Source organism: Strix uralensis, chromosome 4 (assembly GCF_047716275.1).
Source record: "Strix uralensis isolate ZFMK-TIS-50842 chromosome 4, bStrUra1, whole genome shotgun sequence".
Classification (NCBI taxonomy): domain Eukaryota; kingdom Metazoa; phylum Chordata; class Aves; order Strigiformes; family Strigidae; genus Strix; species Strix uralensis.
The window spans coordinates 35,717,287-35,789,375 of NC_133975.1; the positions used below are offsets into that span (position 1 = coordinate 35,717,287).

At 38.8% G+C, this 72,089-nt stretch overlaps 1 protein-coding gene and 1 long non-coding RNA gene across 2 annotated transcripts; both read left to right on the plus strand.

Moving 5' to 3' along the window:
* The first annotated feature begins 5,518 nt into the window (after positions 1–5,518).
* MTNR1A (melatonin receptor 1A) lies at positions 5,519–59,695 on the plus strand. The gene is made up of 2 exons (XM_074865072.1): positions 5,519–5,864; positions 58,746–59,695. The coding sequence occupies exons 1-2, from the start codon at positions 5,672–5,674 to the stop codon at positions 59,612–59,614; spliced, it is 1,062 nt and encodes a 353-aa protein (XP_074721173.1). The 5' UTR covers positions 5,519–5,671; the 3' UTR covers positions 59,615–59,695.
* Positions 8,114–10,826, plus strand: LOC141942124 (uncharacterized). The gene is made up of 2 exons (XR_012628532.1): positions 8,114–8,645; positions 10,546–10,826. It is a non-coding gene; the product is annotated as an uncharacterized LOC141942124 (long non-coding RNA).
* Positions 59,696–72,089: the final 12,394 nt, after the last annotated feature.

Consider the following 72,089-nt stretch of genomic DNA (forward strand, 5'->3'; position numbering starts at 1 on the left):
GGAGACAGTTCTCCACGAACTTCCTCCAACGTGAGTCTTTACCACAGGCTGCAGTTCTTCATGAAGTTCAAGACTCTTCCACGGGCTGCAGTCCTTTAGGAGAAGACTGCTCCAGCATGGGTCCCCCATGGGTTCACAAATCCCACCAGCAAACCTGCTCCAGTGCAGACTCCTCTCTCCACAGGGCCACAAGTTCTGCCAGGAGCCTGCTCCAGCAAGGGCTTCCCACAGGGTCACAACCTCCTTCAGGCATCCACCTGCTCTGGTGTGGGGGACTCCATGGGCTGCAGGTGGGTCTCTGCTCCACAGTTAACCTCCATGGGTGCAGGGGCACCACCTGCCTCACCATGGTCTTCATCACAGGCTGCAGGGGAATCTCTGGTCCAGTGCCTGGAGCACCTCCTCCCCCTCCTTCTTCACTGACCTTGGTGTCTGCAGAGTTGTTTTCTTTCACATATTCTCACTCCACTCTCTGGCTGAAGTTTCTATTGTGCAGGTTTTTTCCTCTTCTTAAATATGTTACCACAGCAGCCCTACCACCATCACTGATGGGCTCGGCCTTGGCCAGCGGTGGGTCCAACTTGAGGCCAGCTGGGATTGGCTCTATCAGACACAGGGGAAGCTTCTAGCAGCTTCTCACAGAAGCCATCCCTGTAGTCCTCCCACTACCAAAACCTTGCCATGCAAACCCACTACAAGGACTATGGCAGCACTCTGCGACAGCAGCCCAAGTCTGGCAAATGTAACAGTGAAAGTGGCTTAGAACATCGCAGTGAAGATGAACTATGGGTTTCTTTTTTGTCCTAGAGTGCCCAAGGACCATCAGAATCATAACTGTCCTTCAGGATAATGGGGGAACTCTGAAGCTCTCAAAACAATAAGCTTTATTATAAAGAACACCACCAGACAGAATCTTCACCCACATAATTTAATGCTGAGCATTCAAATGAGCATCTGCTCCTACTCTCCACACTACTGCCTGCCACAGAAACACACTGCCACTTCGTTTACCTCATCCTTTTCTCCCTCGGCTCTAAGATAGTTTCTACATTTCACTACTGAAATGCCTATTGGGATTGAGCAGAACAGAGTCTGTATTTATGTATTTCATGCAGCTTCGGGGCTTCTCTGCAGAAGAGAAAGGCACCAGAACATAAAGGATATCAGAAGCTTCTGTTTCACTGCCACAGGCACTACAGCTTACCTACTTTCTTGTCCCACTACAGCCCTCCAAGGCCTTCCTCCCAGATTTGTGTCCAAGTCAGACCCATCCCAGGTATGCTATCTGCGTCATCAGCCTCCCCAGCTGTTCCCTCTGATGGATAAAAAACACGCAGTACCCTGATGAAGACTTCTCCAGATGGAGACAAGTGTTACACCTTCTGCCCTCCCACTCCATTCTCTGGCAGGCACCCATACCAGCACACTCTCAGTACTTGGTCCTGTTACTGACCGTCACATATTCCAGTCCTGCCTGCCAGGCAGCCTTCATTCTCTTACTCAGAGAACCAGCTGAATTGCTAATTCCTTCTTATGCTTGCTACATTTCCACCTATCTTTTCAGATGACCAGTGTGGATCCATTACCTCCCTCCACTCATCTGGTGTCCCTGTTGGGTAGCAGTAAGAGCTTCTCCACAAGGGAAGGCAAGCCAGGAGTCAAGTGAAAACACAGCACAGTCCCACAGGATACGAGAGCAGCCCATCCATGGTAGGATCAACAAGGAGACAGGACCAACATCAAGACTACAATATCAGTCCAAGGTCAGCCAGAAACAAGGTCAGAAACAGACTGGCAACAGGCACACCCCCAACGTAACTCAAGCAAAGACAAATCAGGGCTCTTCTAAGATAGACCAGAGAAGTTCTGTGTTTCTGCACATAAAGTCACCAAAAGCTGATTTGGATCTCTGCTAACTTTGCTGATTACAGTGAAGTCAACACTAATTTAAACAATTATAATAGGAGGTGACTGGCCCTAGCGATTTGCTCCTTCTCATGCCTTGATCACCTCCGTGCTGCTTTCATGCAAAGCATAATTTAACTTCATTTACTCTTTAAAAATGCATATATTGAAGAAAAATATAGAAAATGTGAGGAAAGGGAGGCCAGTCCCAGAGGATGTAACAGACAGTACCAGGTAAACTGCTTCTAAGACTGTCTGACTGGCTCTAAATGCTGATCGGTGTGAACTAGCCTGATCTTGTCAGAGCTGCTCCTCTGCAGTTTTCACAGCCTGCTTATCTGGGTGGCATCTTAAAGTCTCTAACTGTCAAAAATGTGAGTAAACACCTGTAAAACCTCAGAGCAGCATCTTTTCTTGTGAGTAAACATGTGGGAACTGAGGCATGTACTCTCCATTGAAGTGGAGAAGGAAAATCCTTTATTATTACAATGGTACATACTCATGCTCTCACTACCTTAGCTCTCACTTCATGATAAGCAAATCAACAGCTAGATGGTCATCAATACTCTTATCCCACAAACTTCCATACCATACAGGCAGTCTCAGTACTGCCATTTTCTTCACCACACTAGCACAGCCTGGTATCTCTCTTTGAAGGCCTGCTTCTCCTCCAAAGCTTGCTGCTTCCCCAGGGCGGTGCAGAGTAGAGCTGATGCCTCTCCAAGCCAGCACAGGACAGAGCTCCTGGCTGGCTCACCAAGCAGAGTTCTTCTGGGCAGAGCTCTCCACTTTTGCCAAGCTCCACAAACAGAGCTCTCTGGCTGAGCTGATCAGACGATGTCTATTTGGCTCTTAAGTATTGAATCTCCCACAGCCATGCAGGGCTGACAGGCCAATGCCGACTTGCCTCTTAATCATCTACCAGTAACCCATGATTTGACTCTTAACATATTGAATCTCCCACAGCTGTGCAGAGCTGACACACCCACAAAAACACCTGTAAAACCTTAGAGCAGCATGTTTTCTAGGATGAGGTGTCTCCATCAAGGTGAGAGAAGGGAAGCCCAGGGGGAATGGGAAGGTAGTCTTGGCTGGAGCTTGACCCATGTACTGATGCTCAGTTCCCACTCACCAGGAAGCAAAGTCAGCACATGGAGCAACAGCAGAAGGCTTCTCAATGCATCTTGGCCCTTGTTGGTGCTTAGCTCTTATAGGGCTTTCCGATAGGACCTCTCCAGTTCCCTTTTCAAGAAGCATTCCCTTCCCTAAGCACTGCTCTCACCAGCACAAGCAGCCTTTGTGCCCAGGGTACACTCTTGTCACAAGACTAAAGTGGGACTGAGTGATGTCTCCATTTCCCTGTAAATCTAAATTGCAAACGTGTGGCTGAACATCCTACCAATGAGACAAATGACAGCAGGCCCCTTGTGGACCAGATTCCCTTTCTTTGAAGCAAAATCCTGGGCTGATCCTCATTGCCACTCTGCTTTCTGGTTAAAAATATCTGACCTTGTAAAACTTCACAACTGTCTCTGGGCAGCCTCTCCCTGTCCAGTGAAACACCCGGTGAGGACTGCTGAGGCCCAGGCTCACGTGTGCCTGCCCTTGACCTGATGGCCTCCTGATACTGGCTCTCCCTAATTTTAATCTTCTTCCACAGCTTGATAACCTATTTGTATCGCACCTACAAGGACACAGACGCTGGTTTTCCTCTCTGCAAGATCACCTCCGGGGGGGAAGGGGACAGGACAGGGTGTGTTCATCATCCCCCCCCACCCAGGGTCTGCGACGCCGCGGTGATGGGGGGACCTACTGCAGCCTCCCCTCTAGTGCGGGTAGTGCGGGCTCGCCATCTCCAGCGATGGGCTTTGCTCTGCTCGTGGCAGAAGTCGCAGGGGCTGCTCTGCAGTGCCGACACCCCTCCCCGGGCCTGCTCCTTATCGGGGCGGGGGGGATATTGAGCATTTTATGTCAATAAGTAATGAAATAAGTCAGCGCTCCCCCGAGGGAAAAAAAAAGCTCTCATGCACCTGCGGGAGGCTGAGCCGCTGTGCTCCACTGCCCGCGGCGGTGCAAGAAAACCCCGGGTGAATCGGCAGCTCGGGGTCTCCCCGACACCCCCCCGCCGAGCCGAGCCGGCCGGGGCTGCCCGGGGAAGGGGCCGCCGTCGCCGCCCTGCTCCTCCGCGCCTCTCCGCGGCTGCGCTGGAGACGGCGGCAGGCCGGCTGCTCCCGGCGGGCCCGAAGAGGGGGTTCAGTCCGGGGGGTGGCCGGGGGGAAGCGCAGCCGTCGGTAGCGCCTCGGGGTACGAGCCGGCGTCAAGAACCGGGCCCGGCCGTGCTGCCAACGGCCACCGGTTTTCTTGTCACACCCGCCGCCGTTACGTAACGCGTCCGGCGGAGCCGCCGTTGGTCATAACGGTTTTTAACCGCTCATAACGATGGCTTTAACCATCACCGAGGGCTGCCACGACACGCATACCGCTGTAACCGCCGGGCGGCTGAGCGCGGGCTGCGGACCGTGATCCGGCGGCGGCGGCAGGAGCCTCTCCCGCCCCGCGCGGAGCCGCTGCCTGCGCCGCCCCAGGAGCAGCTCCGCGCTCCCACCTCGGACTCCCCCGCCCCCCCCGAGCTTCCGGGTACCCCCCAGCCGCAGTGACCCAGGGAGTGTTGCGGGTGGGCCCGCGGGGGTCGCCCGTGGCGGCCCGGGCTCACGGGACACAGCGTGCAGGCTCCGCGCTGCCCGCCTGCTGCTGTCCGGGATGGGAGAGGGAGCCCTGTGGCCAGTTTACTCGGGTGTTTTAAACAGCTTTACACCACGCAAGCGAGAAGATTCACTGCCGTTATTACAGCCAGAAGAAAATGCCTTTTTTTTTCTTTTCAACCGGAACACCCACCGTTCGAGGGATGAGGGGGCATCCCCTTCACTCAACTTCTCCTCACGGCTGGGCAGCGGCTCCCTGTTCCCTCCACGCTGCTTTTGGGGAACGGCGGAGCCAAACTCCGTGAGGCTCGTCGCTGCGGCGTGCGGCTCGCCCGCGGAGCCGGGGGGAGAAGTGGGGGGCTGCCGGGGGCGGGTGTCTCCCCGCCGCCGCCGTGCTCCCAGGACGCGGGTCCTCAGACACCCCCCCCCCCCCCCGCCCCCGGGCGGCTTCGCGCGCAGCTTCCTGTAGCGGCACCGACCCGCTCCCCGATGGGGGCTTTTCTCCGCGCTCACGTTCCTGCGGGAGTGCGGCCTCGAGTAAAGGCAGGGGCGGAGGGGAGGGGAGTTCAGCGCGCACCTAATTAAGAGAGGGCGTTAACCAGAAGAGCTAAAAATAGTCCCGAGCGCTGCAAACCGCGTAACCGCGGGTAGCAGCACCCCGCCCGCCCCTCTCCGCGGAGTGGTCGGGCGCGGGAAGTGCCGGGCGGGAAGTGCCGGGCGGGCGGGCGCGCGCACCCCGCGAGGGGGCGCTGTGGGGCTGCGCCGCGCGCGCAGCTGGCAGCCCAGGCCGCGCACGTGCCGGCGCGGGGGCGGCTCGGTGTCACCTGGCGGCGGCGGGGCTATAAAAGCGCCCGCCGCGGCACATGCACACTTGGGGGAAACTTCCGAGCCGGAGCGGCAGCTATGGGAGGAGCACCCGCTCCGCCCTAGGGTGGGTAGCCCCGCGGCGGAGGGCGGCTGCCGCCGGGACACCTGCCCCGACCACCCCCCGCGGGAGGCAGCGCTGTCGGGCGCGCTTGCCCGCTCCGCCGGTACCCGGCTCTGCCCTGGGAAGCGGTGGCAGGATGAGAGTGAACGGGAGCGAGCTGAACAGCTCCGTCCTCCCGCGGGAACCGCCGGCCGAGGGCGCCCCGCGCCGCCCGCCCTGGGTGACCTCCACTTTGGCCGCCATCCTCATCTTCACCATCGTGGTGGACCTGCTGGGCAACCTCCTGGTCATCCTCTCCGTCTACCGCAACAAGAAGCTGCGGAACGCGGGTAAGGGGCGGCCGGTGGGGCGCAGCGCCGTGCTTCTGCGGCTGCCGGTAAAACTTTGCCTGGGCGCGCAACTCTAGGGCTGGGCGCTCTGTGCTTTCATCCCCAGCCAGCGGTTATAGGCTGGGACAGATCCCAAGGGCTTCATCTTTCCTACTGAGTCGGCGATAGAGCGCGTAAGAGTATTTTTAGCGCCTGCCACCGAATCGTGGCGCTATTTTTAGCTCGCGTAAGTTCACACCTAGCAAAAAAGAAGGCAAGTAAGCCTTATTTTAGAATGAAATTTAGGCGTGGTGCTGGGGATCATGCTGTGTGTCTGTGCATGCTGAATGCTCTTCTGAGTGATTTTCTTTGAGTTACAGAAATGTCTCCAGTAACAAATACTGTGGTTGGAGCTTCAAATCAAGCAAATACTAAGTTATAGATATGGCAGGATTCAGACACACACACACACACACCCCACACACACACACCCCACCCCCGACAGCAATTTCATTTTCTTTTGTTCGCCTCCTAGTTGCTATCTAGGTCTTCGGGAATGGGGAACATCTGACAGAAAACAGATTTAGGCACATTCTTAAAAAAAAAAAAAATTCTAATTTTGACAGGATAGAATCTGTGATGGTCTATTGAGTAAATCCCTCTTAGTTCATGGATTATTGGTCAGGCAGGAACTTCTTCAGATTCATTCTGCTTTATCATGTCAGACCAGCTGCTGTGCACGTGTACCAAATCTGTGCAGTCAAAACCCTATGCATCTTTCATTGAAAAAAAATATGGGAGCATGTGAGGAGAGCTGCATTGTTAATGAAAACAGAATTTTACTCCATGATGATTGAGGTGCTGCTCTTATTTTTTTCACAAATGGTTGTCAGGTTCTTTATTATAACTCCACTAAGTTCATTAGCTAGTGGTTTAAAATTCATCTGAGGAGGAACTTGAGCCTGGGCTTTGCTATAAACTAGCCTAGTAAAGGTAGCTAATACTGGATTCTGGCAAACAGTGTCATGTTTAACTTTTTAAGGTTAAGTCAGGTAATGCAAATGACTGTACGTTTTGGTTTTATTCAGTCACAGTAGAATGCCAACAAACAGTACCAAAACAACGAATAGCAGATTATAGTTTCTTTCTGCCTATGATTGGCACTGATGTAAATTCTAAAAGCTGTATTCTCTTCTCGCTTTCATTGACAGAAATTTCATTCACTGGAGCTGGCAGAGTTGCGCACTGCTATACTGTATATTTGAGAGGAGAATTAGACTCCAGAAGTCCAAGTTAGCACTTTGCCTTGTTCACTGGGAGATTTTCAGATGGAGGGAGAAAGGGTTGAGATAGGCATATTGCTGGGGTTACTCTAGGGGAAAGGTTGGTATTCTCCTCCCCCTTAATTACTAAATATATACTTCAGCACTTCTGTGGGAGTTTGGAATACAGACATGCCTGGTAATAAGTCTGAAATAAATGGTGGTGCCTGCCTGTCTTCTGGAAGCATAACTGAATCATTGGACTCTATGCATGTGTGTATTCTCTACTGTAGATCTTGCATAATCCCGCTTGAATCCTGACACATGCTCACTCTTACTGCATTTCTTGTTCTTGATTTTTCTATCATAGTGGCTGTTAAGAACTGCAGCAAACTGGCAACAGTCATCTCCTACAGCTAGGGGAATAGAGCATTCTTCTGAACATAAATTTTAGACTGGAACATGAACTAGATACTAGTTTACCCTCTGAAATTAAGAATTAGTTAAAACAAGTAGATAACTTGGTACAAGATGGGGAAATAGTTTATAGTCTGTTTTAGGAAAAAAATAGTAACAAGTTTTTAAAGTTTTAAAGTCTGTTTTTCTTCAAAGTAAAGGTTTTTTTAGTACGTGGATAAAAGGAAACTTTTGGAAGACCATAACTAATAAACTTCAAAAAGATGTGCAAAGTGGTTTTGACTAATCCTGCAAAAAGCTATGCCTGGGTATAACTTTACTTATGTGAGCACCGCTATTAAACTTGGCACTGAATTAAGAAGGGGATACTTGGATGAGTAAATTTATGATTAGGCATAAGTATTTAGAATACCCTGGCCTGATATTTGTGAATATGAAGAAGAAAGCTTCCTAAATCTTGCTTACACTAATTCAGATTATTCAGGAAGAGATTACATTGAAAATAATCTGATTTAGACATACAACTAATTTGTAACTTGCTAATTATAAAGACAGTTACAACTTTTTACAGAGCTGTAGTAGGAAAGAAGCTTCTGAGTTTATAACAACCTATATTAATAAGTCTTTTGCTGGCATATTTATTGAGGAAAAAGGACACAGGATGAAAACCCCACTGGAAAAAGGTCAGGGAAGAACAGAAGATACCTCCTGAAGAAAATGTATCTCACTGAAGACTTTCTTCCCTCTTTGCAAGAGAGGACTAACAGAAATAAGGAATATTTAACGCTACCAGAAAGGTGGAGTTGGTGGGGGAAAACATGTTGCATCTCTGTCCTACTCTCTATTATATAAATATTTTTGGAAGATAACTACAAATTGAACCTGTGGACTTAAGATTTAAAAAGTGCATTGGGGAATAGTAGGAAGGCCTAAAAAAGCCTTCTCAACAAGTGGTGCGACCTTCCTGACAGAAGGTTAGTAAAAGACACTGATCAAAGCAGAAATCAGTATCTCGAAGTTTGTCTCAGCAAGCGAGGAGTGTCTGATACTACAGACTCCTTCATAGTCACAAGCATGGCTTCAGTAGATGCTCTTCTAGACACAGAAGCTGATGATGCAACTGGTAGGATCCTCTTTTATTTAATGTACTTGACTTGTAATAAGTTTCATAGTTCTGGTCTGTTTCTTTCTTTTTTTATGGTGGCTTTGTAATCTATCAGGTGCCTGACACCAATTCAGTCCTGATGGGAGCAGCTGCAGTTTAATGCTGTCCTACACAAAGACTGAATTTGGTTTGATGTCTGTGATTTTTTTTTTTAACTTTGAAACAAAGTTCAAGGGAAACATTTAAGGCATAAGGATTTTAATGCCCATAGCTTGATAGCACATCCATGCAGCTTGAACTTTAAACTGATGTGCTTTCTTTTAATAATTAATTTTAAAAAAGAATGAAAATAGCTCATTTTAAGTTTGGTGTAAACCATCCTAATGCATCTTGTTTTCCATCACTAATATTAATAGATCAGAAATAAGGTCATTCAACAGTTCCACCCCAAAAAGAGGAAATAACTAGCCTTAGGGAAGGTGGATTAAAGAACTACTAGTACTTTTTGCAACAAGTGGGATTTTTACTTGAAACTATCAACATTGGATTAGACCATCTCAGAAAACTGAAGAGATAAAGTGATTTATGTAGCATTACACACAAATTCAGTGATTGCTAGTATCCTTATGCCTTTGTTGTTACCCACACCAAGAAAAACAATGCATCAAGAACAAGGTGAGGGAGCAGTTGTGTGTCTCTGATTATGGAGACTAGTTTACTGCTTGTAACATTAAGATGTCAGTTACATGCACCTGTCATTTTGGTGACGGGGGATTTGGGTACTCGCTGATTGCAGGACTGGACCATTCTTAAGGTCAGTGAAGAAAGCTCTCTTGAGTGCTATTACACCTCTTGCTCTTTCTCTTCCTTTTGAAACTGTTCTCTTGGCCTGGTGGGTTGCTTTTGCCTGGGCACTTTATGTGCAGAGGTTCAAAGGTGCCCTGACTTACCCCTCCATCAAAGCCCTGTGTTGGAAGGGAGCCTACAGCAGGCGAGAGTCCCAGCAGTCTCACCCTCATTCTGCTGTGCCTGTCCTGTCTGCTGCCACCTGGCATGAGCTGGGATAACACAGGGACTGGTGCCAAGCTGGTAACTAGCACCTACCACATCAGGGCAGAAAGCTGCATTCATTCCTTCTCACCCATCTCTGTTCTATACTAGATTCATTTGGGGGTTTGTACTTTTTCCCAGTTTCCCATGTCCTTGGCTCAAATGTTTTGTTGGTAAAACTTGTTACCAGTGAAGAAGGCAGAGAGGAAGTCTGATGTTGCTGAGGCCCTAGAGTAGCAAGATACAGTTAACTTCACTAGGACTGCACACATGCTTAAACTTTTGTATGTTAACTACGTTTCTGAATGAGATGACAATGAAAAAGGAAAAACCAATATTTGTATAAATCTGCCTCAGCTGCATTAGGTCCAAACCGTTCTGTAAAGACAGCTCTGTGAGTGCTTAAAAGAATAACGAACTCAAGAGTAATCTCTGACCAAAATCTGTACGATCAGTGAAGTCACTTATGAAAGAACTGAGGAACACAGCTACTCACGATTATTTTTTTAATTCCAATATTTGTTAAATAGTACAGCCTTTTTAGAATTGGGGGATGGGACCTATCAGAATTGTATTTTGGAGGCTTTTCAAACTGGCCCTGGGTTTTGGTTTGAGCAGTGTAAGAATCTATTTGAAGAGTGTCCTCTCAGTGCATTTTCTAGAATGTAAATTTTAAATATAAGAATGGAACTATCTTTTGATAATCAGTTTGGAGATCTCATCAGTCTTCTCACAATATGATTGTTCTTGATGATGTTTTGGTTTTAGTTTAAAAGTAATGTTAAATGCTTTACTAAAGATTGTTTTATCTAATAAATGAAACTCCTGTTGTGAATTCAGACTAACGGAATCACTGTTTTTGTCACAGGTGATCCTTGGACTTCTTTTTGTGCCCCGAGAGACAATGGGTAACCTGACAAATATTTGACTCAAACTTGTAGAAGATCAAGTTGTAGCACAAATTCAGGGTTCTGATGAAAACTGAGATGTTGATGGCAATGAACATTATTTCAGACATGAATAACTTCCAGTATTAAAAATGGTAAGCTGTTTGGGAGAAGGGAAACTATCTAGTGGAGATGCTGAACTTGCCAATTGTTGAACAGAACTGAGCATAAAAATACAGTTTAAATAAAGCTGTTCCTCAGACTGGTTTTGATTATTTGACTGAATCAAAGGCTTACTTCAGAAACCTGTTTAAATGTCACTGTGCTGTCAGTGAGCAGAGATGACTATTTCAAATAATTAATGCTTTATTCTTACTAATATGTCTGTCAAACTCAGTTATTTATTCTTTCTGCAAGATTCTGCATTCTGAAGTTTTTAGAGGCACTGCTTTTTCTATTTTGCTGCTGCCAGCAGACAATGATACTGATATGCTATACTATTTACTGTCTCTTTTAGGTTATTTTTTTGAGGGGTTCTCTTTTCTCATTAAGATTTTTTTCATCTTTTTTCATTAGCAATTTCCGATCTGCTTGTACTCTTTTCTATTTCATTTTACACTATCCACTTTTCTGTCTTGTAACACAGATACTTTATGTCTTTCTATCATAAGACTTCATCAGCAAGTCTAGTTTAGTGACAGAAAATGCTACCAACAATAGGCATCCAGTGCTGATATGACAATGTCTGTTCTGTTTGTACAATGGAGGCTTGCTTTCCTAGAGCAATAACCATGTTGCAGTGTCAATTCAATGCTGTGCATCACAGTTTAATTTTTCAACCTTAATAAGAACCTTGTCACCCTTGCCATTGGCAGTTTTTCTTCTACTGCATTCATGAGCTGCCTCATATTCCACATTTTCCACTCCTGAGAAACAATTACCAACGTCTGTTTCAGGAGGACAAGTGTTACTAAGAATTCCTTAGGATAACAGAATACATTTTGTTAATGTTTTAGTGTTTGCTTATTTAATGAACAAATAAGCTTGTATTTAACATGTAGTTAAGTAATGCTTAGGACTATAATACAAATGCTGCTACTAAAGAAGTGTTCTTTCAAAATCTAGCCCTCCTGAAGTCAAAGATGGGCAGTATTACAGTTCAGAAAGATAATCAAGGTTCCTACCTTATATGACAGAATAAATGTCTGACTATCTTCTTGGTTTTAAGAATGGATAAAATATGCAAAAAAGCTTTATCAATACCCTTAAATTCAGGTAAGCATGCTGCAAACTCCTTAATCTGCTCTTTTTAAAGTAGAGCAGAAACTAAGGTATAATCAGTAAGTCTATTTACAGCTTTTTAGATAGTGACTTTTGTAGCTTCCTAATAGTTTTGTGGTAATAACTGACCAGTAAGTGTACAAAGTTTTCATGTCCTATAGTTCTTTTTTAATGAAGCTCATTATCCATAAAGAGGAGGAAAACTTACACCCCTTCCTTGAAGAAACACCTTGCACCAGAAGTAAAAGATTTTCAGCTCATTCTTTTCATTTCATAAATGGTCTAATACAGTACCAGATCATATAGTTAGCTGTGCTTTTTGGAGAATAGTTATTACCTTATTGATCATAAAAATGCAGCTCTTGATTATATCAGTCCTATACTTGAGTTAAGGACTTGAATCAGGTTGTCTGGGTTTTGGAGAGGGGGGTGGGTTGGGTTTTCTTGATTGTGGAGGACTCCTCATCTTTTCCATTGCTAGAGTTCTAAGAAAGTCCTTTAACACTTCACTCAGACTCTAATCTCCCCTAAGTCCTAAGGTCCCCTGCTCTCTAAAATGAGAGAATAGAAGCAACTGATTTCAAACCCTGCTGTGTGTGACCAAGGACTGGAATTCTCTATTCAAATGCATACTAAGCAGCTGAAAATGTTTGTGGATGGTTTCAGGTTAGTTTATATTTTACTTTTTCTGTCCATACCTTTAAACAGACTATTTAGCTACCTTTGTTGTGGAAGTTGGGCAGGATATGTAATTTTTCCATTCAGGCTTACAGAAACCTGATTCTGCTTGATGTGTACGTGTGACTTTACATGGGATGCTGAAGTATAAGTTCTATTTCTATTGTATCACCTCGACTTTTCTTTTGGGGTGCAGATATAAGGTTAGCAAAAGTAATTGGACTTCAGAGAGAGGTTACCAAGCAGAGATACTCTGCCCCTGTGCTGACAGAGGTCAGCTCCTCCCTTGGTGCTTGGTACTGTGTGAGGTCAATCAGTAACACTGCTTTTTTTTCAGCTGCACTGGAGTATTAGCCTAGTGTCGTTACAGTGCAACTGTCAGTACTATGTTATTTAGCCAGACGAGATGGCCAACTCCGTAGCCATTGGCCAAAGTGGTGAATGGGCATGAGTACAGGGATCAGCCTTGAAAATTGGTATCCAGTCACACCATAGAAAAGTTTCAGCAGATACCTATATGTGTGTGTTTTGGGGAAGAATCATAAATGTTCTTCCCCCCTCCCCCCCACCCCCCGGTGGTAGCTGTGGATTTCATTTGATGTTCCTGTTTTCCAGACTGAGTGATGAGTGGTTCTTTCTCCTTAGTCTTACTTGATTTTTAAGGACAGATTCATCTCCCTGTCTGTTTGGGAGAAAAGAAGTGATTTCATTTTCATAGGTGAAAGAGTATTCTTGGCCCAGTACAGTTAGAATATGGACATTTTTGTGTTAGAGATATTGAAAGGAAGGTACCTCTGTATGTGAATTTTCCTCATTAACAGCCACTATTTGCCCCTTCAGTCAAACATCACAGTCACTCATAAAATGAATAATTGCAGTGCCTTTTTATCTTCCTTTGGCACTCTATATATTTTTTCTTTCCTTAAGTAAGAGCATCCTCGGACTTATTTTGAGACTGAATATTGTTGAAAATATGCGACTTACCTATTATGAAGAATCAAAGTTTGCATGAATGTCAATGAATCAATTACTTCAGTTGTATTTTTGTGTTGTTTTGGATGAAGAATTAATGTTCTATAAATAAAAACCCACCTGTTTGTATTAACAGTTTACGTGTCTTTTGCATTAGTATGCTCTGTCTTAATTATAGTAATTACTTACATTAAATGTACATCTCCAGATTATCTCTGGCTATGTAATTCTGGGGTCTGCCTTCTGTTATTTGAGTATTGTAATGTACTGTAATGCCTGCACCTAACATGCAGGTTCATGTAATTGCAACTTATGTAAAAAAACGTAGGTTGTTCGCCACATTTCCATTATGCCATATTACATCTCCAAACCTTCCCTGAATCTCTGTAACTGAATTTGTTCTCACTTAGAACAAAGGATTGAAAGGGACCTTCTTGATCATCAAGTCCAATTTCCAGGTGTACTAGGTGTTCATACAAATCCTTTCGGAATCACCTTTCACCTTAAGTTAATCTTTTTCTCCTTATTCAAACTGAAGAAGGGTATTCTCGCTGCCTAAATGTATTTTCTGTTGATTTATATGCTTTTGCTATTGTACCAGTGTTACTTAACATTACTTAACATCTCTCTATTCTTGTAATGAGTAAGAATAAAAACATCACCTCTTGGCTGTCATTTTGCTAGTCCAAAAAAGGTAGATATCAAATTCTATTAGTCTAGTTACAAAATAACCTTTCCCCTTCTGTGAGAGAGCACTACACCAAGGAGTATGCCTCATCTCTGGAAATATCTTCCCTAAAAGCAAAATCCTGGTTTTACTGAAATCAACAGCAAACCTTTTACCAAGGTCGGTGCCTGTCGTCTTTCACTTTTTTGGCCACAATGCTTGCCCAGGGGTAAGAAAGCTGCTATACTGCTAATGGCCTTAAACCCAAAGTGTGATAAGCAGGGAAGTCTTTACTGTGATTTTGGAGTAAGAACAGGATTTTTGTTGGATCGCTGATATCCTTGCAATAGAGCTGCTTGCAGATCAGGGTCATAAGTGCCTGATCTGTGTATTCTGAGGTGGGGACGTCATGGGAAGCAACTTACAATTTCCTGTATAGTAGGTGTGCAAGCTATTAAGTCTGAAAATGGATTCTTCAAGAACACCCCTGGGAATAAAGAAAACACAAGAGACCATCTACTACTGCAATGCTGTCCTTTCTAGGATTTGGGGGGTTTTTTTGTTTAACAAATGGGAATTATGTTACTCTAGGTCAAGGACAGTTTGCTTGTGCTAGAGTTGTCTGGTCAGATCACATCAGTTTATCCTTGATATTATTTTTGTCCTCTTTGGCTTTCTAGGAACTTTGTAGTTCTTGAATATGTTCATTAAGCAGAATAAATTTCAGAATTGGGGCTTTGCTGCTGTAGCCTCGTTGTATGGATTGTCTGGTGGTTCTGTTGCAAAATATGATATCATATATATGTATGATGTTACTTTGGAAATGTCTCTTATCAATCTGACTATCTCCAACCACTATCTTTTCAGCTCTCCTTTTGAATTTTTTCTTCTTGTCTAAAGAACTGTGCTGTTGAGAACCTCTGCAGTGCCTCAAACTCATTCTCCTTTCCTAATGTAACACATTTCAACACTGTTGCTAAGGTTTTTCTTAGCATTAGCTGTGTCTTATTTTGAGGGTACACAGAATCACATTTATATTAAAGCATACATGAATCCTACTGGTTTTTACCATGTTGCAGAAGGTACTCATACCAAAGGTTGTTTCATTTAGTGGTAAACATTGGTTTTATGAATTTACAGATACAGATGCATCTAGAAACATTTCCTCTAATTATTTGGGTATTTTTTCAAAAAGTACCTTTTCATTTTCCTTTTTTTTTCTCCTAATGCAACATCCACTGGCACATTGTAACTTATATTTTTGTATATTATTTGTGAATATGCATGCTCTCTTTAGAAATGAGGATCTGTCATGTGTAGGAGAACATATTCAGCATGTCTGACACGAAGGACAGTAGTGTTTCTTTATCTTTCCTCCACCTAGACACAGGTGGTGGGTTCATGGTATAAATTAGAACAGTTTCAGTGTTTCTGTAATTCATGCTTATTGAGACAGTTCCCATGGGGATTTTTCTGTCTCGTAAGTGTCATGTAAACACAGCTTTCATTGGCCAAGCTCATTCTAACTATTCTGCATGTAAGTTCAGGACTACACAGTTAACACAGTAATCCTCATCAGGCTGGGTAAACCAGCTTTTTATCTCCTCTGTATAACGGTAAGTATGGAGAAGACGGCAGAACCAAGTTTTTGTCTTGGTGTATAGTAAATACCTAATGTAGAGCTTAAAATGCAGTCAGATTTTCTTGCACTTTCTTGCAACAAAGTTTTTTTGAACATTGTTTTTAGCAAATAATTGGGCATTTCTTTTGCAGCTTCTCTTACAAATCTGTTTACATCCTGCTCCTGTTTTTTGCAGCTCTTCTCCACACTCCTTCTCTTGCCCATTCAGCATATCCCACTACTGAGAATCTCTGCAGTGCCTGATAAGATTGTCAACTATGAACATTTTGTTGGTTGCTGGAAACCTGCCCTGATTTGCATAGTTTTTGTGGCATAATACTTGTCTTGTTTACAGACACTGTCCTCCAACAATATTTTGTATCTAACATACCCACTTCTGTTCAATTATTCTTGGCTGTTCCTAGGAATTTGTCATGCTTCTATTCATCATACATTTGCACTTTTTCTTTGGACAGTCTGTACCCACTGGATATTATGCTGAAGATGGCATAAAGATGACCAGTTCTGTATTGAAGAGTAACTTTGCACTATCCTTGGTAATTGTTTGCTGCTGAAGTTTGGGGTTTTTTTTCTTTTTTTTTTTTCCCTGCATTTTTCCATTGAGGGTAGATCTGTCACTTTTCCTGAAAGGCTCTTGGTTTAGAGTTTTTATTGACTTGGGTCTGTCCCTTATGGGATCCATTACACATTCTGTGAAAGCTGGTTTTTTACACACTCTGTAATAATAGAATACTGAGGTGCTGCACTGTTCTTAGGGGCATTATGAAAACTAGCATTTTAAAAGGAGGTTGAGTGCTGCTTTTGCAGTTATTCCTGGTAAGAATTTCTAATGCATACTTAGTGATAGTCTAGGGGAGATTATACAGTTGTACAAAGTTTGCACTTCCACCTTGTTAATACTGCTTGCAGCTGTCATTATCTAAAACATGCCCTAAAGATGTGGCTGAATCTGACAAACATGTAAATGAAGAAGTGTGAATGGGAAAAAAAGAAGCAAATAAGCTAAGTTGAAGGAACCTTGTGGACATAGAATTTGTAACCTGCTTGTTGTCAGTGCTTATTTTGTGCTGGGGTATTCCAGCATTGTAAGCTTTTCTAGTGGGTTTTCTCTTTTACTTTTCTTAAGCTATTCCAGTGACAGGGCTTTGCTGGAAGCCTAGCTGCCTGAGCACATCTTTCCTGTGCAGAGATAACTTCATAGGCTACCACTGAAGTAGTGAATTGATTTCTAATTTGCTTATATTCAGATATTCATATTATCTCTTGTCCCCATATTTACTCAGAAAACTTTCTTGATCAGATTCAAATTTCACAGATTTCACCTGTTTCTGTCTTTTGAATTGCTGACCTTTCCTTGTGATGACTGGACAGAATGTTTTTTTACTTAAAAACACAAAACTTGCTTATCTTTCCATTAAATCTCCAAATCATGAATTTGCTTGTGTCATTTTCTGGTCAACTCTCTTATACAGGTATTCCAATGAAGTAAATAGAATTTCCAGTAGTAACAGTGGGTGGCAGCTCCAGTATATGTTGACTTAATCTAAAACCTATTCTGAAGACATATTTATTAAGAATTACTTTTGTTAGGAGCATTTCTATGTGTTCATGTGACAAGTACAAATGTAGTATGTTGTTACCGTAAATTCGGTCTCAAAAGAACCCTCTAAGACTTATTTTGAAGTTTTAGAAGGCAGGTATTCTTTACTGAAGCGCTGGATGCACAGGAAATCATTCCACCTAACGTGCATGTCAAAAGATAAAAGCACACTTATTATATACAATAAAAGAAATGAATATCCATGTAATTTCTGTGAAGTACACACCTGTTTCCAGAGGATCTAATGCATATGTCAATACATTGTGCAAGCATACTAAAATTTGGGGAAGGGTCTCTAAGGGGCTTCCGTGGGGGTCTTTGATCTGTGGTGGTCCCTAGTGGTTGTTGAAGAGGTGTCTCTTAGTGTCCTTTCCATGAACTCTGAGGGGTTTTTTTTATATAAGGCTTTGTCTTGGCTCATTGCTCTGTCTGTAAAGTTTCTCAGCTTTCTTATCTTTGACTACCACAGGTGTCTGTTGGTTTCTCTGCCCTCCCCGGGATGTACCCATCACAGTTGCAAAAATTATGTCCTTGGGTGCGTTCTTGTCTGAGGCCCCTTACAGCAGTTAGTACCAACTGCTTGCAGGCATCAGCTAGCAGGCATCAATGTGACCAACTACTTTTTCTAGAAACACTAAAAAGTTGGCATTTTTAGTACATTGGAATGTTACTGGAAATAAAGGACTTTCTAGTGATCATCTATAAATTAAAATAATATTGTGTCTTCTATATTCAGAAACTCTGAGCCTCTACTGAGGTAAGAAAACAGTCAGACAATTTAGAAATGCAGTATAAGTGGAAAAGTTATATTAATGTCAACTCTAGTAGAGCACTAGTTAGGCAGTAATCTTAAAACCAACCTTACTCTCACAGGAGTAAGTGTGGAGTTATTAGAAGTAAGCTACTCCTCTCTTTGCATGTGTACCTACGTGATCACTTATGGATAGAGTTTGTCTGTCCTACTGGAGATGGTTCTCAGGATTAAAAGCCCCACACCCCACCCAGTGATTACAGCTGCAATAATTACAGTACTCATGGTGGACAGAAAGGGCCTCACTGCAAACTTTCAGTCATTCAAGGTGATTAGTCCTCAGGGTGTCATTCAGCTAGCAGCCTCAAAATGGTGCTGTTCTCTCTCATGCCTTCTTTGCTTTCTTTTATTTCTCTTGCTCCTGGAAAAGAAATTGGATTCATTTTGGGTTGAGTTTTTCTACAGTTAATGTTATTTGATGAGTATCCTCAGTTTGATGACTATCCTGACTTATTTGCTTTGAAATTAATTATTCAACTTAGTTTTTAGCTCCAACTTGGAATTCTCCTCAGCCACCATGCAGAACAGTACAGCTATTTTAAGGATACCTATGCATCATCCATGAGAGATGGACATGCATGGTACTAGACCCCATCATAATCCTTGTCACAAGGAGGCTTTCCAGAAGGACCTGTTCTTTTCTTCAGGACATCTTGATTCCACCAGGCTTCTGACCGTTTTAGACTGCAGTACTAAGGGAATACATTTGATTCAGTTCTCCTACCTGTTCATTTTCTGACAAGGATAATGAAATATTTTGCTGCTCATAACTAAAGCAAAACTGTATGTTATCCATACTGAATAATGTTATTCTGAGTTATTCTGTATGTTATCCAACTGAATAATAAAAGCAAGTGAGCATAGTTCATTTTGTCATTTTCTCTTGCCCTTTATTTCTCTGGAGTTTTCAAGCAGCTTTAGGTTGTTTTTCCAGCTCTTCAACATCAAATGGCAGCAAGCTCTCCAATGTTACTTGTGTTCCTTCAGAAGATCAGACTTCTACTGAATCTTCTACTGAAGTTCTAATGAAAGGCCATCAGTTGCCCTTTTCCTCATTGTCTTCCAGAACCATCTTCACAGTCCTCTGTAGACTTTAATGACTCTATATCCATACTCAAAGTTCAGAAGTGACCTTCTTTCAGTCTGTGTCAATATATTGAATACTAAATTTCTGAGCATTTGTGTACATGTGACTTCTATTTCTTGTTCTTCCAGGGACTTTTGCTTTTAGCACTGTTCTCCTTTATTGTCTTTCTGTCATGACTTTCCTTTCATATTTGTTCCTAGCCAAAGCTTGTAATTCATTACATTTAATTAGATCTCCTCATACATCTTGCTTTATGTCATGGTTTTCAAGCTGTCAGTGTAGAAAATGGCTAAATCCATTGGCTTCTATTGCTTTTTGCAGTCCCTAGGCAATTTTTTTCTACATGTATTTTCTACATCAAACACTATTTCGTTTTAAACTGAGGAAACAATGACTCTAAAAATTACACCTTAGCACTTAATATTTATTCTGTCTCTACATCAAATCTCTTCGGTTTGTAAATCATTGTGAAATATCAGGAATGTTCAGCTATGAAGGTCTTTTCTACATAGGTAGATAGGCTTGATAGCATTCCAGTTAGTAACTACTACTATTAGTATCTCAAAGTGTAGCAATTGCATAACTTCAGTCAAAACAATTTCAGAAGATAAGAATTTTAGAGTTAAGTAGAGAAAAATAGATTTGAACCACCTGAAATTCAGTATTGCTCTGCAAGTGTCTTAGAAAGATTTGCTGACAAGTGTTCTTCACTTCTTGCTGTTTTCAAGTTCTTGTCTGGATTATGACCACTGGAAAAAAAAGTTTGCAGTTAAGCTGTTTAAACCAGTACCTAATACTTTGTTAATTGTCCAGACAGATTACTTATTTTAATGACTCAGCATTACCTTCAAAATTTCATGGTGTACTGGCACTCTTCTGAGAGGAGGGGCTGTGGAGAAAGGGATTAAAATGAGTTTTGAAATTAGTCTCAAGTTAAATGGAGCAAATGGTAGGATAATATTGAACCTGAAACTCATAGGCACCTGAAATTCCCGTTTGCTAGCTTTGTGAATCCAGGAGAAAAAATCATTGCAAGTTTCTTCTTCACCAGTGACTTTTACTTACACAGCTAACTATTGTTTGGGTCTAAATGGTTTTGTTTGATACACGGTAAAGCCCTTTGAGCAGTAATAGTGTATACATTACACAAACTACTGACACCAAAAAGTAGGTGAAATATGTAATGAAATAAGAAGAGTAAGGCCCTTCTAAGTATGGAAAAAAAAATTCCAACCGTATGAGATTTTTCAAAATTCTAGTATTAGAAAAATGTGGGCTCAGCTGTGGTTAAAAGTAGTGACTCTCTTCTAAAGAATCTGTGCATTCAGATTCCCTGGAGATGATTCTGTCCAGGCCTAACTGGACATGAGGCCTTTGGCTTTGGACCTGAAGATGTCACAGATGCTAAAGTATCTTATAGATGCTCAGTTTTCAGAGCTTGTGAAGTTCTGTAACAGTCTGTAATACTTTGTAAATGAGACTTGGACAGTGTAAAACATTAGTCCAGGACAAGAAAGATATTAGAACATGTGTTCATTTAAGATACAGATGGAATAGGCAGTTATGTATAGGAATGCCATAGGCAGAGTTAATCATATATTTGAAGAAGAAAAAGGACTAGGGTGACCTCTGATTCCCTTCTATACAAACTCAAATAGGAATATGACTTTAAGATCAATTTTTTCAACTGAAGTAATGCACAGCATAACCATAGAATTATTTTCCAAGAAAATTAAATATCGCCTGGAATTGACTGCAGTCTGTTTTATTTTGACCCATATGGTCTATATATTTGTTGACATTTCTTTGAGGTATATGCAATGCTAAGTAATTTTGTCTCAGCTGAGACTCTTATTTTTTTCTCACGTCACAACTGTCTGTCTCCTGTTACACCTACTGTTGTAGTATTGTAAAAGCCCAGTTCCTAAGCCATTTTGGACTTCGCTGTTTGAATCATGCTGGGTTGTGTGTAGCATCCCAGTTCTGCTGTTGAATTTACTTGTTCCAATACTTTGTTATGTTCCCATGAACATTTCCCAGCTTCATTCTGGAACAGTCTTTTGTCTTAGCAGGGTAGTCAGTGATTCTTTATCTGAAATAAGTGCTCAAGGAATGTAATCTTCCACAGCACCTCTGTGCCATATAGAAGCCTTGTACCAGACTACAACTGCAGCTTTTCTGTCATTCATTTGGTTTTCCATGGAGAGAACATATAGTTAATGCATTTGATTTCTTTCACTAGGTCCTCAATGTTATCTGATCCAACTTGCTATTTTCTGTCACTGCTTTCCAGTGCCTCCTCCTATTCTCTCTGAATTTGTATCATGTCCTTAGCTATTGCATGGATGCCTGTAATGTCCCTGAATTAGTCTTAGTTCACAGAATCATCTAGGTTGGAAAAGACCTTGAAGATCATCTAGCCCATCCATTAACCTAGCACTGACAGTTCCCAACTACACCATATCCCTCAGCGCTATGTCAACCCAACTCTTAAAACACCTCCAGGGTTGGGGATTCCACCACTGCCCTGGGCAGCCCATTCCAATGTCTAACAACCTGTTCTGTAAAGAAATGCTTCCTCATATCTAGTCTAAACCTTCCCTGGTGCAACTTGAGGCCATTACCTCTTGTCCTGTCGCTTGTTACTTCGTTAAAGAGACTCATCCCCAGCTCTCTGCAACTTCCTTTCAAAGTTCTTTTGTGAAAGTATTCCACAGCTGACTTTATCCCCAAAAGGATATGAAAAAATGTGTAATACCGTATATCTTGTGTGCCCGGTTTAGCTGATTCTTCATCTTTTTTTGTCAATATCCATTTTCCCTATCCAGAATAGTTAATTTTTTTTTTCACCGCCTATTTGATTATTTATCTTAAATGTTTGTGGTTAAGTGCATAGACTTCTTATTGCTTAATAGCAATGTTAGGATCTTCTAGATCAATACAAATTGTAGTTGGGAGGGTGCCTTAGGGCTGTGCTATTAACCTTTGTCACGATAAATTCACACTACTTATGGTTCTTCCCTTTCTAGGTGTATTTCTGAGCCTGTTGACAAAATTCACTTTTCTGAAACTTGTGTATTATATACAATGCTCAGGAATGCCCCTAGCCCCTCAAAGAATTTCAGACACTGCACAATTAGATACATTTCATTGATGGATGCATTCGTTCTGAGCATCTTTAGGCTTAGCAAAAAGGAAGTTTTTCAGTTTCAGTGGCACTATAGAACTTTTCAAGAAAAAGTATTAAAAACTGTCCTTATTCTGGACTGTTGCTTCCACTAAGGTCATCTCACCTCAGGCTTTTTGGATCCCTTCACATCTTACAAGCACGATGTCAGACTACCTTATTTGAAGGAGACCTATTATCTCTATAAAGTGAGTATCCATAATAGTGCAATACATTGGCTTCAGTCCCTTTAAAAAGCTTCAAAGATACATTCTCTAAATACAGTGAAGGATATTAACTTTCTCTGAATTCCAAGCTTTATATGTGGTTTATTCTGTAGTGCTTTAGTGCTGACGCAGAAATTTGTGAATTCATTTTTTGGGTGAGTCATCTATTCTGAATATGGCAGATTGTGATTTTGTTTTCCACATTTGTGACCCATTACTTCAAAATTTGTGTCTGTATATAAACTCAGTTGTGCAGACTGTTGTATATATTCCATATATATAATTACATGTATTAATTTTTGACTTTCAAGTTTGGTACCCTCCCTACTCTTTTATGAGTAGTCTGTGAGTCTGTCAATATGCAATTCAGTCTTGATCTTCCCATATATTTTTAAAACAATTTTTGTGCAGCTTGTGAAATTCTGAAAATGTGCCTTGCATGTTGCAAGAATAACTTTAAAACACTTGAGGTTTTTTCCAAATATGCTTCCTTATAAATGCCTTCTGTTCACAAAAGTGTTTTATTCAGAGAATATGTCCGATACACCTTCAAAAAAATTACCTTGAAATGAACTGTATAATTAGATGTTCTTTCATGATCACGTACTGAGGCAATTTCCTCCTTAAATTTGCACAGCTGTTTTTGGATGAGATGATACAATGAAGATAAACATTAGAAGATGTTGGGTTTATTTTTTCTGGAATTGTTCCAAAACGTACTATTTTGAGAGGCATCAGTTAGATGGCAAAGCTAGTGGAGTCCACGAGACTGTAATTCACCTGATCTGGTAGGTTCCACTACAGCGTAGTCTTTTCAGTATAACTAAACATTTGTTACTGGATTACGGGTATTGGATACTATCAGGTAGATGAAGCGGCTTCCCTTCAAAAAGTTTATTTCCAGAATTTCCATATAATGCCATTTAACATTCTTATCTCCATTTAACTCTCTTTTGATCTAGGTACATCATGAAGATCATTGAATTAAATGTATGAGTTAGTCACTAGTGACACAAAGTTCAAAAGCTCATGTAAATTCTTTTAGTTTTCTGTCAGTCCCTTTAGCCATGGCATTAATTGACTTTTCTGCCTCATATTGCCTAGCTTCAGTGAAAATACAGCTTTTGGAAATTTCCACTCTTTGTGTCTCAAATGACAGTTCAAATAATGTTTAATATGCCCCAGAATGCATCTTCTCTTATTTCTTGCACTAGTTCCTAAGGTTCATGATGTTTCTCACAGAGTTTAGCCCTAAGATCTCCATTTTACCAAGTGAAATAACTGCTGTCACCTCTTCCACCACCTTTCCGTAGCTTTCCATACTGTTGAGATCAGCAACTTCACGAAAGATACCAGACTCTGCTGAAAGCAGGAGATGGGCTTGAGTTGCATTTTTCTCCTTGATAATATTGCTCACATCAATGAAGTTAACGTTGTTTTGAAGTGTACATATGTTCAGTGATCAGCCCCTCAGTTTGGCCAAAACCCACTTTGCTGGGAAGGCCTACAGCGCTTCTTATTTACAGACAGCTTTTTCTGTTTTCTCTTAAGACCAGCATCTCTGAAGACCATGTTCTGAAGACTGCAGGTTATGTGTGAATACATTTACAGTAAGAAATTCAGGTCTCCTTTAGCCTATGAATTTTTAAACTTCTAATAAAATGGTTTATGTCCTTGTAAACAAGCTGAAATACCAGTTAATGGTGACTATGCGTGTGTGGAAATTTTACTGACAGCTATAGAGTAGTCATGCTAGTAGTGCCTGCTACTACAGTTATGGTCTTTGCCACATAAACTGCAGACATAAAACTTTCTAGAAAGTTTCTGTTCTCCTGACAATTCATCACATTGATGTGAATATCATATGTGATGTCATAATGAGTGACTTTGACTTAAAAGTATTATTATCATAGAATTATCATGCTTTTTACATTAAAATATTAGTCTAGGACTAGCAGCCAAATATTCTCTCTCATAAAAGCAACAGCAAATCAGACAGACTCCTGAAAAAATCTTGTCCATGAAGAAACTAAATAGCAAAGCTGAGGTCACATAGAGTAAACCACAAATCAAGCTGTGAGCGTGACTCAGAGATTTGTTAATACAGCTGTAAAGTGTAAACAGAAATTTTGTAAAAAGCATTGGAGTGGTCCGTCTTTTGATATGCAGTGCTTTAAATTTTGAAACTATCACAACCATAAGGGGGAAGCACAAATTTGGAAGCAGTCTCTTGTTTTCATTTCCATGAGCCTTATCTACTAATTTGAAAAAGTATTTTCTAAACTATAGGAAAAAGATGAAAGAGACTTATGTTTATGACAACAGAAATGAAATTACATAACAATAGGAATAATATTTACCAATTTCATGCTTATCTATACTGCCCGTGTCATGGATTGAGCTTCCATGTAGTAAACATTGCAAAAGCACCAAAAAGAGATCCCTATTGAAAGGATTCCAATCAAATAATTAGGAATTTGGTTCATGCAATTTTTTATTATTTGAGATCTGATTACAGCAGTATTCTGGAATTCTCTGCTGATCGTTCATTTCAGATGTGTGTTATACCTATAACTTGTATTACAATTGGGTAAGAGATGTGTCAGGCTGAAAGCCTGTATAGTGTATATATGTATGTATATATACTAGGCATATCATATACTATGAGAAATGTATATCCCTGTTACATGACATCTTTTATATTGCCCAGAGCAGCACCCCTTACAGTAATAATTTCATTTTTAATTAACACCTGCATACCTTTGGCTGCAGATGTTTAGATTTTCTGCCCTCTTAGTATGTGAGAATACATCTACTGATGTATTTGCCTTCAAACCTAATTTCAAATGGACTGAGTATCTCGAACTATTCTTTTCACTTCAGTGTCACATTTCATCTATCGGATGAAAATCCAGAGCCATCAGTCCCATCAGATTCAGCTATGCTGTTTTTTTACATTAAATTGAGAGCTTCACAGTTGATTTTAATAGCAGTGGCATTGCCCACATTTTGTTGTGTGAAAGTGGGGTGTCTGTGCTACCACAGAGTTTGGTAGTTTCCTCCTTAATCTGCTTTAAGTCAAACAAACAGATCCTTAACTGATGTTAATGATCTCAGCTCCTACAGCTGTGACAGTCAGCTGCAGCTGATGTTGCACACACACCCGTAATGACCTTTGCCTATTTAAATTCAGTTTCAAACCATAAGAAGCTATGGTATTTTCTTATTCAATAAGACATCTGCCTACTGAAGCCAAAACAGAACTTGATTGAATATTATCAGGTAGATTAAGTGGCCTCCCTTCAAAGAGTCTTTATTTCCAGCATTTCCATATAATGCAATTTAAAACTCCTTACACACTCTCAGTGTGCTTTACATCATTGTAGAGGCTTCAGAGAGGACACTGGGATTGGCCAAGCAGTCCTCTAGACATCTTTGTTTATAGCTGCAAGCTGTGTAGGGTGGATGAGAGTCACCCATAGTAAGATATGCACCTGAGAAGCTTCTAGAAGTAAATGACATAAGTTGTGTACCAGGAACTGGAGCTTTGCAGTATGTGTTATCCATGTGCATGCTCTGCATCACCTTTTACTCTCCCTATCCCCTTTTTGAAGTCCCTGACACACCAGGACTCTGCAGTTCAGAAGAACTGAGAGGTGGAAGGCAAGTACCAACTTCTCTACCTCAGCTGCGTAGTAGAGAGAACAGCAGGACAGTTGAGCTCTACGGGAGTATTCTTGAGGTAAAGTTTCCAGCTGTATGGTGCACACACCTCCTCTATTGTTAAGGGCATGCATAGAGTTCTGAAGATCTGTAATTACTAGTGAGTGTCTTCTTTTTCTCTCCCAGAGATAGAGGGATTTGTGGGAACTGCTGACTGGGGAACAATCCATTCTGTCCACTTCAGGAAAACCTGGGTAGGTTAGCAAGGCTTTACAGTTTGCTAAGGACCTTTTTAGAAACATGGTTCCTGCTGTCTTTCAAATGTCACCTCACAGGGGACTCAGATTAAGTCTCTTTCTCTTTTTTCACATTACCTTTTCTGTACAAGTGAAGAAGGTGGAAGGTGGTCACTGCTGGTTTTTTTGTTGTTGTTTCTTCAGACAGTGTTCTTTTCCTGTGCAGTTCCATTTCAACACAAACTTTTTAAGGATGTGAATGCCCCAGTCAAACAATAGTCAGTGACCTACTGCATCACACAGACGTACACAAGTCTATGGGATGGGATACACCTGAGGGTGCTGAAGGAGTTGGCTGGGGTGCTCACCAAGCCGCTTTCCATCATTTATCAGCAGTCCTGGCTGACCGGGGAGGTCCCGACAGATTGGAAATTGACCAATGTGACACCCATCTATAAGAAGGGTCAGAAGGATGATCCGGGAAATTACAGGCCTGTCAGCTTGACTTCGGTGCCTGGGAAGCTGATGGAGCAGCTTGTCCTGAGTACCATCATACAACACGTGTGGGACAACCAGATGATCAGGCCCAGTCAGCATGGGTTTATGAAAGGCAGGTCCTGCTTGACAAATCTGATCTCCTTCTACAACAGAGCGACCTGCTTATTGGATGAGGGAAAGGCTGTGGATGTTGTCTACCTTGACTTCAGTAAGGCCTTTGACACTGTTTCCCACAACATTCTCCTGGCGAAACTGGCTGCTCGTGGCTTGGATGGGCACACGTTTTGCTGGGTAAAAAACTGGCTGGATAGCCGGGCCCAGAGAGTTGTGGTGAATGGAGTTAAATCCAGTTGGCGGCCGGTCACGAGTGGTGTCCCCCAGGGCTCGGTTTTGGGGCCTCTCCTGTTTAACATCTTTATTGATGATCTAGACGAGGAGATCGAGTGCACCCTCAGTAAGTTTGCAGACGACACCAAGTTGGGTGGGAGTGTTGATCTGCTCGAGGGTAGGGAGGCTCTGCAGAGAGACCTGGACAGGCTGGAGCGATGGGCTAAGGCCAACTGTAGGAGTTTCAATAAGGCCAAATGCCGGGTGCTGCACTTGGGCCACAACAACCCCCAGCAGCGCTACAGGCTTGGGGAGGAGTGGCTGGAGAGCTGCCAGTCAGAGCGGGACCTGGGGGTGTTGATTGACAGCCGGCTGAACATGAGCCAGCAGCGTGCCCAGGTGGCCAAGAAGGGCAATGTCATCCTGGCTTATATCAGAAATAGCGTGGCCAGCAGGGACAGGGAAGTGATCTTACCCCTGTACTTGGCACTGGTGAGGCTGCACCTCAACTACTGTGTTCAGTTTTGGGCCCCTCACAACAAAAAGGACATTGAATTGCTCGAGCGTGTCCAAAGAAGGGCAACGAAGCTGGTGAAGGGTCTGGGGCACATGTTGTACGAGGAACGGCTGAGGGAACTGGGGTTGTTTAGTCTGGAGAAGAGGAGGCTGAGGGGAGACCTCATGGCCCTCTACAGCTACCTGAAAGGAGGTTGCAGAGAGCTGGGGATGAGTCTCTTTAACCAAGTAATAAGCAATAGGACAAGAGGTAATGGCCTCAAGTTGCGCCAGGGAAGGTTTAGACTAGATATTAGGAAACAGTTCTTTACAGAACGGGTTGTTAGGCATTGGAATGGGCTGCCCAGGGAGGTGGTGGAGTCCCCATCCCTGGAGGTGTTTAAGAGTAGGGTCGACTTAGCGCTGAGGGATATGGTGTAGTTGGGAACTGTCAATGTTGGGTTGATGGTTGGACTGGATGATCTTCTAGGTCTTTTCCAACCTAGACGATTCTGTGAAGCTGAGTTATGTGTAAATGCTTTGCAGATCTGAGGCTCAGCTGTGTATGTCGCTATTGGAATGCCTGGAACTAAAAGCCAATATAAAGAATTTTTGTCTTACTTTTTTTTTGCTTGTCTAAACTGAACTTAGGATTCAACTGTTTTTGAGGGCAGAAAATATTCAGGACACACAAAATACTGCCACTGAATTTGCAACAAGTCCCAAGAATACTTCAGTTACTTCAGATAATTCTGTCTTATTGCAACTCCTCCACAAAAGCAGAGCATGATTAATATATTAAACATCTAGGGGAAAAAAAAAAAAGTAGCTTCAGTGCCAGTTACACTTGAGAAGAGGAGACAAATGTATTTTATTTTCTATCCAGATGCTCAAGGCACTTTCTGCTTGAATGATTCAACCCTTCTTCTGGTAAACAAAGTATTCAAATTGAAGTTCCTAAGACATGTTTTTAGCAATGGTAACTGGAAGATTTCTTATGTCACTGTATCTACATGATGAGTATATCCATGTTCCAGGCACTCAGATCCATGGATTTATCTAAAATCAAAATCAGTTCCAACACAATGCATTCCCCTTTGGCTTATCCTTAGCTGCTTGAATTATCACAAAAGTCTTATTAATAGAGGCAGCTGCTTTTCATCAAAATAAAGCTTGTGATGCTGTTCTTTCAGTACTGACAGGCCAAAGCTGTGCACATCAATTGCAATCCAAAATTCAGCTTTCAGTGTTAAATTTTCTGGGGTTTATTTGTCTTGTTTTAAAGTTAATTTCCAGGTGATTTTATTCCACAATTTTAGTATCTGTTTTACCTTATCTTTGAATGTTTTTCATATGAGAGCTCTTATTGGTGTTATTAAGCAGCCAGGGTTTTTCTTGTTTCTAAAGGCAAATGGATGGTTTGCAAAAGACAGATTTGACTGTTTCCAGCAAGGAAATGACTTCACTGTTTTGTGCCAGTGATTCATTTCACTAATCAGGTCTTTTAAGCTAAATAGCACTTTTTGCAGATTTTTTCCTCCCAAAATTTCCAGGAGCATGACTGTCATAAGAGAACATAATCTCTCTTCAGAAAAAGGATGAGGTTACTACCTGTTGGACTGTCAAGCCAAATCTGCCTGACATGTATGCTTTGCCAATGATATCATTAACACCTGTACAAAGCAGAAAGTCTCTTTAGACTCCATCTATATTGTAGTTATCCAGAATGGAAAAATTTCTCACATCAGTATTTTCAACAGTTTGGAAACTACATAGACACAATGATTGCTGTCAGATTTCTACCTGGCAGATTGCAGTGGCTAAAAAATGATCTATGGCATTCTAATGACACTTGAATTCTGAGTGGGACACATAAGCATGACCTTAGAAGAAATAATTTAAGGTGCTTGGGAACTTGCAACATGTATCGACATTTTTTTCTTGTTGAAAAATTTGATCTGTTCCACTCTATCTCCCTTCAACCTCTTAGGTCTTTTGTGCACTCAGAATGAAATATTAGTAGCTCTCAAAATACTAGATATGTCAAATTCTATAGGGATGAGACTGAACACCTGTTACAGGAATTTCAAGGGGTCATCCAGTCTGCCTCTTATCCTACCTAACACAGGATCAGCTCTATCAAAGTGACCCTGAAAAAGTATCTCCTAGGACAATTCATTATTGTATTTCAGAATCTGCTTATTTCTCTGCAGTAAGATTATGGAGTAAAGACTGACTTTGCACCTATGCATACAGTAACTGCTTTCTCATTCTCTTCTGGAAGTGTTTCTATTCCTGCTTCTAATGACATGTAGAATTGATGAAGGGACCTCAAAAGTATTTTCATCAATCTCTGAGGGTTCTATCTTTGCCACATGTCTGCGTTGTGTACAGAGATTAAAAACACATAATCATTTTTCAATAACACATAATCATTCTTCCAATGAAATGAGAAATATTCACTCTACCTTTATCCTTCACCCAAGACTTTATAAAGAAAATTCTCAAAAGAGTTTGACCAATTAGAAACCTACTTTGGATCATGTGAATCATCTTGTTGAAGTTTATGACAATAAATGTCAGCATATGTTGGACTGTTTGCAGTTTTGGAAGGCAAAACCTTTCATTTCAAACTATATTATATTTTTATGCTTCAAGATAGATTAGCATTTCATTAAAAAAAGACTTTAATATTATTGCATGTCTTTTGAGAAGAATAAGGTTGTTTTATCTATAGTTTGAGAGTGGTAAAATATGGCTTAACCTTGAGCATTAACAGTGAAGGTTCCATACTTGTCCATTGAAAACAATCTTTGTCTTCTTATTGAAGTTTTGGGAGTGTTTTCCCCTGAAAGTTGTTTCCAGCACCCTACTGATGATTCATAATTCTGTCAGAATTTTCAGAACCTCATTATGAAAGCGCAGTTTGATATCTTGCCAAATTCACCTTCAGATTCAGATTTGGTTTCTTTTTCTCTGGTTTAGGTTTGGGGAATTTTTTTTGGGTTTTGTAATGATGACCAAGAAGAGCACCTTGGTCTGTTGATACTTGAGTAGTGATAATAGGATTCAGGCCTGGCTGATTACACAGTCACTGTCTAGGACAACTCGGTGTGCTTTTTGCAGATGACATTTAAAAAAAAAAAAAAAAAAACCAAAAAACAAAACCAAAAACAGAGAAAAGGAAAGTAAGTCTCTTTTTAATTTCATTTTGCTGATGATAGGAAGAGTAGATGTTGTTTCTTCTATTGCCAGTTTCTGAGAGATTTCATGAATCTGTTTTGTGCATAAGCTAAACAATATCTCTAGAAGCAAAACTTTCTTTTCTACCTAACATCCCCTACATATTTTTTACTGATTCTAGGCCTGACAAAAGTCATCCACCCTTTTCACATATGTCTTGCCACCTTTCTTACATAAAGTCTTAGTTTCATCAGCCATGGTTTTAAAGACACAAAATGACACTTCTGGAAGAAAGACTGTATAACTGTTCTTTGGTAGATAACTCTTACTATTACTTAATATTGCCTCATTTCCTGAAATCTGATTTCAGGTACTCTGTTTTGAAAAAGTTTTGCAGCAAACTATGCAATAATATACAATAATATGCAATAATGTAATAACAAATTATGCAATAAATAATAACTCATGCAATAATATCTAATTGAATCTGAAATTATTTCAAAGACAGTATTAAGATGATGAAGTAAATTTTGTGTGACCCTTCATATTTGGAAAGGAGGAGTGAATGGCAATATTAGAACAATCCTGAATTATGTAGCAAGTCATACCATTGTAAAGCTTCAGTTGCTTGAATTGGGCTAACACATCAACCTTTAGTAAAGAAACTGAACCCCTGCAGTTCAACACCTAAATCAAGGAAATTGTTCCATTTGATCCAGTTTTGTTGGGGTGTTTTCCTAAAGTCTTAACCTTAATCAGCTTCTGCTTTACAGTCAGTGGACAGCTCAGCCCATTATCTTTGCACCATTCAACCTGTCAGAATTCATTAGCTTGCCATCTCAGAGAACTCCCTCTGAAACCAATTGCTTGTTAATTCATCTATAGCAAACTCTGAGGGATTTTGTTAAAGAGCCATTTTAGGCAAAGTATTTGATTTATACTTCCTTTGGCACTATTTAGCCAAAGGTTCAACAAACATCAGATTTTTACAGCTCACCCAAGCTTGGTAAGATTTTTTGCTTCTTGAGATTTTGAAAGTAATCTGTTAGCAGTGATTTTGGCAGTGGGTAAATACCACAATAAAAATCTTGAGTGTTATTGCATCAAACTGTTTAGAACTTTTTTCCCTGGAGGGAAATTATCTTCATTAAAGGATGCTAAAAGTAGTAAGTTGCAGCATCTTTCAATTTGTGTGTTCTGTAAGAGACATTAATTACGTGTTGTACATAAAGCATATTTTGCTGAGATTGCTACAGGGCATTGAAACTTTCTTCTCTTGGAATACAATTTCTCCATTTTTGTTAAGCCTGATATACTTCTGTAAGAATGTCTCCATTGGGATGACCAACATCCTCTTTAACTGAAAACTAGTTATTTGATTTCATTCATATACTGGAATGCTAGTTTAAACAATAATGGACATCAGTATTGTATTTAAGTATATTTATAAACTGTCTCTGAAAATTGTACACCCTTTCTTGTTGCCTTCATAGGAGAGTCATAATAAAACAATTTGGCATATGGAGGAGTTCTTTCTCCAGAATGTACCCTCCTCTACAAATATTTTTTAGGCCAGAAGATACTTAGGCAATTACCTGAACAGGGAAAATACAGTGTTGTATCAAAGGACTAGGCAGAAGTCTAGACAAAAGTCTACAGATCTGTGACAGCTACAAACTTTTGAAATTTGAGTAATATGTTTGGGAGCTTAAACAGCAGTGTAGAAATCTTATCTTAGACTGTTTACTAGTTTTGTTTGTTCATTTGTTTATTATTAATTTCAAACTCTTATATCTCTGCTTCATAAACAAGAATGGGTAGTATTTGGCATTCTTCTTTTCTTGTATCTATGATTTATATCATAGTTGCTCTCTTTTTTGGAGTGTCATTCAAGTCTTCTGCTGTAGAGTACCAACCAAAGTACCTCAGTTAGGAGTACAGTATCTGAGGCCTCTATATACAAAGTCAATGGAAACACCTCAAGAAAGCTGGTCATCTGAGAGAATTCTCCATTATGTTTTTGCACAAAGTCTCAGAGGTTCTTAAGAGTGCCGTACAGATGGTTGATGACAATAATATGACTTACAATGATAATAATGTTATGACTTATTCTGAGAGCCATCGTTTTCTCATTAAACAAACATCTGGCTGCTCTTTGCTCCATTCCACTAGTAACTATTTCTGGTTTTTAGTTTTGTTACTGGGATAACTACTCATTCTTATATATATATGGCATGCCTGAGTCACTGAAAGGAAGAGGAAGGCCTATTAATTGTAACAGAGAAGGAGCAAGGTGAGAGGTTTCATTGAAAAGGTATGAAGTTTCATTTTTCCCACTAAATATATGACAATATAGTAGATCATTACAAAGAGATCAGAAACCAGAACAATGAATGCTAGACTTACAAATTGGAGCAGAGGTACAGAGGGATAGAGAAAGATTTAACTTCTTGCTTCTCTTTACTTTTTTTTGTAAAATTCATTAGAAAATAAAATAATTGAAGCTGGCACTCTTATTTTTCACCTCTGGAATCTTGTATGCGAACTTTAGAGTCCAGGGTAAAGACTTTTCAGAGATTTTTCCTTTATAAAGAAATATATAAATATATATATTTTTTTAAATAATTGTGTTTGACAATGTTCCCCTCATATAATATGTAATAAATATTACTACTTCTTAAATAGTATGAACACATTAATTTTTTTTCTCCTTATTGATGATCAATTACATTTTTTACTGATCTATTGCTCTGCTTAAAAGCAGAAAAGTAAAAAGAGAGGAGTAATAAGAGAAAAACATATATCTTTATAATCTGGCTAGAGAAGCAGATGGCAGGAGACACCTGACAAAGTTCATCAAGATGTGCAAAGTCCTGCATGTGATTTTTAGCTCACTACTGCATAGCCAAAAAAATCCCTCTATTACCTTACACCCTTTGTCAGCCTGAGAGTGGGAAGAGGGAAGAAATAGTGTATGTGTACTTATGTACTATGAACAAATGAACATGAATGCGTTTCCTTTTGGCTTTCCTGAGAAAGGTCAGCTGGAGAGTAGGCTGGGTATGCAAGAGTGAGCTTGCTGTCTTTGACAGTCAGTGCATCTTTAGCCAAAAAAAAGACATTTCATCCAAAAAAACACACAACAAATTCCAAAAAACCCAACAGGAGAATCAATGTTCAAAAGTTGCCGTTAACACCAATTTGGAAAAGTTAAAGAAATTTGGTTATCTGAGGTAAGATTTGTGCAAAGGGATAATAAATTTCACTAAAATATGGGCTGGAGAAAACAGACAGACTTCCAAGAGTAGACTTTTCTCATGAGATCTGACAAGAAGCAGCAAAATCCAGGCTAAGTCTCATTTACACACAAAAGCTTTTAGTTTAATGTAATTAAACACTAGACTGTAAATTCTGTAGGAATATATGCTCCATGCAGAAGATCAGAAACATTCCATTGTTTACTCTGATTTCTTTTTAATAATATTTACCACTTTCTGGGTGTATTCAGAGAACTGGTATGTATTCAGACTCTCAGGCCTAAGAGAAAATCTGGTCACTGTAATGATATTCAAAGCAGCAATTAATGGTTCTGACCATCTATTTTCCAAAGTCCCCAACACAGACAGGAAAATGCCATATGCAAAACATCTACTGCAAATTCCTAGATTACATGCCTGCTCTTCTCTGTTGACTCTGTAGGACTCGGATTTGACAGATACAGATAGCAGTCACTTAGAATTCTCTTCCTGATTTCTTGGATTTAGCTGCTCTAGTGGCAGTATCGGTCTATGGCTCCACTGTATTAAATTTATAGAGCCTAGAGAGGCAAGCTCGGATGGGGCAAATCAGGCTCTGACTGCCAGTTAACAGATGTTGGCTATTCCAAGAAACCTTTGCTTTGTAGTGATATCGATACATCTGAAGGTGTAGAACTTTTCCAAAAGTTAAATATTCACATTTTCAACATGAGTTCCAATCTATATTTGCTATAATTGCTTCTAACTCAGTAGTATGATGTTACTTTAGCTCATCTGAAATTTCTGAAGATGTGTCTTTTCACCAGTTTCTCATTTTAATAAGGAATTTAAAGCCCATTGACATCAACAATAAAACTTTCCTTGATTTCAGTATGAGGATTCGGTCTGATATTAATTCTTCACTAGGAAATAATTTCAAAATAACCCATTAGGTCTAACTAAGACTTTAACATACTCATAATTTTAAAAAAATATTTATAAATTAACTAAAATATTGTAATTATTAAAAAAATGCATTCAACTAATTGTAATTTCCACTATCAGACACTAGAGGGGAAAAATGTTCTGCGTTTTTAGACCATGGAGATGCAAAACAAACTGTAATGTATTCCATTTTATGCATCACTTCTCAAAATAAGAATGCAGTCACACATTTGTTAAAGATTTTCTAGGTGTAGCAGGAAGTGATTAATTTTACTGTAGTAATGTTATTGAGTCATTGAATTAGCAGTCAGATCTGAGACAACATGGGATTCTTAACAGTATTCTTTACTAAGCAATCAGCTGGTATTAAGATGCGATACAGTCTGATTTTTTAATCCTTACAGAAGCTGAAAATCCATTATAATACAGTAACAATTTTGTCCAGGTAATGGTAGCTGGTTCATTTCATTCCCATCTACAGATGAAATTCTCATGAACATTTTATAGGTGCATCTTCATTCACAGAAACTGCGGTTCATCTTTACTAGGAAACATACCTTAATTTTCATGAGCACAAAGAATTCTTTTATGTTTGTGATCATCTTTCTCCAAGCGAGTCGCCCAGCTTTTTTCTTGAACTCTATACTCTCTATGTTCTGCTTTTCCACAAAAAAAAAAAAAAAAAAAAAAAAAAGAAAAGGAAATTGGGCGTACTTAGACCTTTGCAGAATCCAAATATTTTAGATATATATATACATATACACAAATATATACCCAAATATATTTTATTTGAAATCTGGAGATTTTAGAAAATTCAGTGGTGTTTTCTCCCAGATAGGCACACAAAGCAGAAGTGTGTAGCAGTCATGGGTAACAGGGAGAACAGATGTGTGCAAGTGTACTCCTCAAACTAAGCCAAAAAACATCCTAACCCAGATGTTGGAATGTTTCCAATACTAAAAGGCATATGGCATTATGGGACAGAGTTAAAAGCAGTGGCATGTTACCTGGTGTCTTTCTCTATGTTCTGTAAGTTAAAGTTCAGTTATCTCCAGAGTTTTCAGAACCATAATTTTTTAATCATAGGTGCAAGTCATTTCTTTGCTCATTCCTTATAATTGCTAGAGTTTTATAAACTGTCCTTATGGTTGTTTCTATTACAACTGCTTAATACAACCTGCTGTTTGTACTGATGAAAAATGTGATTGAAATTCTCAAAGAAGTTCAAAGAAACTAGATTTCTTGTTCCCACTGAACTTGAGTGAGATGTGGGCATTCGTGTCCCTGAAGCCCGTTTTAGAACCTCAGTCCAGGGTTCTCATATGAAGACATCTGCTGCCTTATTACTTTGATTTCTTTGCTTAGATTGACCAAATCTCAGTTGGCTAGTTTCAGGAAAAGGTGTAGGAATACTCTGGGGCAGAGATGTGTGTTAATCTGTTTTTCCTATTGATAGATGCAAGCAACAGAGTAAAAGGGAGGAAAGAGAGATGTCGGCCAAGAGAATTACTCAACGTATTTGGTTACCCCTTGTCTGAGTGCTACAGTATGGTTAGAGATGATGCTGTGCTAGTTCTACTAGGTGACAAAAGATTAATTGACAAGTGAAGAATAATATGAATTTTCATTTGATACTCATTTGGTAGGTGAGAAGACAAGGATGCAATTACATTCAGGGGCTGGGGGGAAGAAAAAGATGATCATAACAAGCAAAAGACCGACACCTTTCCCCAAAGTTATTTGGGTTTGTTTGGGCTTTTTTTTAAAAGAATAAATATAAAAAGGAAAGAATGGCAAGATTTTCAGAAGTCCCCAAATTCCTGATGAAGTTATATTCTAAAGTGTATATCTGAACTTGAAGGAAAAGAGTTCTTCAAACAGATCAGTTGGTTTAGTCATCTGAAAGTAGGTCATTTTATATATAGACAGCCAAATACAGAGTTTAGACAGGATTCTATATAGCTATATAATTTGGAAGATTTATTTTTAGTTATCCTTTTACAAATGTAACTTTATAGAGATTTTTCTGACAGTTTTTAGCAATAAAATTCCAGTGTGTCTCTCAAATTAAGGGCTTAATTATTAAAGTGTGTAAATAATTAGACAAACCAAGGCACCACTGTCCTAATTTTGGCTGGGATAGAGCTAATTTATCTTTTTAGTAGCTAGAATACTGCTGTGTTTTGAATTCAGTATGGGATTTGGGATGAGAATAATGTTGATAATACACTGATGTTTTTAGTTGTTGCTAAGAAATCAAAGACTTTTCTTGTCCAGGTGCACAAGAAGCATAGGGAGCATAGCCAGAGCAACGGACCCAAACTGGCTAATGGAATATTCCATATCATATAACATCATGCTCAGTATATAGATGAGGGTTGGCCAGGAAACTGGCTCTTTTACTTCCAGGATTGTGGTTTTGGGATCTTTTCAGGGATCACTAGTGGGGAACAGGCTGGGCACCAGTCAGCAGGTGATGAGCAATCACATTGTGCATTACCTGTTTGTGATTTCTATTATTACTATATTATTATTATTAATAATATTGTCAATTATTAAATTGTTTTTATCTCAACCTACGAGTCTCCTTACCTTTACCCCTCCAATTTTCTTCCCCATTCCCTGGGTGGGGGAGCGTGAGTGAGCGGCTTCATGGTGTTTGGCTGCAGGCTGGGTTTAAACCACAACATGTAAAAGTAATCATCTATAATGGAATGGTATATAAAAGGGAGCGCTTCGTATGTTTTGGACAGCTTCATACATAATGTATAGCAAACATGACTACTTAGCAAGACTGAAATGTTCCAGACAATGATTTCCAGAAATTAGTAGTCAGATTATCTGAACACATATCCATACAATTGCTGATGCAGTTATTAAATGTCATCTTCAGTTTTAAGCGTGCATAAATCACTCCAGTTAATAAGGCTCAACAAGGGGAAAATATATCCCTAATGAATGAGACTTGTCACTGAGATTTCTCAGTATGTTAAATAGCTTATTTTTGTACTATTCTATCACATTGTTTTCTAACATTATTATTCAACAACTTTGGCTGTGCTATGAGTTATGATCAAATAAATGTACCTAAAAAAATTAACAGAGTTCAGCTTGGTTTGTAATAGAATCAGGCTTCTGCCATAAACTTGATATGGGCTTGAACTACTCTAATATTCATAGAGGTATCTATCACAACTACCTGCATTTTATTTCGTGTGCTGTATTTATACCAGAGACAATTTGGCATTATGTACCTGTATATAATAATATATATGTGTATGTAAGCATGATTGTGCATATGCATCTAATAAAAATTAGATTTTTCTCCTGCAGTTGCATAATTATACACAAAAATTGTAAAATTATTAACCTAGAAGAGAACAAAAAGAGGTCCTTATGGAAAAGACTGTATATATCCAGAAAAACCTTCATTTTGTTCTGTGACTTCTGATTTTTTGTGTCCTCCTATTTCCTAGAGAGTTTGTCAATTGCAAATACAGTGTTTTTCTGGTGTTGAAATCATAACCAATAAAGCTTTTGTTATTGAGCTCTAAGCTATGTCAATTCTTAATCTCTACAAACATTTTTATGTAATCTAGAAGAAACAGGAAAATATATTTTGTTCATCTACTAACAAAGATTAAGTGCAATTCAACCTGGATTAACCTGCATTCCACAAAAAATGAACTCTGCTGTACTCAGGGTTAGGCCTCCTGTTTCATAGTACTGGAGATAATCCTTAATGGCGCAGAATGTTACTGAGAGAATTAGTAGTACAGTAGCTGAGAATCAGAACAGAAGTGTAAATGAAGGATCTGTCATAGTCCTAGTTTATTCATGTTGCTACTACAGTGTTCCTTTCTTTTCTGATGCAGCAATGTGACATGCATACTTCATATAGAAATATCAATTTATCTTTGCCTATTTTAAATACTTTCTACAAAGAAGTACTTCTACAAAGAAGGTTGGTTTTGATATTTTGGGAAAGTTTATTTTGAGTATAGTCCATCGCATCTTTCCAAGAATGACTCACCTTTGAGTAGATGTGGCACAAAACCCACTTGATTGCCAAGATCCCAGAAGTTCATGCTTATCTTTTCACTATTTTTGGTGCATACTTTAAGCCATCTCAGACAAGGCATGACACTAATTTTCTGAAAATTAAGAACATAAAAAAGAAAGATTCCATTCCGTTCTATAAATTATTTATTTTTCTTCTCTGTGTCTGTTCCATAGCTTTTTCAGACATTCATCTTACTTTCTTAAAATACTTACAAATGAGGTACTTAAACCTAGGTGCCATCTGAGGTGCCCTACGGTATTTGAGACAGATGTCTGCACAGGGCTGGGACATATAAACAGAACCTGCAGGGCAGGCACCTCCTGAGGCAGCTGCAAGAGGCTATTTAAGGCACCCTAGGGCCTCACAAATGACACAAGATCCCTGTGTTTAAGGAACTGAAGACCACCTCCTATCAGTTTTATGAGTGTTCATTATCAAGGAAATGCTGGTTTTTTGTTAAGTAACAGAAATTCACAGAATCATTTAAGATGTAAGGGACCTCCTGAGATCATCTAATCTGACACCCTGCTCAAGCAGGGTCAGCTAAAGTAGGTTGCCTAGGACAGTGTCCAGTCGAGTTTTGAATATCTCCACAACCTCTCTGCCAGTGATTGACCACCCTTACAGTAAGAAAGTGTTATGTTCAGAGGGAATTTCATGTATTTAAATTTGTGCCTACTGCCTCTTGTCCTATCATGGGGCACCATTGAGAAGAGTATGGCGCTCTCATCTTCATTCCGTCGCATCAGGTATTTATACACATTGATAAATTCTCCCTTGAGCCTTCTGTTCTCCAGGCTGAATAGTCCCTCTGGTCTGAGGGATCTAAGCTTCCTGAAGTCTGGTAAAGACCGAGGCAAAGAAGGCACTAAGCACTTCAGCCTTTGACATTTCATTTGCCACCAGTTCCCCTGCCCCATTCAGCAGCAGGCCCATATTTTCCCTGATCTTCTTTCTGCTGTTTATGTACCTCTAGAATTCTTTCCTTGCCAGATGCAACTCCAGCTGGCTTTTCTAACCCTACCCCTGCATGACTGGACAGCAACTTTATAATCCTCCCAGGTGACCTGCCCCTGTTTCCACTTCTTGTACACTTCTATTTTACATCTGAGTTCAGTCAGTTGTTCCTTGCTTATGCATGCAGGTCTCTGCCACCATTGCTTGATTTTCTAATTGTCAGGACAGACCTTTCTTGATCTTCGAGGAGATGATCCTTGAATATCAGCCAACTATCCCGGACCACTCTTCTCTCTGGGACCATATCCTTTGAAAAGGTTGGAATCTAGGGCTGTGATCCTGCTTTTTGTCCAATTTCTTCTCTTAAGATCCTGAACTCCACCATCTCATGGTCACTGCAGCCAAGGCTGCCTCTGACTTTCAAGTTCCCAACAATTTCTTCCTTGTTCATAAGTATCAGGTCCAGTATAGCATCTTCCTTTGTTGGGCCTTCCATTGCCTGTGCCAGGAAGTTGTCTTCAATGCACTCAAGAAACCTAGATTGCTTGAGCCCTGCTGTATTGTCTTTCTGGCAGATATCAGGGTGGTTGAAGTGTTCCATGAGGACCAGGGCCTGTGAATGTGAGGCTTCTTCCAGTTGTTTGAAGACCTCATCTAGTTTGAAGAAAACCTCATCTACTTCTTCCTGATCAGGAGGTCTGTAGCAGATACTGACTACAACAGCAGACCATGCTGGTCTGCCCACTAATCTTCACCCATAAACTCTTGACTGACTCCTGACCCATGCCAAGGCAGTGCTTCATGCATTCCAGCTGCTCTCTGTCACGTAAAGGGCAACTCTCCCTCCTTGCCTTCTCAGCCTGCCCTTTCTAAAGAGCCTTATCCCTCCATTGCAGCACTCCAGCCGTGTGAGCCATCCCACCATGTCTCCATTATTCCAATGAGGTCATAGCCCTATAGCTGCACACAGACTTTCAACTCCTCCATTTTGTTCTCCATGCTGCATGCATCAGCAAAGAGACAGTTCAGAGAAGCACCCAAGTGTGCTAATTCCCCAGTACAGGCTTAGCTTTCCCCACAAGACTGTTTTGCAGGCACTTCCTTCTTTACATGCCTATGTTCAAAGGGATTCCACTTCAACTCTGTTGCTTTGTTGATTGCTATGTCTCTTCTGTTCCCATCACCTTGGGCCCTTGGCTTGCCTACCCTATTCTTTTGGCCAGCTAGAATTTTTCACACAACGTGTAGAAACTTTGCAACAGTGTCTTTGAGACCCTCTTTCAAATTTGATTGAAAAGTTCCAAACGTTGGAAAAGGAGGACATCCAGACAGGACTGTCTTTAAAGTGTGTTTCTTGAAGCTTTATGATATCTAAAGATCTTATCTAAAAAAGGATTTCTTAATATTTAGAACCCAAGTTTGATCCTTCTTCTAGCAAGTGTATTTGTCAGTAAAATTTGCCTTATCTTGTTTTTCATTATAGTCTGTACAGCAAAAGACTATCAATAGGTATAAAATATGAAAAAGTCCAGAAATGTTCTCTTTTGCTTTCTTCATATAGATGGGAAAATATTTTTTTCCTCTACTCTTTCTTGTCTGTCATTTTGATTCTAACTCAGCAACTTCAGGATAGTGTCTACTGTAACAGCTAGGACAGTTTAACACAAGCTACTGGTAGAGCAAAATAGTAATTGGTGGATAATATTTGTAAAGCCACTTCAAGCTGCTAGATGGCCAATTCCAATTAAAAATGATGGACAACATCAGTCAAAACATTAAACACAGCTTTCAAAACCTGAACTAAAGTTATAAAAAAGGGCTATGATTTAATCTTCTGCAACTTCTTATCACTGTTGCCTCTACTATCAAATCATTGCTAAACCCTCGCTACAAATGTTATAATTTGGCTGTGTAGCCAGCCTATACAATTGGTTCTGTATGTACAGAACTAAAGCCTACGTTATGCATATTCTTAACACAGCTGGATGGTCCTTTCTGAAGTTTATATTGTATGTTAGGGCCATTTCAAATACAGCTAAACTCCCTGCAGACTCTTTGAGCCAGTTCCCCACAGAGTAGTAAGAATCATAGTGATGTCTGTGTCCTGGCTAGCAAATAGGTTGGAAAGTACTTCCTTTATAGAAGATGTATAGACATCTTTCTACTGCAGCTTACAGTGCAGGAAGCATGTTTACTTACTGCTTAGAATAACGCACTGAGTACTGTCAAATATTACACACAGCTTTCATAATACCCTAGTTTAAAAAGAAACGGTAAAGATTCAGTGCTACCATACACTGGGTTGCTGCTTTTACACTTATTTCATCAGTTTTGGAATACTATTAAAGTATTTTATTTATTAAAAAATAAAAGTACTTTATAGATAAGTTATTGTTTTTTTGTTTTTTTGTTTTTTTTTTTGAGAGGGAAGACTAGTGACTACTTCATCAACTGGTATCCGGTATATCATTTCTCTTATAAACGATCAAAAACATCCAGTTACTTCTGCATATTCACAAGTCATCTCTCCTGACTGCGATCTTTTGAAGATGGAATGCATTTAAACTAAAGACACAAGCATTATGAGAGAGGTGTCCTGTGTTCAAGTCATTAACTTACTACTTTATTAAAATATTTTTTGTGGACTCTTTTATGGATGCACATTTAAAGTGCTAAATTTACAGAATATTGGCTCGGAAAAGATTCGTGACTTCAACTTGGACATCCATCTGTTTTTCCAACAAAGTTTTTTTTCAGAGATGTCATCACTACTCTATACTTGATTTTTCTTTGCTCATTGACTTTTGAGAGCGTGCTGGTTATTAGCCTCACTTGAAATTAATAGAGCTTGGCAGGTATATAAATGCTATGTGTAATTTGTTGCGTGAGAAAAGAAGCGCCTAAAATGAGGTCTTCCCATATATTTTAATCCACACTTCATAGCTATCTAGGATTTTTTTAACACATATTACAAATGTAAATTTAAACTTCATGAAGCAACGGAAATCTTTATGGCAAAATTATTCACTGAATTAATGGCATCCTTGAATTAAACAAAACAAGTTCCTGATGATTGCTCTGGCTGGCTCTTTGCAGAGTTTTTCACAAATAGGATACTACTAGCTCTCAAAAAATCAGTGGGAAGAATTCTGCTGTCAAATATGCAAATTTTGACTGATTTAATCATTTTGTCTCAGAAAAACTTAACTGAGGATCCTGAAGTTAGTCTCCCTTGGATATGACTAATTCCAGAGACATATCTTGCATATAGATATGATCTGGACCTGAACCAAAGCCTTTATCTGTACACTTCCTAGTTTAATGGAGAAGGAGAGGGTTTAGAAGCTTCAGTAAAATTCCCCCAACCTTGATCCTTGTCTATAGCAAATATTTAGGCATATTGTTGCTAGTAGACATGCTCTAAGGACCCTGAACAACTTACTTCTACTGTGTATATCTTCCCTCCATGCAGATGTTCTTACACTGAGTCATTCTGATTTAGCTGACTACAAGATGATTTAGCTGACTACAAGTGTATAACTCTGTTCCAGTTCACAGTCATCTGCCAAGAAAAGTATTATGGATTAGCAATAATTGCTAAGAAAATAAAGATTTTTTCCTAAATTATAATATATGCTATCTCTCTCTTTTTTAAAATTATTTTAATTTAAATATACAGAGTAAGATCTAAGCCAAAATAAAATGCTGCTAAAGAACAGGATTCCAAATGTTGACATAATTCCAGTATCCTCTGAAATACTATAGTATGTTTTTATGTGTAGCTTAGAAAGGGAAATATTTCAGCTTTCTGTAAAAAGCACTATTTTCCTTAACCTTTGCCAGGAAAACCAAAGAGTTGAGAGATCTTTTTTTAACCTTGAATTTGCTTCAAAGGTTTGTTCAGAACTTTATATGAGTGAATCTGTTGAGGTGCTTTTATTCACTCTTAGAAACACTTGAGTGCAAATAAATTAATTCCATTTGCAAAATAGTTAACTTTACAAGGAAGCAGGTTATGCCTGATTTTTTAATTTTGGAGACTGCATCATAATGAATTAATATGTTGAAACTTAAAAAGGTACTATGTTGAAACTTGAAAAATAGAGCAATTTAGGTCCCATTAAAGTTTTTTGTAACCATGCTTCTTTTTCTGAATTTGATTTTAAAAATTCTGAAACAGTTGAATATAGCAACATTTTAAATAGCCAACAGCTAATATTTTAATTCTATTGCTTCTCAAAATTTTCTTCTAGAAAAGAACTGCTTTGAAGTCTCTACACTCTAGTTATTTTTTCTTGGGATGAAGTGACTAAAATAATAAAATGCAGCAATTACCGCTAATGGAAATTTGCAAGTGTCTTCCCTGGAGGGCTTGATTGTGTGCAATAATAATGACTGTGAGAACTATAAAATACAGGATGTATTCATGGTGGTTTGAGAATTTCACTAGACTGCTAACATTGGGGTTTTTTGTGGATTGGAATTCACTCTCCATTTTTATGACATTTTTTATGGGTTACCAAAATAGTTACTTCTGCATCATGGTCTGATCAGTTTTACTTCACACAAATGAAGGCTGTTAGTCCGGGTTTACATATTTCTGGAAAGAGTGAAGACTTTTCAGATCTTCTGGGGAAGCCCTTCTGCTGTTACTTTACAAAACACATTAATCTGCTAAAGCAGACATTATTGTGCTCATACATGGAAACAGCTGTGAAGTGGCTTTCTGAGGAGCTCAAGCCATCTTTCACTTTCAAAACTGTTGAAGGAATCTTTTCACCTACAAAGCTAAATACAAATGTTTGTGAAACTAAAGTAAGAAAATCTAGGCAGCTTTAGCTGAGATGTGGAAAATACTTTTCCCCCCTTTTTTTTAGCATTCAGTCATCTCTAGAACATTTTACAAGAGTAATTAAAAAATAAGGTGATTATTCCCTAATAAAGTAAAGTAAAGCAAAGGCACCATTCAGTGCTGTCCGAAGCTAAGGATGCCTTACCACTTGCTCACCACTCTATCCTTTTCATAAAAACTTCATGTCAGGTTTTGCAACACCATATAAATATACTGTATCTTTGACATGCACTGATTGTACAGAACCTCTTCTTTCTGGCATCCTTTCAGCATAGGGATATATATTTTTTAATATCAATTGAGATAATTATCCCACTATGCTTTGGGTGCCTTCTTTATTTTTAGCTTCCTAAGCAGAAGTGACTTCTGGTTTATTAAATTTTGTTAAATAACGAAGTACACTTGCACACTAAAAACCTGTACCTAAAAAAAGATGAAGAACTCAGGAGTAAGGTTCAGAGGGAGAACAGGCAACGTTTTTACTGAATATTAAAAAAGATACTATATTTAGCTGTCTATATTTAGCTTTTCAACTTGCTTAGAAGATTTTTTTTTCTAAGATTCACTCTAACATTTAAACAAAGAAAGGAGTACAAGAGAAAAGATAGGCATTAAAAAAGTAAAGGAACTCCAACAGCCAAGATATTATATACATAATATTATGAGACTAAGATTATATTGGTGGTATAGTTTTCCAAATCTATTTTATTTTCACACAGAGAAAGTGTTTACATATTTTACAGTGGAGGTATTGAACTTGATTATACAAATTGTGTTTGGATTCTCAAGACGAGCAGTTAGGATATTTCTGAGTCATAACAAAAATCAATGGGTACAAGCACTTCAGATGAGATATCATAACACAACTTTTAAATTCTACCATACTGAAATTATCATAATACAAAATCCAGTACTTTTGACAGCAAATATTGGTTTCAGCAATTTATTTCATAATATTGGACAGATTTTTCTGGTGCTACAGGTTAAGTAAGAACCCTGAGTGGTAAGTTCTGAAGACATATGTAGGTACTGAAAGTCAACAACGTTTATATATTTCTTTCCTATTAGCTAGTGGCATAGACTCATTGTCGTTCAACTACATTCATTGATATAGACAGTTTAGACTTAAACAATAGAAAAATAAGTGTTTTCTGAAAAATTCCACACCACTCTTCATGAAAGAAAAACCCAGAGAACAGGCAAGTAACTAAAGCAAGATAATAATTCAGTAATAAAATTATGAGATATATTCAATACACAGAGCCACTTATTTGCTCACTTACACTACTTCAACTTGTCTGAAGTCAGTGGAGTTAGCTAAATCTTTATTTTAGTCAATTGCTTCTAGTCAAAAGCCTACTTCTAAGGATGCAGTAGTTTGGCAAATTCATCAACATGCTAAATTACATCTCTCCATGTAAGTGAGCTCTTAGTAAAGAACTTCATTTAATACTGTTAAGATAAAAGACACAAATCCAAACCCCATTTAATTTCTAATAAGCATTAAATGTAAAAGTCATGTATTTGTTAATTAACTAACCAGGAAGATAATGAAAAAATTTGGAGTTGTATGTCAGTATTTAATAAAGAGAATGAAAATCCTTTAAGAGGTTGACCTCACTTATATAAGCTCATCAGGGTACTGTGTGGAAATACCTGAAGTCTTCTATGATGTCAAAGGGCAATCATACCTGACTATTTCTCATACTAGTTTCTCTCAAATAATTGTTGCTTGGAAATTTTATTCTGTGCTCTGTGAAAAATCCCATCATGCAGGGGAAAAAAAAGCAACAAGCAATAAATTAATTCCCCTCCTTATTGTAACTTCTAGACCCTGGTCAAGCTAGAGCCAATATCTGTGGAAGTTTTATCATTCAGACTGATGGCAAAAAATGGATTATTCAGTTAAGATTTAAGATAAGATGTATTCATTAGCTACAAGTATAACAGTATATCCAAGCCAAGAGTCTGTTTCCGTATTTTGTCATAAGCGGTAACTATCGGTTGATCCATAGGTCACAATGCCTAAATGGAGGCCATTCCAAACATTTTGTACTATGATAAACTTAGGTAGGATTATAATTCTTGTTCTAAATACTACTTTAAATTATTTGAACAATTTTAATGTTTTTTAAACACCTTTATGAATCCTGTGGCAGAATAACTAGCTGATGTACATGTGCATCAGTACTTCTCATATAATTGTATACTGCAAAGGTATTGGTATGAATTTAGAATAGCTTCATTATTTGCCTGCAGTGAAGTCAGTGTATATTTTAGGCTGCACAGAAGACGTATTGAAAAAAAACCCTCATGTCTTTATTTGTCTGAAGAATTAAAGGAATAATGACTTAAGAATATTTTTTAAAGTTCTATAAATTCTTTCTAGTCAGTTTGTCCCTGTTATTTTATCTGTACTGCCAGTTGCTTTTGTAATAAAAAAACTAAATTGTACAAAGATAAGAATCCTGAGAAGCCTTAAAATAAATGAAAATATTTTTATGGTCATTTAAATGTCATAAATATTAAAGTTTATCTTAAGATCTCTATAGACTATTGCTACTAGCAATGGTGATAGCATTAGAAAACTGAGAAACTGCTTTCTCCAAACTTTTTTTAGTTCTGTTAGAGCACTATAAATTAGATCTTTAGGGGAAAAATAAAAAATTTTAGGTGCAGAGAAATTCATTCTTCATTCCTTCTCCTCTAATACAAAATTCCAACTGTAGCTTGAGGTTTTATCAGCAAGCTATTTTAAAATACACATCTAGTATAAGCAAATAAACATTGTTTCTGAGTCAATTATACTATACAGGTGCTAGAAATGTGATAAATACCTGTATGAACCTGGGCAATAATGAATAAACTACCTACCTTCTTAAGTTCTTATAAACCTATCCTGTATCATATATCTAAATCCTGTTACAAGAAACTGTGACTTTCAAAGAGATCCAGGAAAGGGATTTCATGTTTGCAATATTATATACAGTATAGAAGTCTGCTGTCAGTTATGTAGTTGCACTTTCCTGTATTATCCTATTTGTTTTCTCAAAATACATATTAGAACTTGGAAGGGCATAGGCTGTATCTTCCCATTTTCTAGCAACAACCCTAACAGATCTATGAGATCTTGTACAAATACATAACATAATTATATTTCACAAGCATCCCTCTCTGCCTTTTCCTGTTTTTTCCCTTTCATTTGTTTTAGTCTAAACTGTATTATTAGTTCTATTTATCTGAGCTGTGATATTACTGTGACAGTCCCATTTTTGTCTTTCCATTTATTTCCAGCCTCTAATGCAAATACAGTTGAAGGGGGAAAAAGTACTCTTAGCAGATTCTGCTGTGATGCAGTTCAGTAGTGTGATCCTCTGACATCAGCAGTATTGTTATTCTAATCGGTTTCATACAGCTTGCTGAACTGGAATGACAACCTTAGTGTTCTGTAACATCTAGACAATACCTTGTTGGAAAACAGGCTGTTCTGCAGGAATTTTTTTCCTCCCAAATGAATCATAGAAATTAGAGATAGAAAAGATCAAGTCAGAAGTGGTAATATAATTCCTTTCTGTAAAAGTGGATAAGTTACTCAGGGAAATTTATTTGGTCTCTTGAAATATTGTCAGCACAGTAGAAGGGGCTGATGTTCAAAGGGAATACATATCCTGATCTTGAAAACACACCAGCCCAGTGAACTGTAGAGAGAATAGTCCAGGCAGATACCAGAGCCATAACCAGGGTCGCAGAACTCAAGACATCCACATTTGCCTGCCCTGGTTTCTAACTTCCACCTGCAAGACAGCAGGGTTTGTCGATTCACTTCAATGCCATTACAAGCTTCCTTAATATTTTATGTTAGGTCTTAGTTCACCCTTGGATGGGTGGACAAACAAAACCTAAGATAAGAATGATTTAAACAGATTTACATCTGACTGGATTAGTTGTCATGACTTTGCATTTTGGTGAAAAACACCCATAGAACTGAAAAAACATATATTTACACACTGAATGGGGCATATAACTACAGCAATATTCATTCTGAGTATCAGGAAAAATGCATACGGCACTTCAAAATTTTGTTAAACAACAATTAAACTTTATCAGCATCTACTGGAGATTTATCGATGCAGTGTTTAAAAACCTGAATTGTTCAATTTCACGACTACTTATTTAACAAGAGTCAGTTTCATCTATCATGAAATCATATTGTAAAACTACAACACTGTATGACAGTGCCAGTTTAATACAATCTTGTTACCAAAGTAAATACATATTATCTATATACTACTCTGATAAAATTTTAGAGGCTTCCATGAAAGAACAGAGGTCTTGTTCAATTTGCTGCTGTTTCTAAAGCAAAATATCTTGGACATGAACCTGCAATGTAGAGTGTCAAAGGAAAATATTTCATGGTACTGCATAATGTAACAGAAAGACGAGTGTATCCTGAGGTTCACTGGTAGCTCTGACTGCTGTGATTTAAAGTCCTTTTAAAACTGTACTTCTTAAAAATTCTTAAAAAAAAAAGACCCAAACGCTAACCACCTCTAGGTTTTTAAGTTTAGGTCCTCAAAAGATCTTCTGCCAACTTCTGTCTACTCCCACATTAGGTACCTAAATGTGCAATGGTAGTCTAGGCCTTTTCTTTACTGCTGCTTTTTGCAGGTGCTTTATATGCCATGTCACATAAATTCATCCAGTGGATAGCATTACCCTTCTTGGCATACCCAGAAATACCTCAGTCTTACCAGTACTGAGATAATCAATATCCCATGCACCTACTAACTCTACTGCCTAGTACAAACTTCGGTACTCCTATCATGTGAGAGGTCCAATACAAGAGACATTTTCAAAGCAGCCCTGACATGTCATACAAAACTGCCAGAGGCAAGGTACATTCCCAAGTGTGTAGCACTCATCCAGCATATGGATTCAATTCCTTTCTCTGCCTGACAGTAAAACTTACATCATTTTCCTCTCATGACTGAGCCACCAAGAATAGCACTGACAAATATTTTTAGACTGTAAGGAGAACAGTAGCTATCTCACTCACATATGTGCCATGGGACTGGAGAAAAAGATGGTAGGTGATAAAGTCACAGAAAACCGTACGCTATTTGGCATATCTGCAAAACTGCTTAATCACATCTACATACTGTTTGGCTACAGTCAACTTGGACCTGACACCGTAGTCCTCCAATCCTTTATTCTGAGTATTATATAATTCCTCACTGCCGTTTTCTGCCAATTACTCTTTCATGCATCTAATTTTCTTGGCCAGAAGATGGCATAGGCATTTCAAGTTAAATTGTTGCTGCAGCTTCACTGGAATTCTGTATGATAATTATTATAGTCTAAATACCATATAACATTTTCTTTTCAGAGTGCATCAGTATGATCTTTCACTTATGCTGTACTATATCAAATTTTCTTCAACTTGCAGTATACTGGAATAAAGTATTACTGATAACATACTCTTTAACAAATCTATTCTTCCACATCTCTCAAATATACTGTAATATAGTTCTCCAGCTGTCCAAACCTGTAAAATTCAGCCACCCAGAATTTCTATCAACTGCAGTTAGAAGTTGAAGTTACTTGGGTCATTGCAGTATCTGAACTTATCTACAACACTCAGAATCTCTACCTTAGTAAGATTATAAATGAGTTGAAACCATAAATATTTAATGCTCTCTCCTCAGTGCTAACAAGCTACCTGCCTGACATCATTACAACTGTGGGCAATTGTCATCTCTGTAATTACACAGCTGGTTTCATTAGTGTCCCAACTAGATGACAGAGGGTTTGAAAATCCCTTCTATTACACGACAGAGGTGTACATTTGAATGAGGTTTTAAGAAAATTGCTAAATAATACAAGGTCCTTTTTCAGTTTAAAAGGAAAGAGAAAGGTCTTCCTACATGTACTTAAAGCTAAAAGGTTCATTGTGGGCTTTAAGCCATTTAAATTTCCCTGCATCACCACCTGCATCATCAGGGTTAATTTGCTAATGAGAAGCAAAACACACCGGCCCATCACACTATTCAAATTTAATGTGCACGTGGACTTCTTGATTCAAGCCAGGTTTATAAATAGTGACTTTAGTTTAAAAATAGGCTTTTCAGATTTAGGGGAGTTGATATTATGATCTGTAAAGTAAATGAAGCTCCAGGAGTAACTGGAGCTTACGTAATATTTATTCCTCATTTGCTCAGGTGTTTTGTGCTATTTTGATGCTGAGCTGCAAGGGCTGTTAATTTGTTACACCTTTCAAATCTTTCTCTAGTGAAGCTGGGATTGTTTGCACACTTAACTTGTCTCAGTAACCTTACTTGGTTTTGGGATTTTGCCTAAGAAACAATGGTCATTGACCCCACTTACAGGTATTTTCATTTAATAATCTTTATTGCATGTGATTTGTGGAATCCCAAACTGTGGTGCTAGGTACAGCAGCTTTCCAATATTAAACTGATCCTGGAAAAATTATGGACAGATCTATCTCTTGAAACATTGTGACTGGTTAAGGTCCCAGGGAGAAGGGTTACTGAACCTGTAGACCGTAGCTCTGTCTCCAGATACATGAATGAGGATATTTTATTACTTTGTATTAAGCACTCACAAAACTGGCTGTCACTCATTGATTTTGTAGTTGTTTGTGATTTTTTACAAATGAAATACTGGTGCTAATGGAACAATGTATAGGAAAAAAATGTTCATGGAATATGAAACAAATCTAGTGTTAATATTTGTCATTGAGACACTATTTTGTGCATGGAAACAGCCATGAGAGAAGCAGAGGCCTAATGAAATGCCTTTCTAAGGAAAAAGTTCAGCTCTTAGTGGCAAAATGAAGCATATTGAATATTATGCTTAGCCTTTTAATTTTGCTTTCTTCATAAACTAGGCCATTGCCTTATTTCATGTGATGTCTTATATTCTAGATTCATTCACTCCTACCATTCGGTTGTGAAGGGGAGTTACTAGTTTACTAAACCAGGTGTTTGCCAGCTATCTGTCAATGCTGTCACTTTTGCTAGATATAAATGTGTCAGTATGATGCTGTGTTCAGTTATAACTATGAGGTACCACATTTAAATTTGCTACTGCTGCAGGCATTTACTGGTGTGCATCTAACCTTAGCCTTATTTTCAGATAGCAGTATAAAATCCCAGATTAATATTCTAAGCAAGGACTGAATTAATGAGAAACGTTTCAAAACGCCAAAAAAATCTGTAAACTGTCCCTGAAGAAAATCAGTAGAACTATTAGAGTGATCAGAAATCAGTGCTTTAAAATGTAAATAAAAACTTTGGTGCCATTAAATACATGAAAACTGTGGACATAACAATCTTGGCAATATGGTATTTGAATACGTCATAACTTCTAGAAAACCTGATCTAAATTTATAGCAAAGCATCCTGTTAATTAAGCCTAGTTATGAAACAATCAGAAATGACTGTTTGCATATCTGGCAATATCTGACAGGTGATAAAAAGACCATAAAAAAGAATGGCATGGACTTGGTAGTTTGAAGTTAAGTTTGATCTTATAACTGGTCAAACATTGCAAATGTTTACACTATCCTCTTTCCTTAAAGATATACTTAAGAAGTAAACATCCAAGGTCTGACTCAATGGCCACTGAAACAAAAGCTGCATATGTGACTTCAATGATAGCTGCATGTACTGTTTAGTCTTACCTAAAAGCACAAGCATCTCCCGTTAGCATAAAGACTTTAAATCCCTCTTAGCTAAATTTGGTGCAGTCTGAAGCACTAATGCATAAACAGGAAATGTAATGTTATATACTTCAAAATGTAGCAATGTGATGAAAACATGATGGTGTCGGGAAAGCATTTGTTATAAGAAGCCAATACATTATTTATACAGGAAATAATTTGAAATAAGTGAGCTTAAATAGTGGCCTAGCAACCAATATTAAAAGGTACAGAAATATCTTGGAAAAAAAGGAGGAGAAATAGTAGCCTTACCAATCTTGCCAGCAAAAAGAGATCTCTAAAATACATTCAGATTTCCTTAGTACCAAAAGATTCTAGCTGGAGTCCCTAATGCTTTAAAACATTGGTATTTTGTTCCATAGATAAGCTGTTTCCCTTTTTTACAATCTATTTTTTTTTTTCCCAAGCTAAAAGTTTTGGAAGAGTTGAAATACTTCACATTCTCAGCACTTGAGAAAAGTGCTCTGTAGACCACATCTCCCTCAGTTCTCCTAAAACTGCAGAAAGAATTAGGCCTTTTTGATCTGCTGGCAAAGTGCTCAGCCCTCCAGTCTAAGCCTATGGGAGGCATTCAGCATCACTCAGATTAAGTAACTGTAATTTTTTTCCATTAATATCCTGCACTTATTTAACTTGCTCAAAATTTCTGGAAACTTTCTAATTCCCATTAACTTCAGGACATACTTAGCAGTAAATCTAGGGAATAACAACCCACACAGTAATTTGTATATGTTATGCAGATACAAGTTGCTACTGATACAACTACATCATGTAGTTCTTATTTGATCCTCTTAAATTCATTTTAACATCATGACACTTATGTCTCATAAGCATTTTTTTTTTACAATCTGACAGTCACAGTTTCTACACTCAGTTTACTTTGTATTTTGCTCTTGGAAAATTCAAATTGTCTAGGAAATTACTTGTTTGTTTTCTGTTGATTTAATTAAGTTTTTTATTCAGCAGATAGGTCCTTTGTGTTTGCTGAGCAGAAGGGCTTGTCTGAGTAGCCAGGGGTCAGGTTAGGAAGGCCAAAGCCCTGACAGAATTAAATCTGGCCAGGGATGTCAAGGGCAAAGCAGGAAAAGCTTCTGTAGGTACATTACATTGGAGATAGAAGGAAGACTAGGGAAAATGTAGACCCTCTCCAGAAGGAAACGGGAGACCTGGTTACCCAGTATATGGAGAAGGGTGAGGTATTCAACAACTTTTTTGCCTCAGTCTTCACCGGCAAGGGCTCCAGCCACACTGCCCAAGACACAGAAGGCAAAGGCAGGGGCTGGGAGAATGAAGAACCACCCATTGTAGTAGAATCTCAGGTTTGAGACCATCAAAGGAACTTGAAGGTGCACAAGTCCGTGGAACCTGATAAGATGCATCCACGGGTCCTGAGGGAAGCAGCAGATGAAGTGGCTGAGCCACTATCCATCATATTTGAGAAGTCGTGGCACTCCGGTGAAGTTCCTGCTGACTGGAAAAGGGGAAACATAAACCCATTTTTAAAAAGGGAAAAAAAGAACACCCAAGCAACTACAGGCCAGTCAGTTTCACCTCTGTGCCCAGCAAGATCATGGAAACTATGTTAGGGCACATGGTAAATAAGGAGGTGATTGGTGACAGCCAACATGGCTTCACTAAGGGCAGATCATGCCTGATGAATTTGGTGGCCTTCTATGACAGGGTTACAGCATTGGTGGATAAGGGAAGAGCAACTGATGTCATCTACCTGGACTTGTGCAAAGCATTTGACACTGCCCCACATGACATCCTTGTCTCTAAATAGGAGAGATATGGATTTGATGGATGGACCACTCGGTGAATAAGGAATTGGCTGGATGGTGGCATTTAAAGAGTTGTGGTCAACAGCTCGATGACCAAGTGGAGAGCAGTGACAAGTGGCGTTCCTCAGGGTCGGTACTGGGACCGGTGCTGTTTAACATCTTTGCTGGAGACATGGACAGTGGGATGGAGGCACCCTCAACAAGTTTGTTCATGACACCAAGCTGTGTGGTGCAGTCGACATGCTGGAGGGAAGGGATGTCATCCGGAGGGACCTGGACAGGCTTGAGAGGTGGGACCGTGCAAACTTTATGAAGTTCCACAAAGCCAAGTGCAAGGTCCTGCACATGGGTGGAGGCAATCCAAAGCACAAATACAGGCTGTGCGACGAGTGAATTGAGAGCAGCCCTGCAGAGAAGGACTTGGGGGTATTAGTGGATGGAAAACTGACTATGAGCCAGAAGTGTGTGCTTGAAGCCCAGAAAGACAACTGTATCCTGGGCTGCATCAAGAGCAGTGTGGCCAGCAGGTCGAGAGAGGTGATTCTCCCCCTCTACTCTGCTCTCATGAGACCCCACCTGCAGTACTGTGTCCAGCTCTGGGTCCCCCAACATAAGAAGGACATGGACCTGCTCGAGAGGGGAACACGAAGATGATCAGGGGTCTGAAGCACCTCCCTTATGAGGACAGGCTGAGAGAGGTGGGGTTGTTCAGCCTGGAGAAGAGAAGGCTCTGGGGAGACCTTAGAGCAGCCTTCCAGTACTTAAAGGGGGCCTACAGGAAAGATGGGGAGGGATTCTTTATCAGAGAGTGTAGGGATAGGATGAGGGGTAACAGTTTTCAACTGAAAGAGGGTCAATTTAGATTAAATATGAGGAAGAAATTCTTCACTATTAGGGTGGTGAGACAGTGGAACAGGCTGTCCAGAGAAGATGTGGCTGCCCCCTCCCTGGAAGTGTTCAAGGCCAGGTTGGACGGGGCTTTGAGCAACCTGATCTAGTGGAAGGTGTCCCTGCCCCTGGCAGGGGGGTTGGAACTAGATGATCTTTAAGGTCCCTTTATAGCATTCTGTTCAAACTCAACTCTCAGGATAAAAATTAATTTTTTCCTGTATCTTTTTTTATGGTACTCACCTCTACAATACCAAGTGTTCAACAAACATAAAAGTTTAATTTCATAATATGTCATTAAATATATGGGAATTTCATAAAATATAATAATTTTCTACTAATGGTGGGTGCCTAAGTCTAGGATCACACTTTTAAATTGTCTTTTATATAACACATGAAAGCTCAACATCATTTCAGATCCAACTTCAGAGTCTGAAACAATGAACCTCAAAATATAAAACAAACATACTAATCCCAAATTTTTACTTGAATTTTCTATTCTATCTTAATGACAAAATTTCTGTGCTCCCATGGAAAATGTATCTGAACTCAAGTTTGAAGATAACCCTTCCTGAAAGGCAGGTTAAAAGTCCTCTCTGCAAGCAGGTATCTGGTTTCCAGGCAGTTTCTAGCCCAATGCTTTGGTCATCCAGCTGACATGCTAACCGTGAGCTGGCAGCCTGGGAATTGGTTTCCAAGCTCATGATTTTTTTAGAAAGACAGGCTCCCAGGATATCCTGCTAGCCTTCAATTTCCATATGAAACAGCTTGTATTTCCAAGAATTTCAGTTTGTCACTCTACAGCAACCGACTGAGAAGATAAGCTGGGACAACCATGGTGCATCTGTTTATGAAAGCTTGAAATTTGGCTGATTCAGAGACAGAGCACCTACTCTTCCTAGACTCAGTTGTTTCCAAATCACAGGGCTGCTAAAACTATTCAGAGAAAAGTATACTACCTGTCTTCTTTCAACAAAGGGAAAAAAAACCCACACTTTTAGCTTTGTTATTATACCTGAATCTTTTGGCTCAAGTGGGTAAGTAATGATAATATTAACAATATTAATGGAGAGCACCAGCAGAAGTTTCAGTGGATAGCAGAGAGAGAAGCTTGGGTTGCGCAGTCTCCAGCTAAGCAGAAAATTTATAAGCAAATACAAATAGGATTCTTTTAAGTATTACATTTAAATAAGTGTTCTGGTTCTGTGTCGCATCTGGAGTTTATATGGTGCCATTTCATCAAGCCTGCAATATTCTGGGTGGGGAAAAAAAACCTGCCAACAGCAACTTTTCATTCACTTTCCACTTCTTGATTCATAAGATAGACACAGAGCTCTGAGTTTCATATAGTCTCTTTTTCCATTCTTATATCACTTGCCACTATGTCAAGGGTAAATTCTGAAAGCAAAGGTTTTTTCCCTTGTCTTCTGCTTAAAGGAGCTCTGCTGTTTGTGCTGAAATGATCTGGAATTCTGCCAAAGCCTTCAGGATAAGCATATTTGAGTCTGACAGTGAATTCCTAGTCAAAAGAAGAAACAACTACAGACGTTTTGAAGTGTAGCACTTTTAACTGAGGCCATTTGTCCCAGCTGCCATTAGTATAAATATCAAATGTGGTACTTTGTGCATGTATCAAAATTTAAACAAAAGAGGATAAGTAGCATCCTGAGCCACATAATTTCTATTATTTTCTCTGTAGGTGTTTGCAGATTTTATATTTCTACCTGGTAATTTAAAGTATAAGCTTAGTGAGAGAATATGCATTTTAAGATGTTCAAGATAATATATTGAAAAAATAGTTTTGAGAATTATAGCAGCTAAAATGCCCTATTTGTCCATAGATACTTTTACCTTTTCTTTTAACCTATTTTTATCTATTTGTATTTTGTCTGCTCAAAATAAATGCATAAAACAGTTCACCAAGCCCACTTTGGATTAATAATGAAATTCTACATCATCTAAAACTAGCAGTATATTTTCTTACAGGTTGCAATAGGAGCTCATATTTCATCTTCAGTGAAAAATCTCAGAATTCCAAAATATAATCTCAAACACACACATACCTATGTATACATGCATATATGTGCATTTGTATGCATGCACACATGCAGGTATATATACACATTTATAGCTTTCTGTAGATATGGACATGAATAACTAGACCAATACATGTAGTAGTTATTTTTGTTAAAAAGAATAAAAGCTATATCAATGTATTTTGTGACCACCTTCTTAGAAACTAGAATGGCTGGGAGGTGTTCAGATGAGTTATCATTTAAGCAACTAAAAAAAAAAGTAATCTATGCTCAAAAGACTAATTTAAAACATGTAGTTATGATGGGTTCCATTGTCTTTGAAGAACAGAGAGGGGTTCTATCAAGAACTAACACAGTCTAAAATAATCTCTCTTTTTTTTAATTAAAAAATTAACCAAGAGAATGGATCATTGCTTAATTTTCCAGTTTGGAGGCAGAAAAGAATGTGGCTTCAATAGTGTCTGGAAACTGCCTAGGTCACTGCCCGGCACCACTTCTTTTACTGAAGAGTATGTGTCTCAATTTAGGAAAGACAATTAAATTTGTGTTCAGCTAGACTCTTAGAAGTTTAGTTAAGTGCTAACCAGCAGACTCAAAAGGAGTCACCTTAAAAGTCACGTTAAAGCCATGGAAGCTTGAAATACAAATGGGGAAAAAAAAAAAAAAGATTTTCATTTCAGGACAAAAAGTTACAGGGTAATGTAAGGAAAGGGAATTGATTTAAATATGAAAGGTAAATGTGAGTTTTGAAATTTATTAGTAATCATATTGTTTCTGCTCATTTTTCAAGAGAGACTACCTATTTAAAACCAAAGCAAGGCTTAAAGTTATGAATATTTTAATTTGATATGAATTCTGACTCTGTGTAATTGGAAGAATCCAAATAAACGAGATGACAAAAATATTAGGTCATGGTAATTAAAGACAGTTTTCTTTTAAAAGGTGCATCTTTAGGTTAAGCTACTTCCTTTTTAGATTAAAAATAAGTGTCTTATTTCTGATATACAACAATGAATTTTGATCTAGAAAGTAGAAAATAATTACATTTACAGTGTTCCACTAGGGCTGCTCATTAATATATGGAGAGCAGAAGCAACAGAAGAGAGCAAAAGAAAAACTAATACTTGCCTTTTTATATTTATTTTACAGGAAATGTGTTTGTTGTAAGCCTGGCAGTTGCAGACTTGGTTGTAGCAATCTACCCATATCCACTGGTCCTCACATCTGTATTTCACGACGGATGGAATCTGGGATACCTTCATTGCCAGATTAGTGGCTTTCTGATGGGCCTAAGCGTCATTGGATCAATCTTCAATATTACAGGCATCGCTATCAATCGGTACTGCTATATTTGCCACAGTCTCAAATATGACAAGCTGTACAGTGACAAGAATTCATTGTGCTATGTTGTTCTTATCTGGATCCTAACATTTGTTGCTATCGTGCCCAACTTGTTTGTGGGATCGCTACAGTATGACCCCAGGATTTACTCATGTACATTTGCACAATCTGTGAGCTCAGCATATACAATAGCCGTTGTGTTTTTCCATTTCCTGCTGCCCATAGCCATAGTTACTTTCTGTTACTTGAGAATATGGATCCTTGTTATTCAGGTAAGGCGAAGGGTTAAACCAGATAATAACCCCAGGCTGAAACCACATGACTTCAGAAACTTTGTAACCATGTTTGTGGTATTTGTACTGTTTGCAGTCTGCTGGGCTCCTTTGAACTTTATAGGCCTTGCTGTGGCTGTCAACCCAGAAACTATAATCCCTAGGATTCCAGAGTGGTTATTTGTATCTAGTTATTACATGGCATATTTCAACAGCTGCCTTAATGCTATCATATATGGACTCCTGAACCAGAACTTCAGAAGAGAATACAAGAGAATTATTGTCACTTTTTGTACAGCAAAAGTTTTTTACCAGGATAGTTCTAATGATGCAGGAGACAGGATGAAAAGTAAACCTTCTCCACTGATTACAAACAACAATCAAGTGAAGGTGGACTCTGTCTGAAAATGGGAATCTTATTATTGTAGCTCAACAGCATCCAAATAAAGCATGTTTTATTAGACCTACTGATAAATATTATAGTGAAATATCTCTTCTACACTGAAAGCACTTTGATCAAATTCCTTGGATGGTATTTGGGAACTCAAGTTACAGACCCTTGACATACAGATCCTATTATACAATGTTATATCTCTCATATAACACAAGATATCCTTGAGGGAATTACAAAATTATGTATGGATATTTTTTTTTTTTTCATTAAATGGAGATAAACAACTAGAAAGAAATTGAAGTATCCACATTGACTGGCTCAATAAAAGAAGTCACAACACTATTCCTACCACTTTCTGCCTGCTTCTTCTGGCCAGGTTATGGTCCTGATTCTAAAACCTCTGAGAACTTCTTTTAAAAGATTAAAACAGACCTTTATGAAATACATTAGGAAATGTGAAGTGAGAAATCAAGGTAATTGAAAATTCATTAGGATTTTTGATAAGTACCTCTGCCTATATTGCTTTGCTCCTAACATGGACACATTTACTAATTTTTTGGAGATTAAATCTCACCAGCCCTCCTAGGAATGGCAATCTCAATTGACTTCTCAGTTTTAAAATAGCTTTTAGGAGGAGAAATATATGTGACTGATCATCTTCAAAGCTACAAGGGCAGGAGGATAGACAGCAAGGAAAGAAAAGAGCCATGAATCATCAGCTCAAGCCATTTGGGCATGAAAAAATGTGTAGGAGGGTTGGGAAGAGAAAGATAAACTACGATTCTTTCTGAAGAGACAGTAATTCACCACATCAGGAAGTGCCGCAGAGGAGTTTCTGGGGAAACACCTCCAAGAAACATAAGTGAGGAAGGACCATTATTTCTCACTTCTGTGTGATACAGAAGTTCTAAACCTCTGTGAGAAGATTAATGCATTTAAGATGAACAGTGGGTGAGGATGACAGTTTTGTCTGGTAATGGAATCATAATCTCTTGAAACCATAGGATATAAGAAATATTTACAGGACGAGCATTTAACATCTTTCTCATCTTCATCTCCTGAGAATAGCCTGATGTCGTGGTTTGAACCCAGCCAGCAGCCGAACACCACGCAGCTGCTCACTCACTCTCCCCCCACCTGGAGGATGGGCATGAGAGGACTAGAGGGGTAAAAGGAGACTCGTAGGTTGAGATAAAAGCGATTTAATAATTATAATAACATAAAACAATAACAATAATTGAAAGTACAAACGGGTAATGCACAATGCGATTGCTCACCACCTGCCGACTGATACCTAGCCCATTCCCGGCTAGCCATCCCGAAATACCAAGATCCCGCAATCTCAGTCCCAGAAGTGAGAGAGAACCCCTGCTTCCTGGCCACCCCTCCTTTATATACTGAGGATGATATTACATGATATGGATTATTTCATTGGTTAATCTGGGTCCAGTGCTCTGGCCGTGCTCCCTCCCAGCTTCTTGTACACCTGCACACAGGCAGGACATGGGGAGTTGGAGAGTCCTTGATCTCTTAGCAACAACTGAAAACATCAGTGTATTATCAACATTCTTCTCATACGAAATCCCATACTGAATCCAAAACACAGCACTATTCTAACTACTAAGAAGAATGATTAACTCTATCCCACCCAAAACAGGACACCTGAGACTATAGGCTATTTTGTAATCTGCTACAGATAAGCTTTTCAAAATAATAATTAGTTGTTTACCACAATGATGAACATAGTGTAATAACCTAGAACAATTAGACACCTTTAAATAATAGAAAAGAGAAGATGCTACTTAAGACCCTGGTACAAGGAGGAACATGTGACTCTCAGGACAGGACCTGCTACATGGTCTTTCCACAGAAAGCAGGCACCTCTTCAGTGAGGGGAAGCATACTGTGAAGTGAGGAAGAATAGCTAGACAGGCTGTCTCCTGCAAGAATGAATCTCTGTTTATAATGAAGTCCTCTGGTGGAGAAAAGCAATTTACAACAATAATGTTCACCTTCAAATTGAATTTAAAAAGAAGGAGCATTTAGTTCTGGAAAGATCTTCCAACTGTCATACCTTTTTATGCTCAAGTATTCGTACCGACACTGATGTTCAAGTACACTTGAGCTTTTCCAAACCAATTCCAATCGTTTCAACTGGACTAAGATTTTCTGCATAGCGATCAGATTTCTGTTGATTTATATTAAAATGTGGACTTTACCTAAATGTGGACTTTACCAGTTCATTTAAATTACTACTTGCTATACTGGAGATTTTCTTGAGCTTTTATGTCTTAGAAACCAACAGTCACTCTATGTCATATGATTTCTTAAACTGCCCACAAATCTAACAGCATTTCATCTTTCTTGGATTATAGGTTAGTGTACCCTTGACTTAATAATGAACTAAAAGGGAACAGATTCATATTTACTTGAAAACCCTACTGACACTTCGTCAATTGACCAGTTTCTTACCTTAAAAATGGGTGCCTCATGTCAAATTGACAGCGGAACTGATAAACATTGTAAAACCCTGGAGATGAACTAGCCAGTCAGTGCATTGCCGAGGTGCTTGACTCATCTTTGTTTACATTTGCCAGTCAGAACCACTGTGTAAATAACCAGTTCTCTTTTATTGTGGTGTCATCATATGATGTGATATGATACAACATGATTAACAGCGTAAAGTATATCACAGCTTTCTTCACTGTGATTTCATCCTTGAAGGATGCTTAGCTCTGTAATTTTATTGCTTTGTGTGTAGTGATTGCAGAATAGCAAGGGAGGCATGACCACTTTATAAGAAGTTTTTCATGTAAGAAAAAACACTATTTAAATTCTTACAAAACCTGCCTTATTTAAAGCATATTTTCGATGAAAATAATGTCTTATGATACATCTAATAAAGTAGTATAAAATAGTTTAAGTAGCTTAATCATTAGTAAATTTAGAATTCTCAAAGGTCTTTCACTTGCCATTTCCAACAGAAAATGTACATGTTTATCACTGCTACATATTTATGAGCCAGTTCAAGATACTGTATCAAATATTGTGGGTTATCCGAGGAATTAAAGTCCCCTGTAATTCACAAGTGCTAAAATATATTTTTGATGATAATGAAAATGGTTTGCTATATGCAATAAAACATATTATACCAAAGGTATATATTTTATTGAATAGGCCTGTAATAAAACTGGAATGCATTTTTCAAATCTGATATTTTGAAATATTTGTACTAAATCTAAATCACAGAAATGTGCATGTCAGTGATGTTATGACCTGCTAAATATAGCAATAATTTTAAGAAATTAATCTCTTGTTCTTCTTTTGGGGGAGGAAAGAGTGTTAGTCTTTAGAATTTAGTTTAAATTAATATGGATGAAAAATCTGGGCAATATCTACTGCCCTCTTCAAATTAATTTTGCATTTACTGCCATTCTGAAGTACATTTTAGGTAAGGTTTGCAAAACCACTCATTGCAGAAGTGAAAGAATAATGATGTTTAACTCTGCAGTAATGATTTCTTTTAATCACATTCTATTGCTTCAAAGGAGTCAAAGTGATTCATGTAAGGCAATCAGCAGCCTCGTCAGCTGCTCATCGACAATGAGCATGATAATGTAAATTAGCATCTCACAAGAACAGACTCTATGGTCAACATAAAAATGCCTGATGAAAATAATCGTGATTTCCATACATTCTAAGGAGATGGAGATAGAAACTTACCCAAAATTAGTTGTGTGGGTGAGCCACGACATGTTTTTTACATTCCAAGTCATTAAATTTTCCACTGTATGAAAGGCTAGCACAGCACAAATGTATTATTTAGCGTTCTATCTGGAAGTTTTAGGTAGTGTACTGGTCTTGTAGCAGTCATCAGCCCTGGATGGGTTTAATTCTAAACCATGGGTCTTAGCAATCTACCATACCTGCAGGGACCCATCCCTTTCCTACTTCCTATCCACTTCTGGTTTGAGCCCCAGTGAAGCCAAAGGCCCTCTGTGAGGGAGTATATATGCAACACACTGAAGACATAGCTTAATTGACCCCGACCTTATCCTACAAGAATTTCTTTCTTATATCGCAATCTTGATTGTGTTGACAATCTGAATATGATCTTATATCAACACATCTTGAACCCTTACAGACAGATGATTTTATTGGTGGTCATCTTCATTGCAAACTTCACATTAACAATGAAGTTTGGCAATATTTCATATTTACCAGCAGAGAGAATATTAATGAATATATTAATATCAATTAACAGGGTATTTATTGTAGTTAAACTGTAACTGTATGAAACAATGTAATTTAATTTGGAATAGCTCACTTAAGGCTGCTTTGCACATTTTCTTCTTCCACTGGGCTAGTGGAAGTGCATAGATATGAAGCAAATATATGTTATTTCAATAGGCATAATATATAGCAATGATTTTATTATTTTTCTTTTTCTTCTTGTTTGTTTTAGAAGGTAAGTCTTTGAATCATCCATAATAAACATACTATAGTACTCAGTCTGTATTGCAGTGTATAGCACATCCTTCTATAATCAGTTAATATCGCACCTTTTTAGTTCTTCGGGACCACTTTCAAAATGATATCATGTTAAATCTGATTAATCTGATTATTATGACATACTGAAGGGAACAGTTATTTCCCTTAAACTGCACTGAAAAAAAAGCATAAAAAGAGCTCCTTGAAATATAATACACAAGTACGTAAGTATATGTGGTCACCAAATTTAAAACAGAATCTCAGAAACTCTTCTATTTGAATGTCTTGTTTACAAACTGCAGTAATACAGATGGACTGTTATTCTTTAATTATTTTCTAATAACTGCACTTTCTATGTATCATTAAAACAGTTTACAAATAATTAAGAGCTACAGATGTCTGTCATCTTGTCACTGAGGCTTGGAAAATCACACATGCTAAAGCCGAATTCCTTATAAGAAAAAATATTCAATAGTGGCCTGACTTATAGCCCATGTACTGTATCTCCAATTTTTTGCCTGTGTTAAGTAAGAATTCCATTATGTGGTTTTATAAATTTACTCATTAAAAATGTTATTCCTACCTCAAATATGTGTCTGAGAGATTGCAATAAATAGCAAGCAAAAGACTCACAGTACACATCAATAGCATTTAGAATTTTTAATAGAAAGGAAAGTAAATTCAGCAAAGAAGTAAATATATTAATAATGATCACATAAAATATTTTCTCAGTTCAATAAAATACTCATCACTCAAACCATCCCTATTACCAAACACTGACCAAAGTATGCATATGTTGAGAAGTATGTTATTCATAAATGTATATACTGATTATTTCAAAATTTACAACCAAACAGTATTCGAGACACAATGTCTCATTTTCAGTTCACACAAACCAGCACAGCTTCACTGATTCACGTCAGCTGAGGATTTTGGCATATTACATTTCATATATCTAAAAATCAGCTATTTTTCACTGTTAGACAAGCAATATATCTTTTATTTCTAAGGAACTCATCAACTGTCAGCTGTCCAGGTTGTGGGAGAATGTGTATTTGTCTGCAAAATTAACCTAATCTGCTAGAACTCTCTCTATGATTTGTCATTTTTATAAGTAAATATATAAACACAGCAGTGTCTTATTTGGCTTCATAAATAGTATAAATAGTATCTATGTAGCAGAAAATTGTACCAACACAAGAGATCTGGACAATCCAGAGACAGGAAGTCTACTTGCCATTATTCTTTCTGCTTGTATTGCATGTGTGCACAAGGGTTTCATTTAATCACAACAACAATTTTACTTTGCATGTTTATTTCCAGATTCTAAAAGTGCTTATACTCAAATACATATTCCTTACTCTTCTTCAGTATGTACAAATATTCAGTTTTTCATAATGTATATAAAAGTCAGGGCAATACAATAAGATTATCAGGTGCATGATTCAGACCAAAATATTTTTCCACACAATTCAGGCTGTGGAATTTTCTGCCAAACAGCACTGTCTGTACAAACCCTAAACAGATACAGAAAAAACAATTTCACTGATTCACTGCAAGAAGATTCCCTAGGGCTGGCAAGCTCAAAAATACGACTTCAGCATCAGGAAATCCCTAAACCAAGGATTATTGGAATGATACCTGGAGGAAGTATCACTATATTCTTACCATATTCTTATCCTCTTCCTCAGTATAGGTTTTGGCCAAAGGATCCTGGAGTAGATGGACATTTTATCTGACTAACTACTTATGGTCTAAGAATGTAAAACAGAACTAATCCAACACAGTGCATTTTGAAAGACAAAGGGCCTGATCATAATTCGTTTCAAGAAACTAGCAATGTCCTTTTTTTTCCCCTACTAACCAGTAACTCCTAATACAGTAAAAAGTATGTTTTAAAAATATAGCACAGTCAGATCCTTGGAAAGTAAGGCAGGTTAGGATGGGACAAAGCAGGACAGCCACTCAAATTACAAGTTACTAAGCAGGCTTAGTAACAGCAGAAAAACATATGTGGGCAAGAATGATATCAAAATCATAATTAACGTCTACTAAGAGTAAATTAATATGATACTTTTGTTCCCTTTTTAATGATACAATATCAGATGCTTAAAAATTCACATGGAAAAACTTCATTAAGCCCTTTGTGATTATGCTTAAAGTTCACAGATGAGAATGTATGTTCAGAAGGCAAGCCAAGAGACCGTCGAACATTGTCATAAATAACTCTGCAGAGTGTCATTGGGTCACATCTAAAGACAAATATTAGTTATAACAAACTAACTATCTAATCATAGTTAAGGGCAGAATGATGATAGTGTGGGCAGATGAAATGAAAAAAGTTCCATTTATAGTAGAAATACACAAACAAGGAAATTTAGAGCAGTGGCTGTAGTCACATGAAAGCATTCTTAAACAGGAGTTCAGTCTCAACCTCATCAGTTACTTTATTTTTGAGTTTTCTTCTTCAGCATCACAACCTTTGGGCAGGGTTCCATGATACTAAGAACAGCCATTTAGCATCTGTCTGTAACATTCTTGGTTTCAGTTCTTCCTTCTATTTTGAAGAAGAAATTGTTCAAGGAGAACCCTGATAATGCATTCCAAGTATGTTTGGATATAGCGGGGTATACAGCAGCTATGAAAATTAAGTTTTAATTCAGTAAGGAGTAACAGCCATAGGGAATGACTAAGGCATTTGAAAATCATATGTATTACATTTGTTTTGTGAACACCAAATAACAAACTGAGCTATACTGAACTATTGGACTTGCATTTCTCTTGATATCCTACTCTTAATTTCAGAAAGTGAATCTAATTGGCAGAATTTCTTTAGTTTTCAGACAAGGAAATTTAGAATTTTCTGAGTTTGGTGCTTCTAAAAAGCAAGTATTTTAACTCTGGAGATGAACTGAAATAGAATGTAAGCAATTTATACTAAAATAACACCATTCCTTTTGTTGAAATTTGCTCTCACATTTCTGTCAGCGTATCTTGCAGGTAAGGAAAGTTTGAATTGGTTGGTATTTGAGCTGGACATCTGCATGAAAGCTTTTCAGGTGTTATCAGTGAACTTTATCCAGTCATGACAGTCAATATTGGTCCAAATTTATTATGGAAGATTGGAGGACACTGTGGTCTCATTCAGACAGATGTATCATCAGGGCACCGCTATTTGTCTTTTTTTTGAAGGACATACCATGAAAGAATAGGTAAATTATGTCCAAATTCAAGCCTGAGGAGTTATATTCTCCCTACCTAAAGGTCCCTCCTCTGTCTTAGAGCTAACCTAGTATATTTTTCCTTTCATGCACTAACACTGATATGCATTGTTATTCCACTGCAACGGGAATTACACTCCCAGGATGGCTATACTTCAGTAATAAACAACAGAGGCAGCACAAACCATCCATCAGGTACATGTATGCTTTTGCTTGCAAATATTGTGGGATAAATTCTCCCTAGTCAAATCCACAGCATGAATTTGATTTCTTTCTTGAAAAAGGGTGAGATTTAATCAGGATTAAAAGCAATGGACTGCAATTGGTCCCCTGGGTCATTTTGAAACTTGGGATTGCCAGCCCTAATTCTTCACAAACCATGACTCATGCACACAAAAACCTCAGAATGACTTTAAACAAAAATGTGATTTCAAATAATAATAAAAATAGAGTACTTTAATTTGCCTTCCATTTTCAGGTCTTTAACATGAAATCATAGTCATATTTTCAATATTTCCTTAAAACCTGGAGGACTAGATGTGTACTTTTCCAGTGAAAAGTGATATTTTCCTGTAACTGTTTATAGGTGAAAAATGCCAAATACCATAATCATGCTGAAATTAGAAGACCTGTATTAAGATACATATTTGAAAACCAGGAAAAGCACTCTCCATGTACTTCTCCCATGCTAAAAAGCAGAACAAGAAGTTTCAATAAACTTCAGTGTTCCTTTATCACTTGAATGCAAGATAGCTTGTGAATAGTTGGGTGGATAAATCACCTGACTTATCTTTTAAACACACCAGTCTGTCATTCGGCTCCACAGAACCTGGTTCTTATGGGTGACTTCAACGACCCAGACATTTGTTGGAAGAACAATACAGCAGCTCACATGTTCATCAAGTTCCTCGAATGCATAGAGAACTGCTTCCTCATACAAATGTTAGATATGCTAGCCAGGAATGAGGCACTGCTGGACTTCCTACTCACAAACCAAGAAAACCTGTTTTGTAATATCTCAGTTAGTGATATCCTTGGCTGAAGCAACCACAATATTGTGGAGTTTGGGATCCTGCTGAGCATCCTGAAGGTTAGTACTAAGACAAAGGTTTTAGATTTTAGAACAGCAAACTTCAGCTCAGTTGGGAGGAACTCCATGGGAAGCTTCCATGGAGGACAAAGCAGATAGTGAGTGCTGTGAGTTTTTCAAGAACGCAGTCCTGGAAGCACAAAAACAGTTCATCTCCTTTAAAGGGAAGGGAAGTAGGTGGAGCAAAGACCCCCTTGACTTAACTGTGAGCTTTTGAGTCTGCTCAAAACCAAAAGGGAAGAATACCAGAGATGGAAAAGTGGACGAATACCCATTGAGAACTGCAAGGGCATTGCCAGGGCGTGCAGAGATGCAGTTAGAAAAAGCTCAGCTCAAATTGAAATTGGCCAGAGATGTCAAAAACTACAAGAAAGGATTCTTCAGGTACATAAACAACAAGCAGAAAGAGAAGGAAAATACTGGCCCATGGTTAAACTGGAGAGGTGAATTAGTCACCAACAATGCTGAAAAGGGAGAGGTTCTGAATACTTTCTTCACCTCTGTCTTTACCAGCCCTGTTGGGGCCCAGGCCTTGGGAACAAAAATCCAGGTTGATGCAAACACAGACCCACTGTCAGTGAAGGAAGAGTTGGTGTGTGAAAGACTACAGGAGCTTAACCCCTACAGATCGATGGACCTTGACAATATCAACCCGATGGTGTTAAGAGAGCTGGCTGACATCATTGTGAGGCTGCTCTCCGTAATCTTTGAGGAGTCTTGGAGATCAGGGGACATCCCAGAAGACTGGAAGAAAACTAATGTCACCACCATCTACAAGAAGGGCTTAAAGGAGGATCGAGGAAATTATAGGCTCATCAGTCTTATTTCAGTCCCTGGGAAAGTTATGGAACGACTCCTCCTGGGGGCTACCACAAGACAAACAAGCACCTGATTGGGAAAAGCCAGCACAGATTCACCAAGGGCAAATCACACTTGACAAACCTGATCGTCTTCTATGACAAAGTAACCTGTTAGGTTGATGTGAGGTGAGTGGTGGACATTGTCTACCTGGATTTCTCCAAAGCTTTTGATACAGTTCCCCACAGCCTCCTCCTAGAGAAACTGATGTGTTGTGATCTAGACAAGTGGTCTGTGCGGTGGTTGAGGAACTGGCTGACAGGCCACACCTAGAGGGTGGTGGTAAATAGCTCCTTTTCAAAGTGGCAACCTGTCACGAGTGGGGTCTCCCAGGGATCAATATTGGGCCCAATGTTGTTTAATATCTTCATAAGTGATCTGGATGATGGGATCAAGTGTACCCTGATGAAGTTTGGCAAGGATGCCAAAGTGAGTGGGGAAGTGGACATTCCAGAAGGCAGAGCCACCCTGCAGGAAGACCTGGATAGTCTGGAAGAGAGGGCTAACAAGAACTTTATAAAGTTGAACAAGGACAAGTGTAAAGTTTTGCACCTGGGAAAACATGATCCAGGAGTGCAGCACAGGCTGGGCTCTACGTGGCTAGAGAACAGCTCTGTGGAAAGGGACCTGGGGGTCCTGCTGGACAACAAGCTCAACATGAGTAAACAGCATGCTGCTGCGGCACAGAAAGCCAATGGGATGCTGGGTTGCATCAACAAGGGCATCACCAGCAGAGATGAAGTCATTGACCTACTCTGCTCAGCGCTTGTCAGGCTGCACCTGGAATACTGTGTTCAGTTTTTGTTCCTGCTATAGAAAAAAGATGTGGACAGGCTGGAGAGGGTCCAGAGGAGGGCCACAGAGATGATCAAGGGACTGGGAAGCCAGCAACATGAGGAAAGGCTGAGAGAATTGGGTTTGTTCAGCCTTGATAAAAGAAGGCTTAGGGGAGTAGAGACTCCTTTTTTACAAGGAGTCACATGGAAAAGCTGAGTGGTATTGGGTACACATTACTCCTGGAGGGATTCTAGTTGGACACAAGAGGAAAATTTTTCACAACGAGAACAATCAGCCATTGGAGTAATCTCCTCAGGGAATTGGTGGATTCCCCAACACTGGACACTTTCGAGATTCAGCTGGACGGGGTGCTGGGCCATCTTGTCTACACCATGCTTTTGCCAAGGAAGGTTGGACCAGATGATCCTTGAGGTCCCTTCCAAACTGGGATTCTATGATTCTATCATTCTATAATTCTTTTCATCTATTATTTGGAAATAATCATAGGTAGGATGAGGCAGTGTGAGGAAACCACAGTGAATGAACTGCATGTATATCATCTTTACTGAGAATTTTATTGTTATTCAGTACTAAGGAAAATTTGTTTATTAAAATGCAATCAGAATAAAATAACAATAAAATAAAATTAACACTATTACTGAAATAGTCACCTAAGAATTTGGAATATTACATATATTAAAAACTATTTTCTCATAAAAAATAAGCACAGACGATATTCTTCCAACTATTTAGGGCTTTTTTTCCCTTAGATAATTTCTAATCCTGTTTTTTTCTACCCTGAATATTTGTAATATTAAAATAGAGCAATTGTACAACAAAATTCACTCATTTCGATTATGGATCCTATAAATTCTATAAGGCCCACAGAGCATCATGAGTGCATGCCAATTGAAAAACCTGGAGGAAAGGCTTAAATTCAGCTAGCTCATTCACCACTTTCAGCTCACGTGCACATCTGGATGAGCAAAATACCGATGAAACTCTCCTTTTGTACAGCTCTGCACAACCTTTTGTACAAATCAAGAGCAGCAGCTAGTGACAAGTTGTAAAATTCCCTTTCAGATTTTGTTTATTGCAAGTCAGACCCAGAGGTCTGACTGTGGAAGCATGAGGGTACTTCAAGACTCCATGTGGGAACATTCCTTAGTAGCAACCAGCAGAGAAGACATGTGCCAGTATAATAAGAGAATCTTGTAGATTTGGTTTAATAAGATCATTCAGGATTTTACAGCAGCATAACTCTTGACAAATTTAGCTATACTCTCCTTACATAACAGTTCCAGGATTAGGAATTATTTCTAAGAGTTTCAGTGGTTTAGAGCTATCAGTTTTGATTTGGATTGGTTTATCACTGCCTTTACATTGTATCCAAATTATTGCTTTGAAAATTAAAACCAAACCAAGCCATTAATATACAGTAATTTCAAATATGCATAACAGTTGTTGGCTAAACTTTTGCCATCCTAAAAAGTACACATTGACATGCACATATAAAAGAAATGGGTTTAAAAATATAGGAGTATATTAGAACTGAAGCAAGAATTCAAAACAAAATAAAACAAACCCAATTTAGGATGCCTTCTTGAATAAAAATTATAATTTTCCTCAGTCTGGTTTTGACAAGGCTTAATTCTGCTATGGGGGCAGTCTAACATGTTTAAGATATGCAGGTTTTGGTTGATTCTTGAGAACTACCCGCATTCATGAAGACAGTACAATATTTTTCTAGCCTTAAGCAAATTCTCAGATAATTTCCCTAGCCTTGTTTTCCTTTATGAGAAGCACTAGCCACTATTTTTATACACTCAAATTCCCATGGATAATTATGTCCTGTGCGTATTGTAGACGAGAAGCCTCCAAGCTCTTGCGTAGGACCTTTCCAGAAATAACAAGGGAGTGAGCCACATGCTAAGTAAACTGTTCCGGCATGTGGCCCATAACTGCAGCCTCTCCAGTATGGAAATGCACATTAAATTCTTATATGACTTGTGTGCTGTTGTTGTTTCACCTGGCAAATGCATATCTACT

Coding starts and splice junctions, on each gene's coding strand:
- MTNR1A (XM_074865072.1), top strand. CDS start 5,672: ATGAGAGTGAACGGGAGCGAGCTGAACAGCTCCGTCCTCCCGCGGGAA. Junction 5,865..58,745: donor CAAGAAGCTGCGGAACGCGG/GTAAGGGGCGGC, acceptor TTTATTTTACAG/GAAATGTGTTTGTTGTAAGC.